At 43.4% G+C, this 72,089-nt stretch overlaps 1 long non-coding RNA gene across 1 annotated transcript; it reads right to left on the bottom strand.

Annotated features, from left to right (window-relative positions):
• Positions 1–18,628: 18,628 nt before the first annotated feature.
• On the bottom strand, positions 18,629–59,679 carry LOC137561270 (uncharacterized). Its single transcript, XR_011029959.1, has 3 exons — positions 59,613–59,679; positions 54,559–54,859; positions 18,629–18,714 (listed from the first exon to the last, which is right to left on the bottom strand). It is a non-coding gene; the product is annotated as an uncharacterized lncRNA (long non-coding RNA).
• Between the last annotated feature and the right edge of the window lie 12,410 nt (positions 59,680–72,089).

Below are 72,089 nucleotides of genomic sequence, written 5' to 3'. Positions count from 1 at the left end.
ATGACGCGATCGCCGCCGGCAATAGGCTCCGCCCACCCTACTCGGAAACCCGCCGGCCAATCAGCAGCGCCGGCGGGTTTCAAACTTGCGCGATCTGGCCAATCAGAGTGTATAATACACTTTGTTATTGTAACAAAGTGTATTATACTGGCTGCCTCCTCCGCTGATGGTCACTCGTCGTGCGACCATCAGAGAGGACAGGCAGCCAATAGATAAGTGCAGCAAAACACTCTTTGCCCCACACAGACCCCCCGATCGCCCATGCCAGCCCTCAGAACCCCCCCTGACCACCCCAGCACACCACTGCTAGCACCCCACCACCCACCTAAAAACCCATCAATCACTCCCTGTCACTATCTAGGGACGCTATCCCCTAGGGTAGGTCCCTAACTGCCCCCTAGGGTACCCTGATCACCCTCCCTACCCTCAGATCCCCCCCAGACCACCCCCCAGACCACCCCCCTGTATACTGTATACGTTTGTATACAGCTGCCTTACCCACTGATCACCTGTCTATCACCTGCTTATCACCTGCCTATCACCCCTTGTCACCACCACCCATCAGAGCAGACCCTAAACTGTCCCTTGGGGGCACCTGATCACCCACCCAGACCCTCAGATTGCCCTCAGCCCCCCCCCCCCTGCTGATAACCTCCCCAGTGCATTGTTTACATCTATTCTCCCCTGTAATCCCTCACTGATCTATCGTCACCCCCTGTGTCTGCCACCCACCAGATCAGGACCCAGTCTGCCCCGTGCGGACACCTAGTCAACCCCCCACACCCTCTGATCGCCCTCAGACCCCCCCTCCCCCCCCCCCCCAATCACCTTTCCAGTGCATTGTAATTAATTGTGCTGTAATTGCATTTGATTGTGCTGACATTCAATTTCATTGTGCTGACATTCAATTTCATTGTGCTGTAATTGTATTTGATTGTCCCGTGATTGTCCCGTGATTGGCTTTGATTGGCCTGTGATTGGCTTTGATTGGCCTGTGATTGGCTTTGATTGGCCTGTGATTGGCTTTGATTGTCCCGTGATTGACTTTGATTGTCCCGTGATCGGCTTTGTCCCGCGATTGGCTTTGATTGTGCCGTGATTGGTTTGATTGGCCTGTGATTGGCTTTGATTGTCCCGTGATTGGCTTTGATTGTCCCGTGAATTGAGTGCCCTGTGATTGGCCTACGATTGCCTTTGATTGTCCTGTGATTGTTTCTGATTGCCTCTGATTCCCCACTCACCACCACCCCCCTGTCACTATCCTAGTGATCTAAAAACAGTGATCAGTGAAAACTGTCACTTTTTTAGTATCACTAGTGTTAGCAGTTAGGCCAGTTAGCTAGGCCCCTTTGTAAGTGTCAGTTAGTGCTCAGCCCACTGCACCACAGTCACTAATTAGCGTCATCACTGTCGCTAATCAACATTGATACTATATAGTATCTGTAAGTGATCATTACTGATCGCAGTCAGATCTATTAGGGTCACTAGGATCCACAAAAAAAAACGCAGTGTTTGCCCGATCAGGCCTGATCGCTCGCCTGCACTTGCGTTCAGCCCGCCCCACCGCAGTGACAGAATTTTTTTTCTGATCACTGCAAAAAACACTGTACAATAGCTGTGGCACTGTAAACCTCAGTTTTGATTTATTTTTTTTATCAAAACTCAGTGACCACAGCTTTCTACCTCTCAAATACTCCCTAAATTTAGCAGCCCACCATGGCAAGAAAGGGGTATTCCGATGATGAGGTTCTCAGGTACATGGCCCAGTCGGATGAGGACGATTGGGACGCCTCATTCGACGAATCTTCTGGGTCAGAGTTTGAACCTGAATTGAGCAGTGGCTCACTGACCGATAGTGATGACGAGGTTGAGGTCCCGGCTAAAGCCAGGCGTACCACACCTCATGTTGTTGGACCGCAGGTGGCGCAGGATCAGCCTTAAGGGCAGCAGAGTGGTGTTCGTGCTGGTCTGAGATTTCATGGTGGGGCAGGCACCAGCAGCACAACATCTCCTGGACCTAGCACCAGTACTTCCATAAACCCTGGTGAAGTGGCGAGCACCAGCATGGAAGTTGAAACTGGTTCGGTGGCATGTGCAGTAAGATCCCAGTCGCAGCCACCAAGAAGACGGGCCCGTACTACCCCTAATTTACCAGAGGTGCTGGCAAACCCAAATTGGCAATCCCCTGATTCCGCCGCACCCGTACTTCCCCCTTTCACCGCCCAGTCTGGAGTCCAGGTGGAGACAGATAATCTAGGATCGGCCCTAGACTTTTTCTATCTGTTCTTCACCCTGGATCTCTTGGACTTAATTGTGGCAGAGACCAACCGTAAGGCCACACAATATATAACCGCCAATCCGGAAAAGTTCCTTGCCCAGCCTTTTCGGTGGAAACCAGTCCAAGTTTCCGAAATGAAAATTTTTTTGGGCCTTCTCCTTCACACGGGACTAGTAAAGCAGAATGTGTTGCGGTCTTATTGGTCTACGGACCCAGCACATCATGTTCCCCTGTACTCTGCTGCCATGTCCAGGACACGATTTGAGAACATCCTGCGCTTCCTGCACTTCAATGACAACGAAACCTGTCATCGAAGTGACCACCCTGCTTTTGACCGGCTCCACAAAATTCGACCCCTCATAGACCACCTGTCATCCAGATTTGCAGATGCTTATACCCCTGACCAGGACATCTGCGTAGACGAGTCCCTCATACGCTTTACCGGGCGCCTTCGCATCAAACAGTACATCCCAAACAAGCGCGCCCGGTATGGGGTGAAACTGTATAAGCTCTGTGAAAGGGCCACAGGCTATACATCTTATTTTAGGGTCTATGAGGGAAAAGACTCAAAATTGGAGCCGGTCGGATGCCCTGACTACCTGGGGAGCAGTGGAAAGGTTGTGTGGGACTTGGTGTCACCCTTGTTCCAGAAGGGGTACCATCTTTTTGTGGACAATTATTACACAAGTGTGGCCCTCTTTCAGCACTTAAAAATAGAAAAAATCCGATGCTGTGGCACCGTGCGGCCTAGTCGCCGGGGCTTCCCCCATCGGCTCATTACCACCAGACTTCAACGGGGGCAGAGGGCTGCCTTGTGTGCTGACGACCTGCTCGCGGTGAAATGGAAGGACAAGAGGGAGGTTTACTTCCTGTCCACCATTCACGCAGACACGACAGTTGAAATTCAACGGCGAACTGAGGTCATTGAAAAACCCCTTGTCGTCCACGAGTATAATACTAACATGGGAGGGGTGGACTTCAATGACCAGAGGTTAGCACCCTATTTAGTTGCCCGAAAAACAAGACGCTGGTATAAAAAAGTGTCTTTTTACCTCATTCAATTGGCAATTTACAACAGCTTTGTTCTCTACAGTAAGGCTGGGAGAACTGGCTCGTTTATTCAATTTAATAAACAGATCGTGATGGAACTCCTGTATCCAGGAGGTGCCGTGGCCCAACCCCAAGATGCAACTAGCCGGCTGCATGGAAGGCATTACGCCTATCCAATTCCGACTACCCCAGGTCAACGAATCCGAAGAAAACGCTGTCGTGTCTGCAGCAGGGCTGGAATAAAACACCACTGTTTATTGTCCCACCTGTCCTGACCAGCCTGGCCTATGCCTAGGGGAGTGTTTTGAGAGGTACCACGAGCAGGTACACTATTAGAGAGTAGGGAACTCCACACACAGCGGTAGGCACACAAGGGTCTCTCAGTGCTATTTCACACTGCTGCGATGCGTTAGGGCAAAATGCCTAGCAAAAGTCACACTTTGCGGTCCCCCCCCTATGCCGGAAGTGCTTGACTTAACGCTAGTGCATGCCTACGTTACTGCGTGGCTTCTGTGGCAATATCGATCGGCCCGGAAGTCATGTTAGTCTATGGTGACGCAGTTCATTACTAGGCCGAATGCTACTCTTGTGGTATTGCCTGAAGGTCTGTTTTGGACGATACGGTGCGGCGGGCTCGACCCACCGGATATGTCAATATGCAGTGTGAAACCAAACATCGGGTTTCCAGAGACCCTAATACACAGGGCTGCCAGAAACCTCTCCTTTCACTTGGGACAAATTGCGTAATGTATTTCGCCACAACTCTGTGCGATTTGCACTTCGCACATTGTTCTATGGGGGAGGAGAGGTTTGTCCTCGGGAGGTAAGTTAAAAAAAAACAAAAAACAGGTAAGCAAAGAAGTTAATGTTTGGTTTGCAATGTTAAGTTTTTTATTAAAAAAGTTCAAAGGTTATTAATGTTAATGAAGTAATTGCTTTGCTGCTTGCTTGTTTTTTGGGGTTTCTTTTCTCTTTTTCCATCCAATAACCTTCCAGGTGGACCGAGCGAACGACTAACCAGCTGCAGTACTGATGGTGCATCCTGACAGAACGTTGCGCGTCTGTCAGCTTACACACAAGTCGGTGCATGCAGCGCTGCAGGACGAGATTTCTCCTCCGCAGTCAAAAAGATACGTTTGCCGAGGCATATGGGCCGAGGAGTGGTGTTGGGGATTCATATGCTTTGGCAAACACTTTGTATCAAAAAAGAACTCTGGCAATGATTTGTTCATCCACATCGATCGGTGTGAATGGATAAATCAGGTTTGCCAGGGCATACGAGCTGGTGGGTTTGGATTTTTGGGGCGGCAGCTCCTATGTCCTGGCAGATGCCTTCCCCTCCTTTTTGTATTGTTTTGTCTTTTTTTCTTCTCTCTTTTTTTCTATCCAGACCGACCAATCAGCTGCAGCACTGATGGTGCATCCTGACAGAACATTGCGCGTCTGTCAGCTTACACACAAGTCGGTGCATGTAGCGCTGCAGGACGAGATTTCTCCTCCGCAGTCAAAAAGATATGTTTGCCGAGGCATATGGGCCAAGGAGTGGTGTTGGGGATTCATATGCTTTGGCAAACACTTTGTATCAAAAAAGAACTCTGGCAATGATTTGTTCATCCACATCGATCAGTGTGAATGGATAAATCAGGTTTGCCAGGGCATACGAGCTGGTGGGTTTGGATTTTTGGGGCGGCAGCTCCTATGTCCTGGCAGATGCCTTCCTCCTCTTTTTTTTTTTCAAAATTTTTTGGCAGATATTTTTTCATCCACATTGATTGATTGTTTGACGTTCATTTTTCCTTTCAGCCCACAGTGCATTACCCTTATGCCCAATATAAGGAGTATAGCAGAAACTCCTAATACTGGCCATACATGTAATGATTGCAGAGACCCTAAAATGCCAGGACAGACCCCACGAATGATGCCATTTTGGAAAGAGGACACCCCAAAGTATTCCGTGAGGTGCATGGTGAGTTCATAGAATGTTTTATTTTTTGTCACAAGTTAGCAGAAATTGTGGTTTTGTGTTTTTGTTTTTTTCACAAAATGTCATTTTCCGCTAACTTGTGACAAAAAATAAAATTTTCTATGAACTCACCATGGCCCTCATGGAATACCTTAGCGTGTATTCTTTCCAAAATGGGGTCATTTGTGGGGTTTGTTAACTGTCCTGGCAAGTGGGCGGGGTGCTAAATTTTGAGCACCCCTGTAAAGCCTAAAGGTACTCATTGGACTCTGGGCCCCTTAGCGCAATTAGGGTGCAAAAAAGTGCCACACATGTGGTATCGCCGTACTCGAGAGAAGTAGTATAATGTGTTTTGGGGTGTATTTTTACACACACCTATGCTGGGTGGGAGAAATACCTCTGTAAATGACAATCTTTTGATTTTTTTACACACAATTGTCCATTTACAGAGTTATTTCTCCCACCCAGCATGGGTATGTGTAAAAATACACCCCAAAACACATTGTACTACTTCTCCCGAGTACGGCGATACCACATGTGTGGCACTTTTTTGCACCCTAACTGCGCTAAAGGGCCCAAAGTCCAATGAGTACCTTTAGGATTTCACAGGTCATTTTGCGGAATTTGATTTCCAGACTACTCCTCACGGTTTAGGGCCCCTAAAATGCCAGGGCAGTATAGGAACCCCACAAATGACCCCATTTTAGAAAGAAGACACCCCAAGGTATTCAGTTAGGAGTATGGGGAGTTCATAGAAGATTTTATTTTTTTGTCACAAGTTAGCGGAAATTGATTTTAATTGTTTTTTCCCACAAAGTGTCATGTTCCGCTAACTTGTGACAAAAAATAAAATCTTCTATGAACTCACCATACTCCTAACGGAATACCGTGGGGTGTCTTCTTTCTAAAATGGGGTCATTTGTGGGGTTCCTATACTGCCCTGGCATTTTAGGGGCCCTAAACCGTGAGGAGTAGTCTGAAAATCAAATTCCGCAAAATGACCTGTGAAATCCTAAAGGTACTCATTGGACTTTGGGCCCTTTAGCGCAGTTAGGGTGCAAAAAAGTGCCACACATGTGGTATTGCCGTACTCGGGAGAAGTAGTATAATGTGTTTTGTGGTGTATTTTTACACATACCCATGCTGGGTGGGAGAAATACCTCTGTAAATGACAATCTTTTGATTTTTTTACACACGATTGTCCATTTACAGAGTTATTTCTCCCACCCAGCATGGGTATGTGTAAAAATACACCCCAAAACACATTATACTACTTCTCCCGAGTACGTCAATACCACATGTGTGGCACTTTTTTGCACCCTAACTGCGCTAAAGGGCCCAAAGTCCAATGAGTACCTTTAGGATTTCACAGGTCATTTTGCGGAATTTGATTTCCAGACTACTCCTCACGGTTTAGGGCCCCTAAAATGCCAGGGCAGTATAGGAACCCCACAAATGACCCCATTTTAGAAAGAAGACACCCCAAGGTATTCAGTTAGGAGTATGGGGAGTTCATAGAAGATTTTATTTTTTTGTCACAAGTTAGCGGAAATTGATTTTAATTGTTTTTTCCCACAAAGTGTCATGTTCCACTAACTTGTGACAAAAAATAAAATCTTCTATGAACTCACCATACTCCTAACGGAATACCTTGGGGTGTCTTCTTTCTAAAATGGGGTCATTTGTGGGGTTCCTATACTGCCCTGGCATTTTAGGGGCCCTAAACCGTGAGGAGTAGTCTTGAAACCAAATGTCGCAAAATGACCTGTGAAATCCTAAAGGTACTCATTGGACTTTGGGCCCTTTAGCGCAGTTAGGGTGCAAAAAAGTGCCACACATGTGGTATCACCGTACTTGGGAGAAGTAGTATAATGTGTTTTGTGGTGTATTTTTACACATACCCATGCTGGGTGGGAGAAATAACTCTGTAAATGGACAATTGTGTGTAAAAAAATGAAAAAATTGTCATTTACAGAGATATTTCTCCCACCCAGCATGGGTATGTGTAAAAATACACCCCAAAACACATTATACTACTTCTACTGAGTACGGCAATACCACATGTGTGGCACTTTTTTGCAGCCTAACTGCGCTAAGGGGTCCAAAGTCCAATGAGCACCTTTAGGCTTTACAGGGGTGCTTACAATTTAGCACCCCCAAAATGTCAGGACAGTAAACACACCCCACAAATGACCCCATTTTGAAAAGTAGACACTTCAAGGTATTCAGAGAGGGGCATGGTGAGTCCGTGGCAGATTTCATTTTTTTTTTGTCGCAAGTTAGAAGAAATGGAAACTTTTTTTTTTCTTTTTTTTGTCACAAAATGTCATTTTCCGCTTACTTGTGACAAAAAATAATATCTTCTATGAACTCACTATGCCTCTCAGTGAATACTTTGGGATGTCTTCTTTCCAAAATGGGGTCATTTGGGGGGTATTTATACTATCCTGGAATTCTAGCCCCTCATGAAACATGACAGGGGGTCAGAAAAGTCATAGATGCTTGAAAATGGGAAAATTCACTTTTTGCACCATAGTTTGTAAACGCTATAACTTTTACCCAAACCAATAAATATACACTGAATGGGAGTTTTTTTTATCCAAAACATGTTTGTCCACATTTTTCGCGCTGCATGTATACAGAAATTTTACTTTATTTGAAAAATGTCAGCACAGAAAGTTAAAAAAAATCATTTTTTTGCCAAAATTCATGTCTTTTTTGATGAATATAATAAAAAGTAAAAATCGCAGGAGCAATCAAATAGCACCAAAAGAAAGCTGCATTAGTGACAAGAAAAGGAGGTAAAATTCATTTAGGTGGTAGGTTGTATGACCGAGCAATAAACCGTGAAAGCTGCAGTGGTCTGAATGGAGAAAAAGGCTCTGGTCCTTAAGGGGCGAAAAGACTGTGGTCCTCAAGTGGTTAAAATAACTGTTCAGCAGTCTGCAATTGAAAAAGTATCAAAAAGAAGGTAAAAAAAAAGTCCTGCCAAAATTATTAAAGTAGTTTTGCTTGCTGGTTGCTTAAAAGGCATTGCATTTATAAGGTGTGAAAATGTAACCTAGGAGAAAACTTAGGAGAAAGAGTGCATTAAATACAGACCTGTGCTCCATGTCCTCCAGCATTGGGGGAATGGTAGGGTGGGGTGGAGGAAACACCACCAGAGGCATTGTAAAACATGTTATGCATGGCAACAAAAAAGCACCTACTGTTTGTGGGCACTGAGCTCTCTAGCACATTGGCTGTCCTAATGAATGGTGTGATGGCATTTATCAAAACAAAATCAGAATTAAAGGACAACTGAAGTAAGAGGGATATGGCCATATGCCATATTTATTTAATTTTAAGAAATACCAGTTTCCTAGCTATCCCGCTGATCCTCTGCCTCTAATATGTTTAGCCATAGACCCTGAACAAGCATGCAGCAGATCAGGCGTTTCTGACATTTTTGTCAAATCTGAATGGATTAGCTGCATGCTTGTTTCTGGTGTGATTCAGACATCACTGCAGCCAAATAGATCAGCAGGGCTGCCAGGCAACTGGTATTGTTTAAAAGGAAATAAATATGGCAGCCTACATATATTCCAGGTTGCCTTTAAGTGTGCAAAGCAAATTTGGTAAAGATTTGTTGATACTTATCGTTGGAAAATACTGCTAGCTATGGGACTTTAGTAATAAGCAAGTTGATATATTACACAACATATTCTATATTGGTAACTGAGGTTGTATGTGAGTTCCCAATGTCTGAATATCATAGTCTATGATATAAAATAGCGGAGGGACACAGAGAGTCCAATATGGTGTAGTATGTATTGGTAGTAGAGGAAGAGATAGAGTAAATACAATATACTCAGTCAGGGTTACCTCACAGGCAACCACTGATAATGCAGGTTGGGAGATTAGACCTGACCCCACTCAGGATTAAGAAATTGCTCTCTGTAGATAGGAAAAATGAGGGGAAACACCCCTACACCCAGGTTGGACTTTACAATGTTATAGGAATACAAAGGTGCCAAAAGAACAAAAGTATCTAAAAAGTTTAAATATAGAGGAGGCAGTGGTGGACTTACCTCCTCCAAGCAGACACAAGATAATATTGATGTATAAAGTATGATCTTTAGAGTGTATAAAACTGTTTTATTGATATTACATTAATATTATCTTGTGTCTGCTTGAAGGAGGTAAGTCCACCACTGCCTCCTCTATTTTTAAATGTTTGAGATACCATTGCTCTTTAGGTGCCTCTGTATACCTACAACATATTCTATGATATACATTTCAGTGTACCAGTCTTTCCTTTATTTGACAAGAGAAACTGAATGAAAACAACATCCCTGTCACTTTGCTCACAGTAAGGTACAAAGTTTAATTATCGCACAGCTAATGCTTTAATTCCCACAGAGTCACATCTGATGCTAGACAAATACAGATTAATTATACCAAAGACCTTCAGGAGTTTTAAAAATGTTGCTGTGACATATAAGAATGGGATTATTATTTTTTTTAGTTTTATGTTGACAGCATATTGCACAGTACAACTTTACTATTTAATCAGGTTAGAAAGTGCTGAAATACATAGAAAGGACAAATCATTAAGACACAATGAATGGTCAGTATATAAAAGCATTATCTGCACTAATTTCTGCATTATCTCTGTTACTGCTGTTTACAAAACAGTGGCTACACAACTGCGGCAAACTTCCTTGTAGTGCCCCCCCCCCCCCTTTTGTTGTATTATCTTTCATTGTTAGATGCAGAAAAGATTTCCATGTTTGTAAAGCAGCAGTGATATTAAGGTATGTTATACAGTGCATAAGTATTGCCATCCTGAAAGTGGTGAAACCAATGCAAGTCAATGGGAACGTCACCCAATGCTTCTTCTTACTATGCGTTATTTTTGGGTTACCACCACCATATCGCTGCAAGATGCCAATAGAGTGAAATTGGTTATTCATCCTGCAAGGGTAGAGTCTGGTTGGAGTCGTTTACATTTGAATCATCACAGAGAAGCATCATCAAAGTGCATTTGCAGTTCATCAAGATCAAATGGGATGAGTCTGCAGTAACAGAGCTGGAGCAAGCCATTAATGGACAACTCTAACAGCATGTGGCTGGACCCTGAACTGATGCAAAAGCTCATTAGCAATATGATGGCCTCATTGGCGCAGCATTAGGGTTGACTGAGTAGCATTTCAGTAAGCACTGCACATTCCTTAATGCAGCATAATACCTTATTGGATGCCTGACTTATTTTTGCAGCATGATATGAATCTCAATCTATATCAATATGAATGTAAGAAATCAGCACCACTCCTTATCTAATAGTGCTTTCTTATTCTCTGTGCACAGTTAGAATGTTAAAATGAAACAAATAGAATTGAAGTAGAAAAAAATGTACACCCTTCCCCCGTCTTAATTACTCTTTTTTATCTGTTATATATGTTGACTTTAACCTTCAAGAGTGGGGCTTTTCCCTTTGACCAATCCCAACCCATATCACTCCAACATTAGTGTGGGATACCCTGTCCCTTTGCGATTCATTCTCAACTCAATGTTTAGTGAAATGGACTCTATTTCACATCTTCTGTGCCCAAGAAAAGGTCATGATAATACAATAAGGGGGCTTGTGTGCTATTGATTAATAAGGAGGTGACCAAATAGCCTCTCTTATTCAGGTACATACAAAAAAGGTGTCTCACAGCAGACTCCTTACATATTTATCATAAAGGGTTAAATTAAAATCAATAAACCATGCAGGAGTTTTTAATTTCTTATCATCCACCTAAGTGTCTGAGGTTCTTTTTTAGGACATTTGTCTTGATTCTCTTCCTTTTCCTTGTTGATAGAATGCATATCATCCAGTTGTGTCATGTATTAAGATGCACCTGTGTACGAGCCTTTAAGGAAACACTATCCTCAGTGGTTTCTTTCTCAGGCTCCTGAGCTTAGGATATGATTTACTGCAATCCCCACCTATATTTTTAGACTTGGAAATTCAAAGAATCCCTGGCCTTGGTTTTTCTTTCAGAAGTTACCAAATGCAAAGGTATTAACATCCCTCAAGTTCCAGCTGTCTGAAAAGTAAAGTAAAAAAGAAAGGCTGTTTTCTCATGCCCATAGACTTCGATGCTCTTGGTAAAAATAAGTTATCATGTATGGAAATGTGTATTATTATTTTATATATTATGTACCAACATCTTCTGAAGCACTGTACAGAGTGCAGAAAAGACATCAGTGGGGAGCATAGATACATGAGTAGTTGCATTACAATCAGGACTTCCATCCACACAAGTACAAATCCATACGTACATAGGTGATTTGTGGTTTGAGATATTATCACTACTGGTACGTATCCATTTGATAAAGTAAAACAGAAACAGGAAACACTAGGGGTCAGACCCTGCCTTTCAGATTTTACATTCTAGAGGGTACTGGGGTGGAAACACCAGTGGAAAAGACAAAGGGGTTAGCAAATGAGACAGTGATCCTCAAAATCTAGTATGGGCTGTCCTGTATGGCAAGATCAATGGGGAACTCCAGTGTCTGGAAGGAAAAAAGACAAAGAAAAACCAGGAGAGCCAATAGAGTGTAATATTTTCGATTAAGAGGAGATCGATCCAACAAGAAAGATTACTTACAAACATGGCTTGCTTTTTGGCAACCACTGTTTTGAGGATGTGGTTGCCAAAACTAGGATAGAAAGTCCTCTTCTGGACTTGGGTCACAATCCAGGATGAAACTAGGAACTAGAATAGAAAGGGTCCACTGTAACCACTTGGTATTGGCTGCAGAGGAATTAAACTATGTAGGGTGGGAGGAGGCACCCCTCAAAATTTGGCCCTGTTAAATTATAAGCTTGTCTGAAGACATTCAGTTTAATTATACATTTAAAGGTTGTCAGGCTCGGAGCATCGCAGACAGCCTGTGGGAGAAAGTCCCAATCAGCAAGAGGTATAAATATTGTCCAAAATATTATATAGGCAAATTCTTTAAAGCAGGTTACTATTTAAGTACCTTTCAGTGTTGTATTTTATTTTGTAAGCATTAAGACACATACACACTTTAATGATCTGTCATTTGTTAGAGATAATTTCTGAATGAGAATTGTAGAGACATGCTTTATGGCTCCTGGCTGGACAGCGGGTTCTACTCTTTGGAGAGGAAAGGGGAAGATGCACACAGCAGGAACTCCCATTGAATTCCCTCCTGGGCACAGCACAATAGGCTTTTAAAGGATTTACGAGCCCAAATAGGTAAAAAAAGAGAAGTACCTTAATCACTTTTAAATGCATGGAGGACGCCATTCGCGCCCTCCGTGCAGTTCCGCCGGGTCCCACAGTGAGATAGCCCCCCATGCCGCTCCCAACCCCCCGGACGGGGTCGGGCTCCCCTTCCTCTCCTAAGATGTCCGCCGGAGCTGGCTGCGGCTGCGCAGTCCGCATACACGTTAGTGCGGCTGCGCAGCTCTAGGGCCCCCCCCCGATCCACGCACAGTAGCGGGGTAAAAAAGGAGGGGGAAAAAATTGCCTACAAAATCGAAAATAGCTGCCGTCAGCAATTTCGATTTTAGATGTGAACAAAGCCTGAATGGATATTTTAGGTGGCCTCTCATATTACATTGAAGTGTAAGATTGTACAGTCAAAATTGTATCATAAGTGGGCATATTACGGCAGTGTAAGGTAATTATTTCTCATGACTGGTTTAGTACTTTCAGAACTAAGATCATCAATAGTCTGTCAGAGTGACCAATAGCAATTTTGATTCCCATATAAGCAGAAGCAGCGATAGTTTTGTTTTAATAGAAAAAAAAGCGAGGCAGACAGGAAAACAGGTCTGAGTTACAGTTTTGTTGCACTTTGATATTGTGTGTTTGCATCTTTTACATCTCACTTATTTGAAGTCAGTTTCTTTTAGTTTCTTATATCTGTGGCTCATTTTGTTGTTGTTTTTTTTGTCTTTGAGGAAATGTTTTGATTGCTATGATGTTGGTGTTGCTTCTTTGTTCTTTTCTGATTTTACTTGATCCTTATTTTCATAATTGCGTTTACAGTAACTCTTTAAATTGTCTTTCTTCTATGCCTTTATTTTTTAATGTTTTTTATGTTTACACTAAGCATCCACAAAATTAAATAAATTGCACAGGGTTACTCCACTAACACCCCCACCACCACCACCACCACCCCATTCTCCTGTGATGTGCTCGAGTGCCTTTTTGGATCAAGAATAGGTCCAGCACAGTTGGATAGAAATTCCTCAGTTTCCCCTTCTAATAACACTTAAAATAATATGAATTTTGCAAATTGACAGTGAAACTGTCAATAGTGATCATCATAACTAGTGCTCACATACACCGTGTTGTCTAGGCTGCCAGGAACGGGATGCTGTATTATAATCATTATGGAAAGCAACAGAAGTAGTGATAAAAAAGTAAAGCATAACTTACAAATATAATAAACATTAACCACTTCAGGACCACAGTGCTAAACCCCCCTAAAGACCAGGCTATTTTTAGTTAAATTGGCCACTGCAGCTTTAAGGCCAAGCTGCAGGGCCGCACAACATAGTACACTAGTGATTCCCCCCCCCCTTTTCTCCCCACCAAAAGAGCTATCTGTTGGTGGGATCTGATCGCCCCCCCCCCCCCCCTCCCATGTTTTTTTTATCAACATTTATACAACTTGTTTTTTAATAAAAATGCCTATTTTTTATATCCTCTTCCCTGCTCTCTCCCTCCTTCCCCCCGCCAGCCAATCAGCGTGATCAGCTGTCATAGGCTTCAGCCTATGACAGCCGATCACTCATCAGCCTCAGGAGGGGACAGCCATGTCACACGGCTGTCCCCAGTAAACCGCTGCTGCTGATCGCAGCTCTGTACATGTTAATTAGACAGCGGTTTCACCCGTCTAACTGTCTCCTGACCGGCGATTGCCGCTCGGTGACTGAAGGCAGGGTGGAGCTCTGCCCCCTGAGCAGGAGATGCGCGCACAGCCTGCACGCAATTTTCTGCAAACTGCAGCCCCAGGACTTGATGCCAATTGGCATTAGGCAGTCCACGGTCTGCCACCGCAGCCACTCCAATCGACGTGAGGCGGTCCTGGGGGGGGGGGGGGGTTAAATACATTTTTATGTCCATTGTAGATCAGAAACAAAGATCTGTACATTGATACTAAACATTTCTTGGAGATGAACTAAGAATGTTTAATGCTCACATTATAATTAGTAAGTGTAGTAAAATCAGAACATTAAAAAAAAAAAAATTGCTGGTAGTAAACTGAGATGGCATGATAGGATAGGAGAGAGTGAATTTTATTTATTCCAAGTAATTGAATTTAAGCATTAAATGTGACTAACAAGGTAAGCCTCTGTTAAAGAAAAAATCACACACGATCTTGGTGAATGTTACAGGTTTTATTATATGGAGATTAAATGCTATATGAATTATGTTGGTTAAGGTTGGTCCACTATGATCTCTGCTTGATGGAATCTCTAATCACCAGTAGAAGTGGGAGACATCATTTCATCTGTATTCATCTTTTTTTTATGGTAAACAACACAGACAGCACGCAGTTAGCAAGGGACAATAACATTTAACCACTTGAGGACCCACCCTTTACCCCCCCTTAAGGACCAGCGCTGGTTTGAGTGATCTGTGCTGGGTGGGCTCTGCAGCCCCCAGCACAGATCAGGGTGCAGGCAGGGAGATCAGATTGCCCCCCTTTTTTCCCCCCTATGGGGATGATGTGCTGGGGGGGTCTGATCTCTCCTGCCTGCTGTGGGTGGCGGGGGGGGCACCTCAAAGCCCCCCTCCGCGGCGAAATCCTCCCCCTCCCTCTCCTACCTGGCCCCCTCCTGGAGATCCTGCTGCACAGGACGCTATCCGTCCTGTGCAGCCACTGACAGGCTGTCTCCTGTCACATGGCGGCGATCCCCGGCCGCTGATTGGCCGGGGATCGCCGATCTGCCTTACGGCGCTGCTGCGCAGCAGCGCCGTACAAATGTAAACAAAGCGGATTATTTCCGCTTGTGTTTACATCTAGCCTGCGAGCCGCCATCGGCGGCCCGCAGGCTATTCACGGAGCCCCCCGCCGTGATTTGACAGGAAGCAGCCGCTCGTACGAGCGGCTGCTTCCTGATTAATTAGGCTGCAGCTGGCGACGCAGTACTGCGTCGCTGGTCCTGCAGCTGCCACTTTGCCGACGCACGTTATGAGTGTGCGGTCGGCAAGTGGTTAATTTTATGCATTTATTATCCAGGATTTCTAGGCAGATTATGAGAAAGAAGAAAAAATGTCACACCGGCTACTGGGCTGCTAGCGAATACATATAATTATGATCTTAAAGTACGGTAAACCAGAGCTGAACAAAATTGATAAAAATTGATACTCACCCGCAGCGTCCTCCGGCAGCATAAGCCAGTCTGTGTCCCATGTCGTCCTCCCGCGGTGTCCTGTTCAACCACGATTAGACCCGGTAATAGGCTCAGTCGCATCAGTCTGGGTCTACTGCGCATGCGTGGAATTTCTGCGCATGTGCAGTAGACACAGACTGGATGCAACTGAGTCTATTACTAGGGCTGATCGTGGCTGAACAGGAGACTGCGGGAGGACGGCATGGGACTCAGATGGCTTATGCTGCTGAAGGAAGCTGCGGGTAAGTATATATTATAGTGTAAATCTGTATTGGGGCCCCAGGCTGGCTCATGCACCATTGTTTTTAATTTTATTGTAGTATCCCATGCAGTTTAGTTAGGAGGGGGGCAGATGAGAGGGAATATCCTGCACGCTGGTGCCCCCTGCTGGTCATATAGCCATTGTCTATATGCAACTGAAGCCCTCTCCAACTGACTGGCTGACTTGCTCAGCTTCTGCTTGATTAATCACTGCAAGCTAGGTGTATTATATGTGTGCATTTCTCAATGGCTTATAAGCAGCCTGCAGGCTTTATAAAGCAGCAGAGAACTGTTTGGGAGTGAGTTTCTCCAATTGTGTGTTTGGTAAATCTGTATTGATGCCTGCGATAGAGGTTGCAAAAGAGGAATGCGTCTCAGGAAACCTGAGGCTCTTTCCTCTTCTGCCACCTCTATCACAGGCATTCACAATTTACTGACAGGAAAAAAATGTCATCTGTTCTTGAAAATAACGACATTTCAGTAAGTGATATTCATTAAAATTCACTCTTTCATTAAAATCACTTCAAGGAAGTCTACAGTGGTCTTTAAGACTTCTGTGAAGATCTACAAGTTAACCCATAACTAATCCCAAAGCCTCCTGAAAAACTTCCTGCTGTGGAATATGGATGGCTGCCATATGTATTTATTTTGTAACACCGCAGCCACTCCAATCGACGTGAGGCGGTCCTGGGGGGGGGGGGGGGGTTAAATACATTTTTTTGTCCATTGTAGATCAGAAACAAAGATCTGTACATTGATACTAAACATTTCTTGGAGATGAACCAAGAATGTTTAATGCTCACATTATAATTAGTAAGTGTAGTAAAATCAGAACATTAAAAAAAAAAAAAATTGCTGGTAGTAAACTGAGATGGCATGATAGGATAGGAGAGAGTGAATTTTATTTATTCCAAGTAATTGAATTTAAGCATTAAATGTGACTAACAAGGTAAGCCTCTGTTAAAGAAAAAATCACACACGATCTTGGTGAATGTTACAGGTTTTATTATATGGAGATTAAATGCTATATGAATTATGTTGGTTAAGGTTGGTCCACTATGATCTCCGCTTGATGGAATCTCTAATCACCAGTAGAAGTGGGAGACATCATTTCATCTGTATTCATCTTTTTTTTATGGTAAACAACACAGACAGCACGCAGTTAGCAAGGGACAATAACATTTAATTTTATGCATTTATTATCCAGGATTTCTAGGCAGATTATGAGAAAGAAGAAAAAATGTCACACCGGCTACTGGGCTGCTAGCGAATACATATAATTATGATCTTAAAGTACGGTAAACCAGAGCTGAACAAAATTGATAAAAATTGATACTCACCCGCAGCGTCCTCCGGCAGCATAAGCCAGTCTGTGTCCCATGTCGTCCTCCCGCGGTGTCCTGTTCAACCACGATTAGACCCGGTAATAGGCTCAGTCGCATCAGTCTGGGTCTACTGCGCATGGGTGGAATTTCTGCGCATGTGCAGTAGACACAGACTGGATGCAACTGAGTCTATTACTAGGGCTGATCGTGGCTGAACAGGAGACTGCGGGAGGACGGCATGGGACTCAGATGGCTTATGCTGCTGAAGGAAGCTGCGGGTAAGTATATATTATAGTGTAAATCTGTATTGGGGCCCCAGGCTGGCTCATGCACCATTGTTTTTAATTTTATTGTAGTATCCCATGCAGTTTAGTTAGGAGGGGGGCAGATGAGAGGGAATATCCTGCACGCTGGTGCCCCCTGCTGGTCATATAGCCATTGTCTATATGCAACTGAAGCCCTCTCCAACTGACTGGCTGACTTGCTCAGCTTCTGCTTGATTAATCACTGCAAGCTAGGTGTATTATATGTGTGCATTTCTCAATGGCTTATAAGCAGCCTGCAGGCTTTATAAAGCAGCAGAGAACTGTTTGGGAGTGAGTTTCTCCAATTGTGTGTTTGGTAAATCTGTATTGATGCCTGCGATAGAGGTTGCAAAAGAGGAATGCGTCTCAGGAAACCTGAGGCTCTTTCCTCTTCTGCCACCTCTATCACAGGCATTCACAATTTACTGACAGGAAAAAAATGTCATCTGTTCTTGAAAATAACGACATTTCAGTAAGTGATATTCATTAAAATTCACTCTTTCATTAAAATCACTTCAAGGAAGTCTACAGTGGTCTTTAAGACTTCTGTGAAGATCTACAAGTTAACCCATAACTAATCCCAAAGCCTCCTGAAAAACTTCCTGCTGTGGAATATGGATGGCTGCCATATGTATTTATTTTGTAACACCGCAGCCACTCCAATCGACGTGAGGCGGTCCTGGGGGGGGGGGGGGGGGGGGGGTTAAATACATTTTTATGTCCATTGTAGATCAGAAACAAAGATCTGTACATTGATACTAAACATTTCTTGGAGATGAACCAAGAATGTTTAATGCTCACATTATAATTAGTAAGTGTAGTAAAATCAGAACATTAAAAAAAAAAAAAATTGCTGGTAGTAAACTGAGATGGCATGATAGGATAGGAGAGAGTGAATTTTATTTATTCCAAGTAATTGAATTTAAGCATTAAATGTGACTAACAAGGTAAGCCTCTGTTAAAGAAAAAATCACACACGATCTTGGTGAATGTTACAGGTTTTATTATATGGAGATTAAATGCTATATGAATTATGTTGGTTAAGGTTGGTCCACTATGATCTCTGCTTGATGGAATCTCTAATCACCAGTAGAAGTGGGAGACATCATTTCATCTGTATTCATCTTTTTTTTATGGTAAACAACACAGACAGCACGCAGTTAGCAAGGGACAATAACATTTAATTTTATGCATTTATTATCCAGGATTTCTAGGCAGATTATGAGAAAGAAGAAAAAATGTCACACTGGCTACTGGGCTGCTAGCGAATACATATAATTATGATCTTAAAGTACGGTAAACCAGAGCTGAACAAAATTGATAAAAATTGATACTCACCCGCAGCGTCCTCCGGCAGCATAAGCCAGTCTGTGTCCCATGTCGTCCTCCCGCGGTGTCCTGTTCAACCACGATTAGACCCGGTAATAGGCTCAGTCGCATCAGTCCGGGTCTACTGCGCATGCGTGGAATTTCTGCGCATGTGCAGTAGACACAGACTGGATGCAACTGAGTCTATTACTAGGGCTGATCGTGGCTGAACAGGAGACTGCGGGAGGACGGCATGGGACTCAGATGGCTTATGCTGCTGAAGGAAGCTGCGGGTAAGTATATATTATAGTGTAAATCTGTATTGGGGCCCCAGGCTGGCTCATGCACCATTGTTTTTAATTTTATTGTAGTATCCCATGCAGTTTAGTTAGGAGGGGGGCAGATGAGAGGGAATATCCTGCACGCTGGTGCCCCCTGCTGGTCATATAGCCATTGTCTATATGCAACTGAAGCCCTCTCCAACTGACTGGCTGACTTGCTCAGCTTCTGCTTGATTAATCACTGCAAGCTAGGTGTATTATATGTGTGCATTTCTCATTGGCTTATAAGCAGCCTGCAGGCTTTATAAAGCAGCAGAGAACTGTTTGGGAGTGAGTTTCTCCAATTGTGTGTTTGGTAAGTTTTAGAGCAGTAGGAGACAGGCCTTGGAGGTGGCAGCTCCAGGGGTTTGGCTGCGCTCACATATGGTGTTAGATGCTGGTTCTGGGGCCCCGGGCAGTGAGAGTTCAGGGGCCCCAGGCTGGCTCATGCACCATTGTTTTTAATTTTATTGTAGTATCCCATGCAGTTTAGTTAGGAGGGGGGCAGATGAGAGGGAATATCCTGCACGCTGGTGCCCCCTGCTGGTCATATAGCCATTGTCTATATGCAACTGAAGCCCTCTCCAACTGACTGGCTGACTTGCTCAGCTTCTGCTTGATTAATCACTGCAAGCTAGGTGTATTATATGTGTGCATTTCTCAATGGCTTATAAGCAGCCTGCAGGCTTTATAAAGCAGCAGAGAACTGTTTGGGAGTGAGTTTCTCCAATTGTGTGTTTGGTAAATCTGTATTGATGCCTGCGATAGAGGTTGCAAAAGAGGAATGCGTCTCAGGAAACCTGAGGCTCTTTCCTCTTCTGCCACCTCTATCACAGGCATTCACAATTTACTGACAGGAAAAAAATGTCATCTGTTCTTGAAAATAACGACATTTCAGTAAGTGATATTCATTAAAATTCACTCTTTCATTAAAATCACTTCAAGGAAGTCTACAGTGGTCTTTAAGACTTCTGTGAAGATCTACAAGTTAACCCATAACTAATCCCAAAGCCTCCTGAAAAACTTCCTGCTGTGGAATATGGATGGCTGCCATATGTATTTATTTTGTAACAATACCAGTTGCCTGGCAGTCCTCCTGATCATTCTAGCTTCCTTAAAGTCTGAATCACATACCTGAAACAAGCATGCAGATAATCCTCTCAGATTTTTGTCAGAAACATCTGATCTATATGTTTGTTCGGGTTCTATGGCTCAAGGTATTAGAAGCAGAGAATCAGCAGGACTGCCAGGCAACTGGTATTGTTTAAATTATATAAATATGTCATCCTCCATATCCCTTTCACTTCAGGTTCTCTTTAAAAACAAATTCACACTATGTAAGTGTAATATTAATGCAGTCATAGGACATATTACACAATGCAGCATTGCTCCACTTCCTCCAAGGTCACGGAACATCATGCAGGTCTATTATGAAGAAATGAACATATTCCACATAACGCAGCCTGGCTGAACTTCTTCTTAGGTCACTAAATCACTTGGCACCTGGTTCCCTCCAGTATTATTTGCAGCGGTGATATGGGTCACTCCGTTTTGATTGTCCTTAACCACTGGCTGGCACTTGATAATTTCTGACCACATGGTGTGAGCACACCCTCTTTGTTTGAAGGCTCTGCAGTGATCTGGTAACAGTTCCTTTAGAACTAGTATTTCCCAATAAAAGGCTAATGTAAATTAAAAAATTACTAATGTTAAAGGAAATTGCATGTTGTTACAAATGTGGGAAGAAAGGCTGTGTATGTTGTTGGCATCTATGTAATAATAGCGCCCATTCATTTCGGTGCCATTTTGTTATGTAGCTGAATAAAGTAAATTTTAGATCACATGATAATGACTGCTGTTTAGAATTCATCCGCACAAAAGCAGCCCTTAAACTAAAAATAAAGATATAGAACTCCATGAAAGTTGTATTTACCATTAGTACTGCACATGCAATTGTCTCTTTTTTCCAGTTCAGGTTTGATTAAATAAAAATAAAGTAAAAATATTAAATGATTAGTTGGTACCCACCCGCCTATCATTTTAAAATGTCCTGTTGGTCCCTCTTATTGGACCACAGGGCATTTTAAAACGTCATCTGTCGCCGCTACCATGAACGAGCAACCCCCCCAGCGCTGAGGGGTGAAAATTTGTCTGGTCTGGGGTGAAGTGGTTAACTTTTATACCACCAATCATTTTCTCCTCTTTGTCTTTTATATAATCTACCGGACAACATTACAAAGAGTACTTCTAAAACTGAGATCTTGGTTCTGAATAATGGGCTTAGAATATAACATAAAATTTATCACCACGTTATACTGATGTTTCTTGTCAACCAACCAAGGACAAATGTAAATGATGAGGCGCCTCTTGCCATTACTGATTAATAGATAGTTTTCCTAGGGTCATAGTACATTCAGAATGGTAAATAATGGAATTTATATAGCATTTCATTTTTATATATAAATGCTCAATACATTGCTAGGGCAAAGTTCTATTTTCTTTGTAACATAAAAAACCTGATAATGCATGCTGAGATCTTGCAACAACCTCTTTTGAATACATACTTAAAATTATAATCATGAACATGACATTTTGGCACTGCACATATGGCCTTTCGATTTAGACGATGTGCTTTTTGGTATGGCGCTAAATTCGGCGGTCTTTTGTCTGCCATATAAGTCTATGGATTCCACTGCAAACAGCCAGTTTGCAAACATTTGCATAAATTCATGTGCGTGAACCAAAAATTTGACGTTTGCTACATCACTACCAACCACCTCTCGGTGGGAGTCCCCTAAGGCACGGTCCTTGGCCCCCTACTGTTCTCCTTATACACATCCTCCATTGACAAGGTTATCTCCTCTGGGAGTTTTAACTATCATCTGTATGCAGATGACACCCAGATCTACCTCCACACCCCTGACATATCACCCACTACCATAAACAAGGTCTCCTACTGCCTATCAGCCATCTCCACCTGGATGTCCACAAGGTTCCTGAAACTAAACCTGGGCAAAATGGAATTTATTATTTTCCCGCTTGGCCATCGTTGACCCTCCCAGATGTGCATATCACTGTTAACCACACTACCATTCACCCTGCCTCTTAAGACCACTTTCTGGGTGTCACCCTGCACTCTGCACTCTCCTTCACCCCTCCATCCAAAACCACATGAAGTCCTGCAACCTCCTCCTCTGCAACATCTGCAAGATCCACCCTTTCCTGACCTCTGCCACCACCAAATTCCTCATTCATGCTCTCATAATTTCCCGCCTTGACTACTGCAATGCTCTTCTGTCTTGTCTCCCTATGACCCGAATTTGTCTGCTGCAGTCCGTCATGAATGCGGCAGCCATAATTATCCACTCCTCCCATTGCTACACCACAGTTGCCATTTGCACCCCTCTGTGAATCCTTTCACTGGCTTCCTATCCAGTCCAGAATCAGATTCAAGATACCGTGTCTGGCCTACAAATCTGTCCACAAAACCTGTCCAACCTACATTTCTAATCTTACTCAGAGGAACACACACCTAGCCATTCCTCCAAAGAACTACGCATGGCACCCCCCCCCCCCCCCACACACACACACACACACACACACACACACATATCAACCAGTCACATGTTTGCCTCCCAGACTTCCCAAGAGCTGCTTCAACACTGTGGAACTCCCTACCTCCCCCCATTAGGGTTGCACCATCCTTCAACATCTTTAAGAAGGCCCTCAAAATGCACCTTTAAACCCTGGCCTACCCCTACCCCCTACCCCCACTGGTGCTCTAAACCTGCAGCTGAATGCTGAATTCTGGTCCACTACCCTTCGTGTCCCTACTGCTTCCTCCAGATTGTAAGCCTTCATGCAGGGTCTTTCTCCTTGTGTCTCCTACTTTTTTTTTTCATTTATTTTTGTTCCCCCCCCCCCCCCCCCTTCCTCCATCCCAGAGTCAGTATATCACAGCGGTCGGCTGTGATAGGCTTCTTTCTAAAGAAAATAAGTTTCCTGTCCTCCTTTCTCTTCCTGTAAGCGAGAGAGCTCGCTTAAAGGACTGAAAAAAAAATGGACTGTGGCCATCTTGTGGCCAAATAGTACATTTTTTAAAAATAAATTCAATTTATTACTGTAACGATTGGTGTCAGCAAAACAGATTTTCTGATTATTGGTGATCTGCAGTATCACCAATAATACAGATGCTATACCTGATTATGTGGTGATCTGCAGAATCACCAATAATGCTAGTATAGCCAGACACAGGACAACCAATGTGGAATAGTGTTTGGTGCAACAGTAATGAGTAATAGGAGATCTCCAGAGGAGTGGGTGATTCAGACAGTACTGCAGTCAATGATCACCTGAGGAGTAGGTGATTCAGACTGTACTGCAGCTAACTCTTGAGCCGAGGGGAGTCCTTTCAGAGGGACGAAATGAGCCATCTTACTGAACCTATCAACTACCACCCAAATGACTGTCTTGCCTTCAGACCTGGGGAGTTCTCCTACAAAGTCCATAGACAAATGAGTCCAGGGTTCATTTGGCACTGGTAAGGGTTGTAATGTACCCACTGGTGCCTGATGAGAGGGCTTACGCCTAGCGCAAACTGAGCACTCTCTCACAAATGCTTTACAATCAAGTGCCAGCGAAGGTCACCAAACACATCTGGTCAATAGATCCTGAGTTCGGGCAGCCCCAGGATGACCCGCATTCTTATGGGAATGGAACAATTGTAAGAGTTGTAGGCGAAAAGGAAGTGGTACAAACATAACCCCCTCAGGCTTTCCTTCTGGAATGTCCTGTTGGTAAGGCCCCAGAGTAGCCGTCCAGTCCTCCCAGGTTTCAGTAGCTGCCAGCACCACTTTCTGAGGTAGGATTGTCTCAGGGGTTGAAGGCAGAACTGTCTCCGGCTCGAAACACCTAGATAGAGCGTCTGCTTTGACGTTCTTACTTCCTGGTGTATACGTTATGATGAATCTGAACCTTGAAAAGAATAGGGACCGGCGGGCCTGTCGGGGACTTAGTCTTTTGGCCCCTTCTATGTACTCCAAGTTTTTGTGATCTGTATAAACTGTGATGGTATGTTCTGCCCCTTCCAGCCAATGGCGCCATTCTTCAAAGGTTAACTTAATGGCCAAAAGCTCTTGATTGCCAATATCATAGTTCCTCTCGGCAAGAGAGAACCTGCGAGAAAAGAAGGCACATGGGTGTAGTTTGCCTTGCAGGCTGGAACGCTGAGACAGTACAGCCCCAACCCCAATTTCTGATGCATCGACCTCAACAATGAAGGGGAAGGTGACATCCACATGTCTCAGAAACAAGCATGCAGCTAATCCAGTCTGACTTCAGTCAGAGCACCTGATCTGCATGCTTATTCAGGGGCTGTGGCTAAAAGTAATAGAGACACAGGATCAGCAGGATAGTCAGGCAACTGGTATTATTTTAAAAGGAAAAATCCATATCCTTCTCAGTTTAGGTTCCCTTTAAAGAAGATTGATTTATGAATACTATCTGTTAACATTGTTATTCATTCTGGTTTATCTTAAAAGGACTGTTTATTTAAAGAGTATTTTTGAATCGACCTAATATGCAAACTCATTACATTCATTATTTTAATAGAGGTCACTGGAACAATATTAGTGTAAGGACTGCACAGCATACATTACAGCCAGTCCAGTGCAGAGCAACTACTTAATAACGTTTCATTATACTTTTGATTTAACCAAGAGCTCTTGCAAGCCATTTGGAATAAATAACTCATGTTAATGGCATAACATATCAGGTTTAATCTTTCCTGCGCCACAAACGCTTAGAATCTGTATGTCATGGTTATTAATCTTTTATTTAACGGACCTTACTCTGTTAATTAATTAAAAAGAATATCACAGTTATAAAGAAAATGTGTCTCTGGTTACAAGTGTAGTGATCATTCTAAAATTTGAATTCTGGGGGACAGAAGCAGGTCAGCGTAACATTTTATGTGCAGCAAAAATAGATCTATTGTACTAAAATGTAAACTTTTTTGTTGCCATGGAAACATACTGAAAAATAATGCGACTAAAATGTAATGCGAAGTGAAAACATTTTTTTTATAGACCAGCAGTTCACAATTGAATGATATACAAATATAATATTGGCTTAAAAAAGTATGATGTTTAAAATTCCAGCTCCAGAAAAATGTATTGTAGATACAGATGGAGTATAAAGAGGCTTGAAGTTGTCTTTAGCCCTGTTGAGGAGATTTTTCCCCACTTTCTGTCCCTATGAACCTTATGGATCCTGGTTTACAATACTTTTCTCGATCCTTTCCCCTCCTCTGGAACACCCTCCTTTAACATATCTGCTACTCACCCACACTTACCCTTTGTATGCGCAACCTAAACACCCACCTCTTATGACAAGCATACTCTCTCACTTAGGACACCTTGGCCACTGATAGAGATGGCTCCAACCTCTGATTTTCGGTTCGCGAATCGCAAACGCGAACTTCTGCAAAAGTTCAGTTTGCGCAAAGTTTCGCGAACCGCAATAGACTTCACAAAAGTGATGGAAAAGATGTTTCAAGGGGTCTGAGTTTTTGCATGGATGAGTGGGATAGATGCCAAAAGTCCCGGGGAAAAATCTGGATTTGACGCAAAGCAGCATTTTAAAGGTAAAAATCACATTTTATTGCTAAATTGGAGATCTAAAGTGCTTTAAAACATCTTGCATGTGTATACATCAATCAGGGAGTGTAATTAGAGTACTGCTTCACACTGACAGACCAAACTCACTGTGTAACGCACTGCAAACAGCTGTTTGTGTTGTGACAGCTGTGCTGGACTGGTGCGCACCATGGCCAGAGTGCAGGCGATGGCTGTTTTCAAGCCCATATGGTCGGGCTGAGGTAGATGAATGACAGAACAACAGTAACTGAGTTTCCAGCTGATCGAATTTGGTCTGTCCACAATGAAGCAACGACCTTATTATCTTGGCTGTGCCCCCCCCCCCCCCGAGACACTCCTATTGCCAGTGGTCATTGCTTCATTGTGATATGCAAGCCCCTTCACCGCAGAAAGGTAACGATCACGTAGGGGAATTGACACATGTACATGCCTTTTGTGTTGTTGTTGCAGCTGCAGTGCAGCCAGAAAAATTAGGCAGGAATGTACACGCACCAGAAAAATTATTATAGCGGCCACAAAATTCAGGAATTTGCCTGGAGTCCTGGACCCTGTTGGTGGTGGTGGAGAAGGCAGTCAAGTGGCCTGCAGGCAGAGATGCTGTGTGGGGAGCGACTTAGTCATGGGGCAGGCAGTCACACGGCATGCAGGCAGAGATGCTGTGTGTGGGGACTGACTTGGGCATTAGCCCTCCGGGATCCATGCCTCATTCATTTTGATAAAGGTGAGGTACTGAACACTTTAGTGACTTAGGCGACTTCTCTTCTCAGTGACAATGCCTCCAGCTGCACTGAAGGTCCTTTCTGACAGGACGCTTGAGGCAGGGCAAGACAGAAGTTGGATGGCAAATTGGGACAGCTCTGGCCAGAGGTCAAGCCTGTGCACCCAGTAGTCCACGAGTTCATCGCTGCTCACAGTGTCTACATCCACACTTAAGGCCAGGAAGTCGGCTACCTGCCGGTCCAGGCATTGGTGGAGGGTGGATCCGGAAGGGCTAAGGTGAGGCTTTGGACTAAAGAATGTCCGCATGTCCAACATCACCATGAGATCGCTGGAGCGTCCTGTCCTTGCCTGCGTGGACATGGGAGGAGGAGTATTACTGGCAGTGGTACATTTATTCCGTTGTGCTGTGACATCACCCTTAAATGCACTGTAAAGCATAGTTGCCAGCTTGTTCTGCATGTGCTGCATCCTTTCTGCCTTCAGGTGAGTTGGTAACATCTCTGTCACTTTGTGCCTATACCGAGGGTCTAGTAGCGTGGCCACCCAGTACAGCTCATTCCCCTTGAGTTTTTTTTATACCGGGGTCCCTCAACAGGCTGGACAGCATGAAAAACGCCATCTGCACAAATTTGGATCCAGACGTACTATCCATCTCCTCTTGCTCTTCCTCAGTGGCGTCAGGTAAGTTCTCCTCCTCCCCTCCCAGCCATGAACAATACTACGGGAACGTTGAGCAGCACAAGCCCCCTGCGACGCCTGCTGCAGTTGTTCTTCTGCTGCCTCCTCCAAAAAAAAAAAAAAAAACGTCTTCCTCATCATCTGAGTCTGACTCCTCTTACCCACACTACTCTTCCTTCTCCCCCCTCTGTGCTGCCGCAGGTGTTGAGGAAACATCTGGTTCTGATGAGAATTGATCCCACAACTCTTCCTCCTGTTCCTCTTCACGTTCCTCCACAGCTTGATCCACCACTCTACGCACGGCACGCTCCAGGAAAAAAGCATAGGGGATCAAGTCGCCGATGGCACCTTCACTGCGACTCCCCATGTTAGTCACCTCCTCAAATGGCTGCATGAGCCTGCAGGCATTTCGCATGAGAGTCCAGTTCTTGGGCCAGAACATCCCCATCTCCCCAGATTGTGTCCTTCTACTGTAGTTGTAGAGACACTGTTTGATGGCTTTCTACTGTTGTAGCAGGCGGTCAAACATGACCAGGGTCAAATTCCAGTTAGTCGTGCTATCACAAATCAAGTGTCTGACTGGCAAGTTATTTCTCCGCTGAATGTCCGCAAAGCATGCTATGGCCATGTAAGACCGCCTGAAATGCCCACACAACTTCCTGGCCTGTTTCAGGACATCCTGTAAGCCTGGGTACTTAGACACAAATCTCTGAATGATGAGATTCAGCACATGTGCCGTGCAGTGAACATGTGTCAGCTTTCCTAAATTCAAAGCTGAAATTAGATTGCTGCTGTTGTCACACACCACGTTGCCGATGTCCAGTTGGTGCAGGATGAGCCACTGATCCACCTGTTTGTTAAGAGCAGCCAGGAGAGCTGCTCCAATGTGACTCTCCGCTTTGAGGCAAGACATGTCTAATATGGCGTGACACTGTCGTGCCTGGCATGCAGTATAGGCCCTGGGGAGCTGGGGCTGTGTAGCTGGAGAGGAGATTGCACCACCAGTAGAGTTGAATTGCCACTCAGCCAAGGAGGAGGAAGAGGACAACAGCGAAGAGGATGTAGCAGGAGGAGAGGAGGTGGCAGCAGGCCTGCCTGCAAGCCGTGGAGCTGTCACAAGTTCCGCTGCACAGCCACGTACTCCCTGCTTGCCAGCGGTCACCAGGTTGACCCAATGGGCTGTGTAAGTAATATACCTGCCCTGACCGTGCTTGGCAGACCAGGCATCCATGGTCAGATGGACCCTTGACCCAACGCTGTGTGCCAGAGATGACACCACTTGCCTCTCAACTTCATGGTGCAGTTTGGGTATTGCCTTTTTTGAGAAATAATTGCGGCCTGGTATCTTCCACTGCACTGTCCCAATGGCCACAAATTTTCGGAAGGCCTCAGAGTCCACCAGCTGGTATGGTAACAGCTAGCGAGCTAACAGTTCCGCCAAGCCAGCTGTCAAACGCCGGGGAGGTGGTGACTGGCAGACATTGGCTTCTTCCGCTCAAAGATTTCTCTCATGGACACCTGGCTGCTGCTGTGGGCAGAGGAGCAGGAACCGCTCAAGGTGAAAGGCGGAGTGGAGGAGGGTGGCTGTGATTGTGAAGGTGCAAGGGAGAAAGGGGCTGAAGATGATGCACCTAAAGGAGGAAGAGGAGAAGGAGTGTGGCTTTTCTTTTGTGGGCTGCTTTTCCTCAGATGGTCTTCCCATTGCAGTTTGTTTCTTTTCAGCATGTGCCCTCATAAGGCACTTGTCCCTACATGGGTGTTGGCCTTTCCACAGCTCAATTTTTGGAGGCAGAGAGAACCGATGGCATTGCTCTGATCTACAGTGGACACACTAAAAATTTTCCAAACCGCTAAGCCCCCCTGGGGTGTGGGCACTATGGTGGCCTTAGCAGCTGACGTTGAAGGGCATATTGGCTGGCTGTCCATAGGTGGCAATACATGGCGCCGGAAACTGCCACCAGCTGTTTCTGTCTTTCTGACGACGAGCTCCCCCTGCTTCTTTCAGCAACTCATCTCCTCTTACTCCTCTCTGACTCCCCCTCTGAACTGTCCCCCTGTTCATCTCCTCTATTGGGAACCCACGTGGCATCCATATCATCATAATCATCCTCCCCAGCTTTGCTTGCCTCAGACACCTCATAAACTGCACCAACAGCAGGTACTTCATCATCCTCCTCCTCACACGTTACGTCCATAGTGTCGCCTAACTCAGACATATGAGGTGGTGTAACTTGCTTAGCGCCTTCATCTTGTTGTAACAAGAATGGCTGTGCATCAGGGATTTCCCCACCAAATAACTCCTGCGAAGTGTCAAATGCAGCGGATGTGGTGCTAGTAGTAGCGCTGGAGGCTGCAGAAGATGAGGTGTTCTGTGTTAAATAGTCAACCACGTCCTGACAATCTTGGGAGTTGATGGGACGTGCCTTCTTCTGAGCACTGTACTTTGGGCCAGGGCCACATGAAATCACGTCAGCACGCCCTAGAACAGACCTGCCAGGTGGCCTGCCTCTGGGTCTGCCCCTACCTCTACCTCTACCTGTTTTGTTCATATCGGGGGGGGGGGGGGATGAAGTGAAAGGTATGCACCGACTTGACTACTACAATGTGCAGTTACACAGGTGCAGTAAAAGGTATACAATGACTAGTATTGCAATACAATGTGCAGCTGTCACACAGGTGCAGTTAACAGGTATGCTCGGAGTGGTATATTACACAGCGTGCGGTCACACAGGTACTGTGAACAATTATGCAATGACTGGTATTACAAATGTGCACCTGTCACACACACAGGTACCGGACAGGCACAGTGACACTGCGAGCGCTCACGTAGGTAGGTGGGTGCACTGCACAACAGGTAGGTATATGCAGTGATGGGTATTACAATGTGCACCTGTCACACACAGACAGGTACTGGACAGGCACAGTGACACTGCATGCACTCACGTAGGTAGGTGGGTGCACTGAAATGAACAACAGGTAGGTATATGCAGTGATGGGTATTACAATGTGCACCTGTCACACACAGACAGGTACCAGACAGGCACAATGACACTGCGTGCGCTCACGTAGGTAGGTAGGTGCACTGATGGGTGATGGGTATTACAATGTGCACCTGTCACACAAAAACAGGTACCGGACAGGCACAGTGACACTGCGTGCGCTCACGTAGGTAGGTGGGTGCACTGAAGGGAGCAACAGGTAGGTATATGCAGTGATGGGTATTACAATGTGCACCTGTCACACACAGACAGGTATCGGACAGGCACGGTGACACTGCGTGCACTCACGTAGGTAGGTGGGTGCACTGAAGGGAACAACAGGTAGGTATATGCAGTGATGGGTATTACAAATCTGCATAATAAAGTTTTTTTGCACAAATGTGGCCATAGACACCTAATACCTCTCAGTTGGAAAGTGATTCTTTATTAAACATACAAAGCCGCTGATAGACACCTTCCACGACCATAAACACAGACAGAGATAAAACCTATTTCTGCGCAGAAATAACACATAAAACCAAGGAGCCAACCCACACTTCCCCTAGTACCATACTCTAGGCTTCTGTGCATGGAGTCCGTCATAAACTCTCTGCTCCATGCACACAAGCCCAGCCCACCCACAACTCTCACTCCACCTAGCACCAAGCATACAGCAGCTGCCTCCCCCTAATGGGGATAAGTCCTTAGATGTTACTGCCTAACATCTAAGGACTTATCCCCATTAGGGGGAGGCAGCTGCTGTATGCTTGGTGCTAGGTGGAGTGAGAGTTGTGGGTGGGCTGGGCTTGTGTGCATGGAGCAGAGAGTTTATGACGGACTCCATACACAGAAGCCTAGAGTATGGTACTAGGGGAAGTGTGGGTTGGCTCCTTGGTTTTATGTGTTAGATCTGCGCAGAAATAGGTTTTATCTCTGTCTGTGTTTTTGGTCGTGGAAGGTGTCTATCAGCGGCTTTGTATGTTCAATAAAGAATCACTTTCCAACTGAGAGGTATTAGGTGTCTATGGCCACATTTGTGCAAAAAAACGTTATTATGTAATCATACTGGCTACACAAAATCACCAGTTGGGTTCATAACAATTATACTGAGTTTTCTGAGCATATGTGTTGCAGCCACATGGCAAAATTTTCTACCTCTTATTACAAATCTGCACCTGGCACAGTAGTAATTACCACCAAGGTGCCAAAGGCCAGCTGCGACTGACTAACAGGGCTGTATATAATGCAGGTGGGTCACACAAAAAAAAAAATAGATCACAAGAACAAAATTAGCTCTCAAAAGAGCTGTTGAGGGGTGCTTTTTTAGCAATACGAATCAGCAAGGAGCAAACTAACAAGCCAACAAGAGCCTAACTAAGCTTTCCCTATATCTTTCTCTGCAGCAGCTCTCCCTTCTCTAATTACTGCAGGCTAGAGATGTAGCGAACGGTTCGCCGGCGAACGGTTCCAGGCGAACTTAGGGGGTTCGCGTTCGCCTGCGCCAGGCGAACTTTTGCGGAAGTTCGATTCGCCCCATAATGCACTATGAGGGTCAACTTTGACCCTCTGCATCACAGTCAGCAGACACATTGTAGCCATTCAGGCTACACTAAGCCCTGGAGCCCCACCCCCCCTTATATAAGGCAGGGTCCGGCGGCCATTAGCCTCACTCGTGTGCCTGCTAGAGAGAGGAAAGGGACAGATGCTGCAGACTTTTTCTCCTAGGGACAGATTAGTTAGGTTCTAGGCTGCTTTGCTTGCTCCTGACTGATTATTATTGCTTTTAAAGCACCCAGCAACAGCTCTTTTCAGAGCTCAATCTGTACATTTTTTTTCTGTGTGTCAAACTGACACTTTTGTTGCATGCACAGCCTTGCTTATTGATATTGTGTGTGCCACTGCCAGCAGCCCAGCACATTCAGTGACTACCTGTGTGTGTGACAGGGAGCTGCACATTGTACTACCCAGTACTGCATATACCCCAGTACCTGTTGTTGTGTTTACTTAACCCACCTCATCACTGCATATACCTAGCGTTGTGTTGAGTGAACCCAGCTCACTGCATCTAATTACCTGTTGTGTTGAGTGAGAACCCACCTCACTGCATCTTAAGTACCTTTACTGTTCAGTGAACCCAGCTCACTGCATCTAACTACCCAGTACCTGTTGTGTTGACTTAACCCACCTCATCACTGCATATACCTAGCTTTGTGTTGAGTGAACCCAGCTCACTGCATCTAACTACCCAGTACCTGTTGTGTTTACTTAACCCACCTCATCACTGCATATACCTAGCGTTGTGTTGAGTGAACCCAGCTCACTGCATCTAACTACCTGTTGTGTTGAGTGAGAACTCACCTCACTGCATCTTAAGTACCTTTACTGTTCAGTGAACCCAGCTCACTGCATCTAACTACCCAGTACCTGTTGTGTTGACTTAACCCACCTCATCACTGCATATACCTAGCGTTGTGTTGAGTGAACCCAGCTCACTGCATCTAACTACCTGTTGTGTTGAGTGAGAACCCACCTGGCCACCTCACTGCATCTAACTACCTGTTGTGTTGAGTGAGAACCCACCTCACTGCATCTTAAGTACCTTTACTGTTCAGTGAACCCAGCTCACTGCATCTAACTACCCAGTACCTGTTGTGTTTACTTAACCCACCTCATCACTGCATATACCTAGCGTTGTGTTGAGTGAACCCAGCTCACTGCATCTAACTACCTGTTGTGTTGAGTGTGAACCCACCTGGCTACCTCACTGCATCTAACTACCTGTTGTGTCAGTGAGAACCCACCTCACTGCATCTTAAGTACCTTTACTGTTCAGTGAACCCAGCTCACTGCATCTAACTACCTGTTGTGTTGAGTGAGAACCCACCTCACTGCATATAGCTAGCGTACCCCCGAGATGGACAAAATGGACAAACCAGGTAGAGGAAGAGGTAGAGGCAGACCCAGAGGAAGGCCACCAGGCACCGGCAGGTCTGTGGCTGTGCGAGGTGGTGTTGCTGTGATTTTGTGCGGACCTGCCCCAAAATACAGTGCTCAGAAGAAGGCACGTGCCATCACTTCCCAAAATCGTGAGGAGGTGATTGAGTATTTAACACAGAACACCTCATCTCCCGCAGCCACCAGCGCTACAACAAGCACCACATCCGCTGCATTTGACACTTCGCAGGAGTTATTTGGTGGTGGTGTTGAAATCACTGATTCCCAGCCACTACTGCAACAACAACAAGAAGGCGTAGGTACACCACCTCATACGTCTGAGTTAGGTGGCGATAGTATGGACGTAACGTGTGTGGATGGGGATGATGGTGGACCACCTGAAGTTGGTGCACTTGAGGAGGTGTCTGAGGAAAGCGCAGCTGGCCAGGAGGATTATGATGATGATTATACGGATACCACATATGTTCCCGGTAGAGGAGATGACCAGGGGGATAGTTCAGAGGAGGAGTCAGAGAGGAGTAGGAGGAGACGACTCCATGATAGAAGCAGAGGGAGCTCGTCCTCAGAAACAGCTGGGGGCAGTGTCCGGCGCCATGTATCACCAGCTATGGCCAGCCAGCCAACATGCCCTTCAACGTCAGCTGCTGATGCCACCCTAGCGCCATCACCCCAGGGGGGTTCAGCGGTTTGGAAATGTTTTCACGTGTGTGTCTCAGATCGGAGCAAAGCCATCTGTTGTCTCTGCCAGCAAAAATTGAGCCGTGGAAAGGCCAACTCTCACGTAGGGACAAGTGCCTTACGAAGGCACCTGGAGAGAAGGCACAAACAGCTATGGCAAGAACACCAGAGGAAAAGCAGCACCCCTCAAAAGACAAGCCGCGGAGAACAACCGCGGCAGCCGTCACAGGGGGCTTCTGCTGCTCCACGTTCCCATGGTATTGTTCGTGGCTGGGGGGAGGAAGAATGGATACACTTTTAAACAATTTAAAAATACAACCATCTAAACTTTCAAACAATTTAAAAATACAACCATCTAAACTTTCAAACAATTTAAAAATACAAACATCTATCATTTTCAAAAAATTTAAAAAAAAAGGGCAAAAAAACTTGCCCTCCGTACAACATTCTTGGCAAATGCTTTCGACTTGGTATGTCTTCCGCTGGCTCAAGGGTCCATCTGACCACTGATGCCTGGTCTGCAAAGCACGGTCAGGGCAGCTACAGCATGGGTCTCAGCAGGCTCCCACTTCGGGCCGGAATCCAACCTTCATTACCCGCGGTGACAATGGCAGACTTGCCCTCCATAACAGATTCCCGTTAAAGGATTTAAAGTTAATTCATTTCAAATACACAGCAGGGCCTCGAAAGTCCGCCTCCTGTATTGTTATTTTTGGTCACTACCTCGGGGCGGGCGTGCATGCCTGCCTGCTGCCCTCCTTGGATGTGTAGTGGTAGCCGTTTCTCAGGCTCCACACCGGATTCCATCCCTCATTCCCCGGCCATTACCCGGGGTCACAAATGGCAGACTTGCCCGCCTCCATATGATTCTCGTGAAAGGAATGTGGTGTCATCTTTGCCCGCCATAACTGGTTCTCGTTAAAGGATTTAAAGTACATTCATTTCAAATACACAGCAGGGCCTCGAAAGTCCTCCTCCTGTATTGTTATTTTTGGTCACTACCTCGGGGCGGGCGGGCTTGCATGCCTGCCCGCTGTTCTCCTTGGATGTGTAGTGGTAGTCGTTGCTCAAGCTCCACACCGGATTCAAACCCCTCATTCCCCGGCCATTACCCGGGGTCACAATGGCAGACTTGCCCGCCTCCACAGGATTCTCATTGTAGCGGTACTGAACAAGTACACAGCAAGTAGAAAATATAATTTAAAAACAAAATGTAAGCTTTTTAACAATGCCATGGAAAGTTGAGAAGGAAGTCACACATTACCTGACATCACTGAGTGAGGAAGAGCAATCTCGCCATGTTGCGCAGTAGTCCAGCATGGCCGTCACTACACAAACAGCTGTTTGCGGTGCGTTACACAGTGAGTTTGGTGTGTCACTGTGAAGCAGTACTCTAATTACACTCCCTAATTGATGTATACACATGCAAGATGTTTGAAAGCACGTTAGGCCAGCAATTTAGCATTCAATGTGATTTCTGCCCTTAAAACGCTGCTTTGCGTCACATCCAGATTTTTCCCCGGGACTTTTGGCATGTATCCCACTCCGCCATGCCCCCCTCCAGGTGTTAGACCCTTTGAAACATCTTTTCCATCACTTTTGTGGCCAGCATAATTTTTTTCTATTTTTCAAAGTTCGCCTCCCCATTGAAGTCTATTGCGGTTCGCGAACTTTTCCGCGAACCGAACCTTCCGCGGAAGTTCGCGAACCCAATTCACGAACCAAAAATCGGAGGTTTGCGACATCTCTACTGCAGGCACACGAGTGAGTGAAAAGCCTGACGCTGCCTGCCTTTTATAAGGGGGTTGGGGCTCCATGAGGGAGTGTAGCCTGATTGGCTACAATGTGCCTGCTGGTTGTGATGTAGAGGGTCAAAGTTGACCCTCATGATGCACTATAGGGGCGAACCGAACTTCCGGTAAAGTTTGTGGTTCTCCGCGATTGCGAACCCCGGAAGTTATCGGTTACCATTCGCCGGTGAACTGTTCAGGCTATCTCTAGCCACTAACCACCATTTTACCATCTCATACAAAGCTACCCTTCACCTATTGTCCTATACCTAAATCCTTTAGACTGTGAGGCTGATTGGCTAGTTCTCTTTTTCCTTTTTGTCTCCTAATACTGTATAATATGCAAACATATCTTTCACCCCAATGTAAAGATCTGTAGTTGATTTGTTCACTGCAACATCTGTAATCCACTATTTTATTGTTAACTGCTGCATTGTTTACACTGTATTGTTATAATAAAATAATAATAATAATAATTACTAAAATAGGAACATGTATGGTCCTCCTGGGAACATGAAATTAAGGACAGCAGCAAACCTTTGCTGGAGATTTTAATTGAACCACCAAATTCATTAAAAAGTTTCATAAACGTATCAATATTTTACACAGCTTCCTATGTTAGTCATGACAGATCTTCCGACATCAAACCAACAAATGTTGATTCAGGTGACAACTATAATGGCTAATTGCACCTATATTTCTTGCAAACTTTCAAACCCCTAAGCTTCTTCTGCCTTCATACAGAACTGTATGAGAGCTGTTCCAGCTCTGTGTCATGCCTGAAGAAGAAACTTACATCTTGTGCAGAAAACTATGAGCAGTTAGAAAATATATAATATATATTTAGTGTCAGTACTGAGATATGGAGACCAACTGAAGGAAGTCTAGGCTGCTTGTTAGCCTTGAATTAATATACAATGAGACTCTTAAATTAAATGCCCTGCAAAATACTGCACAGAAGTGATAGAGGTGTAGCCTGTGGTGAAGGGCGTAGTTTAGGACACCAGAACTCCTAGGCCTACAGGCTCCTGCTTTGTAAATCCGGCCCTGATTATAGGTATGACTTTCATCAACATCTGTTGGTTTGATGTCAGCAAGCATGTCTTTTTGTAATTCAAAGTTGATTAAAACTTCTTTTCCATTCTAATGTGCAACACCTGCTTTTTTAGGATAGACAGTTTGGGCCTGATGCTATTCAAAGTGTTAAGTAGTTTGCAGATGCGAGCTACTTATCACCTTGCCATCGCACGAGGATTACTGGCCAATCCTATTGCCAGTTTCACTCGTGCGATGGCCAATCGTTAGGGAGCATTACTCAGGCGAAATCCTGAGCAATGCTCCCATGTTACGGGAGATGGGGAGCAAGGTTTTGCCCAGTGGTGCTGTCCATAAGCAGCACAGCCTCGCACCCCACACATGCGCACACCCGCCGAACATCCGCTGCATCTGGGGGTCTCCTTTAAAAAGGAGACCCCCAGAGCTCCCCTCTTTGTGTGTGTGTATATACGAGTGCGTGTGCGTTTTAAGCAGATCTGAAGATTTAAATAGGCAGTCTTCATTAGCTTGATATTGAGACCAAACAAGCCCAACTGGTGTGGAAATCGGGAGAATGGTGCTGAATGCTCACAAAATATCCTCAAATTCCAAAAATGTACAGGCTGGTAAATAGCATGAAGGAAATGGCAGCGCTTCCAAACAGACGCTGCACCTGAATTGACTACCTGCACAAGGATGCAGAGCTGGAATAACGGGCAGATTACACACCTTGCATTCAAAACAGGTACAGTAAAGTAGGGCGTTAGCTTCAGCATAAGTTGCGCACAACTTATCCCTACTAGACTCTCCCACGGCGGTGACGGGCCCCCACGGGAGAGAACCTAACCACTAGTCTAACAGTGAAGCATATCAAATAGTAAAGCATGTTCAAACAGTGAAAATTATCCAATCAAAGGGTTAAAACCTCAAAATAGTGTAACAGTGAAGCATATTCAACAGTGAAGCATATCTAACAGTGAACCCTAGCTAGTCTAAAATTAAAAACGTATTCCTTACTTGGTGCAGCTAGCCATAAATGGTATACACATTTGTTCAAAAGACAGCAAGCAATGGGCAGCGCTCACATGCTGCAAGTGAAGTGAAAGCTACAGAGATATAGCTCTGCCCCTTGAGGCTAAATACACACCTTGAATACAAATCAAATGCAAATTATGTGCTAACACTAATCTAAATTCTAAAATTTGAATGCAAGCTGACACCCATGGAGGCAGCTAGCCTGAAGTATACTTAAGTTTTGTACAGCAGAAGGAAATGGCAGCGCTTCCAAACAGACGCTGCACCTGAATTGACTACCTGCACAAGTATGCAGAGCTGGAATAAAGGGCAGATTACACACCTTGCATTCAAAACAGGTACAGTAAAGGAGGGCGTTCGCTTCAGCATAAGTTGTGCACAAATTATCCCTACTAGACTCTCCCACGGCGGTGACGGGCCCCCACGGGAGAGAACCTAACCACTAGTCTAACAGTGAAGCATATCAAATAGTGAAGCATGTTCAAACAGTGAAAGTTATCCAATCAAAGGGTTAAAACCTCAAAATAGTGTAACAGTGAAGCATATTCAACAGTGAAGCATATCCAACAGTGAACCCTAGCTAGTCTAAAATTAAAAACATAATCCTTACCTGGTGCAGCTAGCCATAAATGGTATACACATTTGTTCAAAAGACAGCAAGCAATGGGCAGCGCTCACAGGCTGCAAGTGAAGTGAAAGCTACAGAGATATAGCTCTGCCCCTTGAGGCTAAATACACACCTTGAATACAAATCAAATGCAAATTATGTGCAAACACTAATCTAAATCCTAAAATTTGAATGCGAGCTGACACCCATGGTGGCAGCTAGCCTGAAGTATACTTAAGTTTTGTACAGCAGAAGGAAATGGCAGCGCTTCCAAACAGACGCTGCACCTGAATTGACTACCTGCACAAGTATGCAGAGCTGGAATAACCCGCAGATTACACACCTTGCATTCACAACAGGTACAGTAAAGGAGGGTGTTAGCTTCAGCATAGGTTGTGCACAAATTATGCCTACTAGACTCTCCCACGGCGGTGATGGGCCCCCACGGGAGAGAACCTAACCACTAGTCTAACAGTGAAGCATATCAAATAGTGAAGCATGTTCAAACAGTGAAAGTTATCCAATCAAAAGGTTAAAACCTCAAAATAGTGTAACAGTGAAGCATATTCAACAATGAAGCATATTCAACAGTGAACCCTAGTTAGTCTAAAATTAAAAACATAATCCATACCTGGTGCAGCTAGCCATAAATGGTATACACATTTGTTCAAAAGACAGCAAGCAATGGGCAGTGCTCACAGGCTGCAAGTGAAGTGAAAGCTCCAGAGATATGCCCAGCTTCTTGAGGCTAAATACACACCTTGAATACAAATCAAATGCAAATTATGTGCTAACACTAATCTAAATCCTAAAATTTGAATGCAAGCTGACACCCATGGAGGCAGCTAGCCTGAAGTATACTTAAGTTTTGTACAGCAGAAGGAAATGGCAGCGCTTCCAAACAGATGCTGCACCTGAATTGACTACCTGCACAAGTATGCAGAGCTGGAATAACGGGCAGATTGCACACCTTGCATTCAAAACAGGTACAGTAAAGGAGGGCGTTAGCTTCAGCTTAAGTTGTGCACAAATTATCCCTACTAGACTCTCCCACGGCGGTGACGGGCTCCCACGGGAGAGAACTATCAAATAGTGAAGCATGTTCAAGCAGTGAAAATTATCCAATCAAAGGGTTAAAACCTCAACCTAATGTAACAGTGAAGCATATTCAGACTAGCTAGGGTTCACTGTTGGATATGCTTCACTGTTGAACATGCTTCACTGTTACAATAGTTTGAGGTTTTAACCCTTTGATTGGATAATTTTCACTCTTTGAACATACTTCACTATTTGATATGCTTCACTGTTAGACTAGTGGTTAGGTTCTCTCCCGTGGGGGCCCGTCACTGCCATGGGAGGGTCTAGTAGGGATAAGTTGTGCACAACTTATGCTGAAGCTAACGCCCTCCTTTACTGTACCTGTGTTGAATGCAAGGTGTGTAATCTGCCCGTTATTCCAGCTCTGCATACTTGTGCAGGTAGTCAATTCAGGTGCAGCGTCTGTTTGGAAGCGCTGCCATTTCCTTCTGCTGTACAAAACTTAAGTATACTTCAGGCTAGCTGCCTCCATGGGTGTCAGCTTGCATTCAAATTTTAGAATTTAGATTAGTGTTAGCACATAATTTGCATTTGATTTGTATTCAAGGTGTGTATTTAGCCTCAAGGGGCTGGGCATATCTCTGTAGCTTTAACTTCACTTGCAGCCTGTGAGCGCTGCCCATTGCTTGCTGTCTGGTAAATAGCATGGTTCAGATTAAATTCATATGAGAGTGAAATGCACTCATGCAAGTTCTAGTTTGATCTGATAGGCAGCAAAGGAAACAGCTAGGAATATTTCTGTCAAAAATGAATCAAATTCCTGTTTACAAGCTCTTGCAGACGGTTCAAAGGCTTCTACAAAGCACATTGGTGAACAAAATCTTAAACAAAGTCTGTTTTGGCAAAGATAAACAAAAAACTTAGGAATCTGTTCTGTTCCTCCCTCAAGCCAAGAGATTTCAGTTACCCATTTTTTTTCATGAAACAGGTCAGACATACAGTATAATTCAGTCTCCCAAAAGATACAGAATCACATAAAGATAAATGTAATATCAAACACCTGCAACAGTCTAGAATTATTGTTTCATAATTTATATAATATTATATCACTTTCACACGTAGTTCTTGATGCAAATCAACTTTTAATTACATGCAGCAGGTTACTTTGCTAGTATTTTGAGCGCATGATTTATCATTATGAACTTATGGGATATATACATACATATTACAAAAGACATTGGACTTTATCACAGAATTGAATTACACCAGATGCCGCCAAGAAGAAACCAGCCAAACTTTAAATCTGCATAGCTATTTCATTTTACAGTTGAACTATGACCTAAGTGTCAGGTTTGTACATATAGATTGCTTTCCTTTCATAACATTTAGTAAAAAAAAGTCATTTTCCAGCATAAAAAAAAAGATTTCACTATATTTATCTGCATACTTTTTTATTGTTTTTTTTTTATAGAGACTATCCATGTTTTGAAAATCAGTAGAGGAACAGAAAGAAGATTCATATATTTTTATGTATAGTAGTTAGGATAATTATCTTCCTGACTCGGGAATAAAGATGTATAGCTTTGGGGCATACACCAGACCATGCATGTTGAGAGGGAGCCATTGCTACATAATTTTATATAGGAGATTCTGTAGGGGATTTACTTTTATGTAATATATTCTGCAAGGGATTTAGTGGCTGCAAGTGTGATTTCGGTCATGGGTGCTTAGTTTGGGCACTGTTCTACACTTAGTTTGAGCACTGAACACACTGTGTGTTCCTTATGCTTGGATTCAGTGTCCGAGCCAAAGATAAAGGAAAATGAGTATCAGTTAGGTTTACTGGTTAAGCGTATTTGCCATTTAGGGTTAGCACTGGAGAATAGGGCAAGTCAATGGTTACATGGTTAAAACTTCCCCCTAACAATTATCAATATCCACAATTTTTCAAGAAAAATGTCTGTATAGTTTGTATGTTTGTCAGATCACATACCAAGTACGTGCCTTTTTTATCCCTAATAGTGTACTCCTACTTCTATTTACCTGATGAAGCGGGCATAGATCCGCGAAACGCGTTGTATAATACTTTGGAGTGTACCAATAAATCCAATTTTTTTGTCGAAATACACAGTGACTTGTGTCTGCTTGAAGGAGGTAAGTCCACCACTGCCTCCTAAGCAATTTTTAAACATTTTAATTACTGTTTTTAACCTGTTGGCGCCTCTGTACAGTCTGATACGATATCACATATCCACCCTTGGTGGAGGGGGATACCCCTTTCTTTCTTCACGTCTACAGAGAGCGACTTCTTAATCCTGAGTGGGGACAGGTCAATCTCCTCACCTGCTTATTCAGTGGTTACCTGGAGGTAACCCTGGTTTGTGAGTATAAAATTTTTACTCCTTACATATACCATTTACCTTGACTTACTACACCATATTGGGCTCTCGGTTCTCCCTTCTTATATAGGGCAAGTCAATGGTTACATGGTTAAAACTTTCAAGGTTTCAGGAAAGGTTTAATGTTAGGTTAACTTGAGGTATCTGGAAGGGTTTAACATGGGAGTAGATTTGGGATAGATATCAGGAAGGAGTGGACCTTGCAGGGTAGTTAAGCATGGACAAGAGTAGTGTCAGAGAAGAGATTAAAGTTAATTGTCAGGACAAGGTTAACATTATGGAAAAGCTTAGATTTAGGTTAAAAAAATGGCATGTTCACCAATGTTACTTATTCATTTCACTCAGACAATAGATGGGACAGATATAAGATTTATATCACCAAAAATTGCAGCGCATACCTGAACTAAAGTATCATCAATCACCAGCTGTGCCAAATCCATGCATACCCATGTATGGTGACACCATCTCTTTTAGATTCATAAGCATTCATGGGCAGTTTAGTGTTTTCTGTTTCAATAGTTTTTATTGAGAAATTTTAAGAACATTAACAACAATAACAATGCGTTGGTTACAGTAACGTGAATTGAAATACAGTAATGATAATACAATGGTGTAGTAGCTGTAATTTTAAACAGAACTGGTGAGTAAGACAAAATTGGGTCGTCGCGGAGTGACCCGTTTAACCTGCCTATTCGTTACAAAATTCTATAACATATTAACATATTAACATTGGACAGCGTATGGTCTTTATGGGATAGTGAACCTGTGTTTGAGAGGGGAATTATTAGTCTGCAGTCATATCTCTGTGCAGACGATGATGCCCCAAGGAGGGTATAACCCATCAAGCAGAGGGGAAGATAGGTTGGAAGGGGGGGGGGAATTAGCTAGTTTGTAGCTTGTGGATTGAGGCGATCTTGAATTTGTGGTTTATCTAACGTTGAGGGACCTTGGGTTAGGGCTATCGAGGGAGTTGGGGTAGGATGGTTTGCCAATTTATGTCGAGAATGGGCTCAGGTGATGTTTTGGGGTTTGACTTCCTTAATAGTTTTTCCATTTGTAGGTTAAAGTTTATGGAGTGAGATAATTGTGAAAGGAATGGGGTGTCTGTTTGCTTCCAATGTGTGAGAATCAAATTTCTTGCTGCACATATTATGTGGGTGATTATTAGTCTGTATTGTGTGGGAGTTTTGCCCAGGTCTATTAGCCATAAAGCTTGTTGGGGAGAGATGGGATTGGTGTCTTGGGTGATGATATTAATGATATTTTGAGTTAGGTTCCAGAAAGGTTGTATTAGGGGACATTCCCATAGGATGTGGAGGAGTGTGCCATACTGATTGCAGTTTCTCCAGCAAAGGGGGCTGTAGCTGTTGGAGATGCTTGAGAGTACTGGGTGTAATGTACCATTTACATAGGATCTTTTGGGATGTTTCCAAATGGTTCATACATTTGGAGTTTTTAGCAAGGTTTTGGGAAGCTTTTTTGAAGGATTGTAAAGTTAGGGGGAATTGTAGGTCTGCTGCCCATATTTTGATATATTTTTCCAGGGGTGATGGGGAGGAGAGATTAAGTTGTTCATACCATAATGAGATACCTCCTTTGATCATAATGGGAGCGTTAAAGTAATTCCAGAATGTTTGGGATATCTTTTGAGGTATGAGTGGTGTTTGTGTGTGAAGGTGGGCAATACGTAGATAGGTGAATAGAGAGTTGTCTTTTAGGTTAAATAGCTTCTGTAGGTTTGTAAATGAGAGAAGTTTATTTTCTTTAAATAGGTCATCAGTGAAGATGATCCCTTGGGCAATCCAGGGCTTTAGGTCTATGTGCGGGATGATCGATGAGATTATTGTAATAGGAATTTTTGGTTGGATGCTATCTGGAGCTGGAGAGTTAAGATTAGTGAATGTCTTCCAAGCTGTAACGGTAGCTGAAATCGTTGGGTGAGGGATTGGTGGAGTTTGGTGTTTTAGTAGGGTAAGACTGATAAGGTGTTTGAGGGGTATTGGAGATGTATGAGTTTCCAAGTCCACCCAGATGTGATTGGAGGATTTGGACCACCAGTGTTTGGACATATCTAGAATGGCGGCTAGATAGTAGTAGTAGGGGTTTGGAAGCCCAAATCCTCCTTCTTTCCTTGTAGTGGAGAGGGTAGCAAAGGAGATCCTTCTCTTTCTTTGTTTCCAAATGTATTGGAGTATCATAGCTCTAAGGTCTTTGAAAAATTTTGTTGGGAGAGGGATTTGTAGAGTTCTAAAATAGTAAAGTATTTTAGGGAAGGTGGCCATTTTGAAGGCTGCAATTTTGCCCGAGATGGAGAATTCAAATTGGGCTAGATGTGTGAGTTCAGAGTTAATTGTTTTTAGTAGTGGGGGGTAATTAGTTGCGTATAGATTTTTTGTGTTTGGGGTGATTCTGATTCCAAGGTATGTCACGTATGAAGTGGTCCATGGAAATGGGACTCTGGCTGAGATTTGGTGTTTTAATTCTTCCGGGATATGAATGCCTAGAAGCATGGATTTGAGTTCGTTAACTTTGTATAATGACACTTGTGAGAATTTTTGGAGGATTTCCCAGGTGTGTTTAAGTGAAAGGGCTAGCTCAGTTAGAGTTAGAAGTACATCATCAGCGAATAAGCTGATTTTTTGTGATGAGCTATTAGGGTTGGAGCCTTTTATGTTAGTGTCTATTCTAATGGATTCAGCCAGAGTTTCCATCACCATGATGAATATTAATGGGGAGAGGGGGCACCCCTGGCGGGTGCCATTGGTTAGGGTGAATTGTTTTGAAAGGAAGCCTGATACGTTCACGGAGGCGGAAGGGGAATGGTATAGTGACATTATTGCTTTAAGTATGTTGCCTTGTAGTCCAAATTTGATTAGAACCTGATACAGGAAACCCCAGTGGACCCTGTCGAAGGCCTTCTCCGCGTCCAAAGAGAGGAGCACCGAAGGCCTTCGACAGGTGTCCAGGTGGTGAACTGTATTTATAATTCTTCTGGTGCCATCTGAGGCTTGGCGGCCTTTAATGAACCCGACCTGATCGTAGGCAATAAGCGTTGGTAGAATATTATACATCCTATTGGCCAAAATGTTGGCGAACATTTTTAGATCTCCATTCAGCAGTGAGATTGGACGGAAGTTGGAGGGTATGGAGTGGTCTTTGCCCGGTTTTGGTATGACTGTTATTGTGGCTCTTGAAAAGTCTGGGGGGATTTTCCCTGTTGTGATAAAATGATTAAATAGGTTGGTTAATCTCGGGGTTAGAAGATTGGAAAATGCTTTATAATATTCATTTGTGTATCCATCGGGGCCGGGGGCTTTGTTGGGTTTTAAATTGGAGATAACTTTGAACACTTCTTGGGGTGAGATTGGAGCATTGAGGGTGGAGAGTTGGGTGTCAGAGACTGTGGGTAGTTTAATTTTGTCTAGAAATTCGGTTATTAGGCTTAGCAAAGGTTGGTTTGTATTTGGGTCTGATTTGAGGTTATATAGGGCGTTATAGTAGTCGCTAAACGCATCAGCAATTTCTTGTGGGTTATAAATGCTGCGTTTTGAGAAGGGGTGTATCAGCTTCAAAATTTTAGCTTTGACTTGTCTTTGTTTGATGCGTTTAGCTAAGAGGGGACTCGCTTTGTTATTTTGATGATAATGGGTGAATTTTAGTTTGGTTAGGTGGAATTCACAGTCTTCTGATAAGGCTAGCCTGAGGTTTTGTCTTAGATCAAAAAGTTTATTTTTGGTTTGGTGGGTGGGGTTGAGTATATTTAGGGTTTCCCAAGTTTTTATCTCTGATAGTAATTTGTCTATGCGGGCCTAGTTTGATAAATATGCCTCTCATGAAGGCTTTGTGGGCTTGCCATACACTTTCCACTCCAACTTCCTCCGTCTCATTCTGTTCAAAGTATGACATCAGGTTATTTGAGAGTTCATCTAAGTTTTTTTGTTATCGTAGTAGGGAATTATTCAATCTCCAAATAAAAGGCTTGAAAGGGGCTTGTGAGTGTTTCAGAGTTAATGTGATTGTGGCATGGTCTGACCACGATATGGGGTATATGCTGGAGTCCATTATATTCTGCAGGGTAAAGCGATCTGTGAAGAACATATCAATCCTGGAGTAGGTGGAGTGCACTGCGGAAAAATAGGTGTAGTCTCGTTCTTCTCCGTGGAGGGATCTCCAGGTATCATATAAATATTCTTGTGTTAGTGAAGGGGCTAGGGCTTGGTCAGGTCTTTTGGAGCTATTGGTTGTGTCTAGTTTGGGGTTAATGATCGAGTTGAAGTCTCCACCGACTATGAGGGCACCTTGTTTTAAGGAGTTGACTTTGCGGAGGATTTTTTTAAGAAAGCGTTTTTAGCCTGTATTGGGAGCATAAACATTCACTAGTGTGAATAGTTGGTCATTGATTTTGCAGATTAAGATGATGTATCTACTGCTTTTATCTATCTCGGAAGAGAGGATTTCTGTTTTTAAGTCTGTATGGAGGGCTATGAGGACTCCCCTTTTCTTCTTGTTAAAGGTGGAATGGAAGATTTGGGGGAAGGAGGGGTGTTTGTGGTGTGGAGTTTTGTCTTCTTGGAAATGAGTCTCTTGGGCAAAGATGATGTCCGCCTTTAGTCGTAGAGCTTCGTTCCATAATGAATGGCGTTTAACTGGTGAGTTGAGTCCCTTGACGTTCAGGGATAGGAATTTAACCGACATCGGGAGGGAGGTAGTATGCTTTCCATAGTAGGTTGGGTGGCCGATGATTGTGAGCCTCTGCAAGGAGTACATTGGGATTATGGGAAGGGGGAGGGAAGGGATGGGTTATGGGGTTAGCTGGTTGGGTTGGCCAGGTATTGAAGAGACCTTGGCTGTAACATCTTGGAGGAGCCGTAGGTAGAGCCATGACTGTAATTTTGGCTCCAACTGGAGGGCAAAGCCTGAAGTCAGATTATGGTGGATCAGCTTGACTTACAGGAGTGAGTTTGAAGTGTGGGTAATTCTGTTACCGATCTGGACAGTTCATGATACTTGTTGCCAGGTTGGGTTGATTCTGGATAGCTGAGTAGCTGGGGTTTGATTTTTTTAGCTGTTATGGAGGTTTAAGCCCCATAGGCTTAGCACTTTCGTCGCTGACGTTTGGTCTGAGATGGTGTGCGTCTTTCCTTCTTTAAGGATTAGGATTTTGGTTGGGAATCCCCATCTGTAGCGAATGTTGTTGTCGCGGAGAAGCGAAGTAATAGGAGAAAGTAATTTGCGTTTTGCCAACGTTGCTTGAGATAGGTCCGCATAGAGGCGGATGTACGCGTAAGGGTCTGGTAAGGATCCATTTTTTCTGACTGCTTGCAGGAGGTTTTCTTTGGTGTGGAAAAACTGGAAGTTTGCTATCACATCTCGAGGTGTGGAGTCGGGCAGGTGGCCTGGCTTGGGAAGCCTGTATGCCCTTTCAATTGAGAGTTCTATCTCAGATAGGTGAGGTATAGCGGCTTTAGTCAGGTTTCTAAGGTATTCATTTAGCTGTGCTTGTGGTATTTTTTCAGCGATACCCCTGAACTTGAGGTTGTTGCGCCGATTTTGATCCTCAAGATCGGTCGACTTTGACTTCAGCCATTGTATGTCGTTTTGTTGGTCATCTACCATCTCTACCACTTTATTGTGCTCAGTTATAAGCTTTGCTACACTATCCTCAGTATATGAGATCCTGTCTCCCATAGTGCTAAGGGATTGCTGTAGATGATTAGTAATTGTGAGGATTTGTGTGTCTAGTGATGACTTGAATGACAGGAGAATCTCCTTCATGTACGCTTGTGTGGTGGCCTGTTCTGAGGCTGGGAATTGCTCTATGACAGGGAGGTTCACTGGGAGTGCAGGCTGTGTGGGTGCGGCTAGGCCTACCTGATCCGTGGAGTCTGAGAGCCGGGGTCTGGATTTGACCGGGCTCCTTGATGTTGGTGAGGTGGATTCCGGCGATGAGTCGCCCTGCAGAGAGGGAGTGGGCTGCTGCGATGCCTGTTGCGCCGGTAGGTTCGGGCTTCCTTCTGCGTTGTGAAGCTGGGTTGTAGGGGAGGGAGCCGCGGCGCCATCTTTCCTGTGCGGCTGAGATTTAGCCTGCATGTTAGCGAACATTTCTGGCAGCTTTTGTGGCTTGGGAGTGTTCTTTTTTCTTTTAAGGTTGGCGTCAGTGTCCATCATGTGTAAGTCCATCTCTGTGGGTGGTTTTTAGAGCGTCTGGCAAGGATTTATGTAGCTTTGTGGCTGTCCAGATACGGAGCTCAGGAATTATGCGACCGACATAGAATGCTGCCGGACACGCCCCCCCCCCAGTTTAGTGTTTTCATTGAGGTGCTTATCAGCCCTACACAGATAACAATTTCCAGACTGTCAAAAACACAGCTTTCGAACAAAACTGGCAATATATTTTGCACTCCATTTTACAGAATGATTGATGATTTCTTAATACCAATGACATCGACATTTAAAATGTAAAACAATTACCGTATTTGCTTATTGTTCATCTTGAACCGCTGATTGGTATGTATCTTGTTTGTTGAAATGTTTTTACTTTTTGCATTTCTCTTGAATGCTTTTACCAGTCTTCTTTTCTTTTATGTACATTTCCTGACCTCTAAGCAAACTATTTCTACAGAATTTTACATTGAGAGCTTGCCCCAATAGTCACTTCTTTTTGCTGCTATATACTACTCTTGGGTACTTTTATTTTATTTTACCTACATAAGCATAGGCAACTGGGGCATTTCACAGCACCTCACCGCACTCCGGCTTGAGTTACAAAATAAATAAAAGTACAGAGATGCCCTTTGCCAAAAAGAAATTAAACAGCTATACATATGGCTTGTAGCTTATCGTTTATAAAATACTATTCCCACTCCTGCTAGTATGACAATAAAAACAGTACACATCTGTGCAGGTGATTTGAGCCTTATGGGCATTTTCCTTTTAATTAATCATCATTGCCTAGTAAGCATAGATCTAAATACAACATGTAATAACTTAATATCCTAGTTAGCTGTTGTAACATTGTCATTTAAACTAGGCTTCTGCAACTAAAAATATTTTTTTTTAAATGCAGGCTAAAAGCATTAACAGCCTGTATAAACAAGGCTACTGTTGATTGGCTCTGAATCATTATGATGTTTAAACTACAAGGAGGTGAGGTAAAAACTGAATTGATGTTGTAGGGCTACTGAGAAAAAAACGTGTAGCATAGGTGATACTTACCTTTTCAGAAAGACTACCTTGTGTCCATGGTTCTCTACTTCCTTCAAAGAATAACTTGTTGGTTATACCGATTCTAGAGTTCCATCATCTAAGATAAGCACCAGTCCCATCTCTTCTAATACTCAGTGATAAGGTATGGAGGAAAGCTTTGACAGAAAATACTACTACCCACTTAAAATGGCAGACGTCGCTAGATAGAAAAACTTGCAAGACTTTGCCAATGGACTGGGGGACAATGGATCCGAAACTATGAAAAGGAGCAGTGTCATATATAGCAGCAACTGCTACATTTGACTGGTCCATTTCTAAGCTGTGAAATTTTTCCTAAAATTAGCATAACATTTGCATGATTTCAAAATTATTAGCATATTGTTGTCCACTTCTACTTACAAGTATTGGAGATAAGGAGGGGGAATACCGAGAGCCCAATATAGTGTAGTATGCACTGTAACTTATGGGTATAGAAGGAGAAGTATAATGTTATACTCACAAATCTGGGTTACCGTACCAGGCAACCACTTTAAAGGCAGGTGGGGAGTATTAGACCTGTCCCCACTCAGGATTAAGAAGTCGCTCTCTGTAGATCAGAAAAAAGTCCCCTCCACCGGGGGTGGACACACTTATTGTACAGTTGTACAGAGGCGCCAAAAGTATAAAAGTAGGATAACAGTTTTTAAAGGATAACAATATGTTTGCTTTATTATTATTAATTTTATTATTGTGGTCTTAATGCATATGATCTCTGGTAAATTTATACTGTCTCATGATCTCTGGTAAATATATACTGGCTACATTCGCTGCATATGTGACCTATGCAGAACATGTTACACAATGTATATGAAGCATGCAACCCTATTCAGAACACATATGCCTGCATTTTTTTTCTACACTATCACTGCCATACCACCTAAATATAAAGACCCTTGTGCTCCACCACCCATGTCTCATAATCATGTCCTGACACTTTATTAAGGAGACTTATCCTCAATACTAGTCAACTAACCACCAAGCAAAAAAAGTTGTTTTATCACCATTGTTTTTAATGCTATGTACCGATATTCAGTCAAACTTATGTTTGTCTCTGTCTACAGTCGATTGTACTCCAATTTTATTGCCTGATGAAGTGGGATGTGCCCACGAAACGCGTTGCATCTATCCGGAGCATGTAAATAAATCGCTTTTGTTGTATTAAGCAACATTTTTCTGTGTCTATTTTAGGGAGGTAAGTCCACCACTAAACCCCCATTGTTCTCTTTTAAAACATTTTATCCTACTTTTATACGTTTGGCGCCTCTGTACAACTGTACTACAAGTATTGGAGGTTTAAATTAACGCTCAGCAAGTAGCCAGAACATTTCGAAAAGGGGTCATCATGTTTTGGAGCTAGTTTACTGTCTGGCATTGAGTACCATCTATTATTGTACTTACTGTCATTAAACATTTATATAGCACTGACATGTTCTGCCCATACTTCATAGCGTATATAGCCATCTCACTCACAGGTGCTCACCATATAATCCCTGTAAAAGTTTTAGGCCAATGTTGGGAAAACCAATTAACTTGCCAGAATATTTCTGTGATCTGCAAAGAAAAGGGAGTGTCCGTAGGAAACTCAGTCAAACATAGGGACAAAAAGAAAACCTCCCTGCAGAAAATGTCTTGCTCAAGTTTGAACTTGGGATGTTAGTGGGGCAATCCAATATGCCACCAGAACACAGAAACAAGAAGAGGAAAGAGAAGTAGAAAGAAATTTGTCCCACCAATTATATGTCAATCCTGTCCATTACATGGATAGCCACCGTGCTATTACTATAGATCACATGCTTTCATGCCTTCATTACATCCCCACTGGACTATTGTAATGCTCTCTACACTGGCCTTCCAAACAAGGACTTGCACCTCCTACAGCTGATACAGAATACTGCTCCCAGACTGTTAACTAACCAACCTTGTCAATGCCACATAAAACCGGTTCTGTACTCTCTTCACTGGCTACCTAGAAAATGGAGGCTCCTATTCAAGATCAGCCTACTGACATTTAAATCACTACATAATGTGAGCCCTGGATACATGAAAAAAATGTTGCAGCTACGTAGCAATCCCTGCAATCTCAGATAATAATCCAGTCATACCCAGAGTCCACCTGAAAACTTTTGGTCCCAGAGCCTTCTGTCATGCCACTCCTACATTATGGAACTCTTTAGCTCAGCAGATCAGGATAGTTCCATATCTGGACATGTTTAAATGCAGACTGAAAACCCACTTGTTCAGTTTGGCATTTTCAGAAATATAATTTCATTGTGTTAATAGTTCTTCATCCTACTACCAATTACTGAATCTGAGAGAGCCTAAGTGCTTTGAGTCCTATGGGAGAGAAGTGCTATAGAAATGTTATTCTTACTTAGACCTAATTACACTTACACTTTAAGGTAATTGAAAGTTCCTGCAAGACCAAACATACCTTTTGTCTAGCTAATATGTAAAGCGGGCTTTTAAGAGACTTTTTTTGTTACATTAGGGCACTGGACAAGCCCTTTTGTAGAGTTATTTCTGTAAAATATTATCCTTCCATATAGATTACAAGGTTCAGCCAAGGCTACACTTGTTAATTTTTGATTAAAGTTTAGAAAGAAAGATATTCTGTTCTAATTATTTCCAGTGTCAGGTCATGTCATGGCACGGCATTTGTTGTGCAATATCAATATTACTCTGTTATGCATTTAAATATATAACGTCCAATTAAATTGCTAGCAATTACTACTATTCCTGGAATTGAAATGGACTATTCCATTAAGTGTAATTGTCTAATCACAGCAGTCAGCAGTCTCAGTATCTCAGTGTCAAAATCGAATGTTACGTAGAGTTCACAGCTGACATAAAGGTTCTGCTTCTGTTCTGTAATGCATTATCTAAGTCAAGTGTGGAGCAATATCTGTTAGCCTGACTTTGTATGTATAGCAGAAGAACTGAATCTACAATTCTAGATGCTTGTGCAATACAAAAGAATGTGACAGCAGCAAAAAAAATAAATGTATGTTTCTTAATGGCCTGAATCTAAGCCATGCACAAACCAGTATTTCAGTGCTGCCAATGTCATTATTACACAATGGAACCTCTGTTTCGCATTAAAACAAACCTGTATCATAATTAGTAATGACTAATGACTGCTTTGTATACAGCCATTCCTGCCCTCCTAGTTCACTTATTTTGCAAAAACAACAAGACTAGAGTTCTGTTTTAGCACTGCATATTGTTTTTCTAAATGTTCTGATACAGGAGTGTAGCCATACCCCACCCACCCAGCTGACCATACAGCAGCCCTACATTGCAACACTAGCTGGCTTATAATCATGTGAATGGAAAGTGGAGCATTGTTGCACCCCATGAAGGCCTGCCCCCACCTGTCTACCAGACAGGAAATCAGCCTCTTATAGTTGGGTTGGTGGATGGGTGGAGCTAGGTATGAAGGGGTCTGCACAGGAAGTAGCCATTTCCCATTTCCCTAAAGCAGACCTACTGTATGGTTGGGGAGAATATTGGAGGAATTGATATAATTGCTCCTGGAGTTGAGCTGCTGTACCAAGATGTGTTTGAGAGCAAAGTGACCTGCCACAGTTCCCTACTGACTCATTTTACTTAATGGGCATCACAAGATCACAAAAATAATAGGAAAGCTTATATACATTATTTTTCGCCATTGGTGCTGGCTAGTTTTTTTTTCAGATACACCCACACCCAAAATTCCAGCTGCACCCAGTGTTTCAATAGGTGTCTATGGCACAAATAATAATTGACAAATATTCTTAGCATTCAAGGACTGATTTATTTTTTACCTACAGAAACTCATTAATATCTAGGCTAAATACAGTTTCCCAACTTCTTTGGGTAATAAAAGAGACGTGTACGCTGTAGCATTGCAACATTTGATTTCTGGATTATGCAGCCCTTTGATAATGAAATAACTGTTACCAAATGAGTTTGTGATCCTCTGAGATTTTTCTTCTTTTTTTTCCTGTTGAAAAATATCATACAATACTTTTCTACTGCTCAGAAAGTTAGAAAAACAGCTCAACACAAAGTGCAACTCGGAAACCTTACAAAAGCTCTGGCAAAATTCCACTTAGTTAATATTTAGGATATTGAGGGTAAACACATTGCAGTCTGCAAAACAAAGATAAGCGTATAAATAATTGTTATAAAGTTAACAAGTTTCCTGCTCCACTCTGAAGTTTCTGCAGCTTAGCCTCACAGCACCGCAGAAAGTTTAGCACCTTATCATTAAAATATATGCTGTCGACAAAGTGGAAATAACTCACATATGTCAAAACATAAGCACTATGGGAAATCACTGAACAGGAGGCTGAATGATTTGTCTAACTCCTCTGTGGATTTCAGTCACCTTTGTGGAAACTCGCAGTCACAATTGCCATACTCCCCTATGGCCTGAATCATCTTTACCAGAAAAGACATTGACATATAGATTCAGAAGTGAACGTACAATGTCCTTGTATAGAGTAAATTAGTTTCTACACTCTTTTTTTGATTACACTGGAAATGAAAACGACTTGAAAAATGGACAGAGTGAGTTAAAGAGGATCATGATTCACTATAATGGGAAGGAGAAAAGGCAGAGTCTCGTGACCAGGATCCCTGATATTCCATTGTTACAATATGGCATGTTATATTTGCTATGTATTAAGCACACACCAAAAATTCTTCTTATAGATTTATCTATGTAACTGGTGATTAAATGGTATTTTTTGTTAAAGCATGAATTAAGGCACAGTTTGTATCTGCATTTTGTTACATTACGTTAAACCAATTATTATTGTTACAAAAATTGTTTTCCTTTTCTTTCTTTTTTTTTTTCTTTGCAAATGAAATAATTATGAGAAACCTCCAGCTATCTTCTCACTCCCTCTCCCAGTAAGGCTAAACCCATGCCCTTCTTACAGTCAGCAGGAAGGCAAGACTTCAGATGACAGAGAAATCACTCCCCTCCCCTCAAGCCCATGTGACTTAAAGGCTGTATGGTTAAAGTTGTAAATACCCATGAAGCTGCATAATCCTTCTAGGATGCGGTTGGTGTCCTTTTTCCCCAGATTGTATCCAAATGCTTTGCAAAGAGCCTATAGTGGGCCCCAGACCTCCCCATGGGTCGGCATCCTTAGCACGTAAATTTTCTAATTTTCTAATGCTGAGTCTGCTGACACTGGGAAAGTTACAGTAAAAGTTGGTATTCTGAATAATTTACTGCATTCTAATATATTTCATTACAGTGCCTCGATAAATTAGGGGTTATCATCAATGTGCAATGTTCAGTGTCCCCCACAATCCACCTCTCCAGAGATTCCATAGCCACTATCACTGTGTCCGATAATATATTGCTATAATATTACATTTCAATTACTTTGTGGGTAAGCAGAAAATATTTTTGGTAAGAATATATATCCTGCTGTTCAAGAAGTATAATTAACATCTTCTCTATAGAAGTAATCCAAAAGTTGACTTAATTAACAGCTCTGTCATTATGACTTTAATAAGAAAAGAATTTACCCTTCTGGGTCCTGTAGAGTTTCTTTCTTTATCTTTGCTTACTTCTTTTTGGAATAATATTTGACGAAAACATATTTCAAAGTACAGTCTGCATGAAATGACATTTACATGAGGCAAAGCACAGAAGGGATTGAAGCCGCAGCCGTTTACATGTTGCTCATGCCTGCATGCTGTTCTTTTCTTTGGAGACCACTGTCCCCACTGTGTGTTATAGAGCTTTCCATGGTCAGCCTGTAATCTGTCACTGAATAAGATGACAAACCTGATATTTGCAAGAACAATTTGATGCATTGGATGTGCTCTGTAAGCAGAAAGAAACCAGTCAGTCATCACAGTGTATAAACGACATTATTATCAATCAGGATTTCACACAAGATGTTGTTCAGCTGATAGCTAAGACTCATATGCGTCTCAACAACTACTGGACATTATAAAATGCCTCTAGGATCATGGCTTAGTTAGCAATTTGCTTTAATTTTAATAATCAGCAGATACAAAATCCATACATGTTCAAATTCAAATGGGATAAAACTCTGACATGACATTCAATAAAAATGTGTTTTATCTACTTTTACAAATACAGCTATCATATTTGCTGTTATGCACAAGTACTATTCTCTGTCTACAAATTACAAATTCTTAAGTACAGTTTATTTGCTCTGAAAGCTGCCATTGCATGTTATTGCATAGCTTCTGTATTTATATATTAAAATCTATCTACTGATCACTTATCATCTCTTTCTGCTTCTCAGCTCAGTACAGCTCAGTTCCGTCAGTTTGCTAATGTTTATTTAATGTATCTGACAAAGGAATATAAACAAAAGATAATGTTATTATTTCTTCGGATGCAGCCAGAAGCTGCCCACTGAAGCAAGGAGCTTGCCAGTGAAAAACTGAGTGCTGTGTTTAACTGTTTGAATGCTGTTCTGCTACATTTTTTTGTGGTAGTAGATGTTCTGCTGTAAAAAAAATCTTTTAGAGCAAAGAGGTAATGCAGAGTTTCATACCACACTAATTAGCTGCAAATGTAGGTAATAAGCATGAGAAAAATAATAATTTGTCAGCCCCTGTCAAAATGATATCGGCACAGTAAAATCATGAAAACTCTTGAAATTCCTTTCCTAAAAATGTTAACACTAAACTAAAGGGAAATAATTAACACTATAATTTGTGCCTGAACTTTTCATCTGCCAATCTTTACTAAACGTGTTCAGCTATTTTTGTGATTCATCTACCCCTATTGCACTGCATGTTCGGAAGATTCATTTTTTTTCTTTTACATTCAAGCAATCGTTTTGGATTTTTCTATTGATGGAATATCAATGAATAGTTTTTAGAGCTTTTTGTCCATCATCAAGCCATAAATGTGCCTGATGATGAACGTATAACCAGAATCAGCTCTTGGCCTGTGTCTGTTGCTGATGTTTAAGACATATGAGTGCAAAATGTATGGTAACTAAACATCTGGGGCCATATGCAATTCACTTTTTCTCCTGACTTATCTCCTAGGAGATAATTTTTCATCTTCAATTTAAATTTACTTTTTAGCACTTTGCAATGGAAAAAGTACCAAAAAGTAGGTGAAAACGTACTGTCAAAATTATGAGTATTTGTTTGCTTGCTGGTGGTGTAAAAGGCAAGTTGTGAAAATATAACCTAGGAGAAAATTCAGGTGAAAAAGTGAATTGCATATGGCCCCTGGACTCATTGTTGACTTGTTATAGCCTTGTTGACTTGTTATAGCCATTAGTAGTGGAATTTGTCAGCTTGAGAGAACTTCTAGCTATTACTTTGGTGGTAACTATCTATTTGCTGGTATTTTTCCATGGATTGTCACTATATATTTATATATTTTGCATGAAAAAAATGAGCATATTAAAAGGGATAAGCATGTTCCTCGTTGCCCTAAAATACAGTGTGCTGTATAGTACAGTTGGAGAAAATGGGCCAGTATGAGCCCAGCAATTGGTTGAGCAGGATGTTGGAAAAGGTAAGAGTTAAGTTGCTGCAAAATAAGGCAGGGTTTAGGTAGTGATGCCTCTTGCTATGAATTTTTGCTGCTGTGGCAGCTTTATTGGGAGTGATATGTATTTTTATACTGTACTCTTTGTTGGATAACAATGTTGTGTACTGTTTTTTCACTATGATGTTATTTGGTACTGGAGCATTGATTATCTGTTAATATATTTATTTAATAATTATTATTATGAATTATAATTGTACTTGATATTACATGTGAATTACTGTTAATTCTTACTATTATTATTATAATTATTATGAAAGATTGTGCCTAATACTAATTTTTAATTACTGTGATATTAATTATTCATCAAAGCTGTCATGTGATATTAATTGTGTTTGTTTTGCTGTGTTGTGATTTAGTAATGCTATGCCGTTTCTGGGGCATTGCTGTGAACTTTTTTGTGCTCTGGCATGTTCTTGCATATGAGTGGTGCTGAGTAGTGTGTATCATGCCGGTTTGTAAATTATTCGTGCAGTGTGGTGTTTAGTACTATGCTGTGTTCTATTTACTTTTTAATGAATACTGCTGCTGTTTAGTGTTCTTTGCTTTGTTACATGCTCTGTACATGGCTGCGCCTATTTTTATTCTGCATTCTGGGCACAAAAACTAAAATAGGACAGTAAGGCTTCATTAAGTAGAGTTTTTACGTCATATTTAGAGGTTGTCCAGTGCTCCCCTGTAACAATGAGCTGCATTTAACCCATTAGCAGCTCCAAAGTAAATATCCAGCTTGAGATAACACAAGTGAACTGCTTTTGACCTCAGCCAGCAGAACTTGTTGTGCTGTACATTCCTGGAATGCTTTGATGTCTCTCTGCTAGCAGAGGATATGAAAAATGAAAGCTGTTATTGTCTCACACTGCCCTCTAGTGGCAAGTAGCCATAAATACACATTACAACAGTACTAATTAGTAGCAAGGAAATGTAACAAATAAGAAATAAAAAAAGTGCTAAAATAAATTGGCCTGGAGCACTTGCAAGCCTCTAAATAATTTGGCTGCTAAAGGGTTAATAATGGAGTTTAGGATATCTATAAAACAAACAGCAGTTAAGTGCATACTTTTTAATAGTTTTTAATTGTCTCTAACCACTTTCCCTCGAAAAGAGGTTAGGGTAATGTAAAAAGTGCTGAATACTCAAATGCAACTGACATTGAAGGAGTTCCTGGCTCTAGATGTAGTACTTTTACTGGAAAAAAAAGTCTGTGATATGCAATGGTTTCATAACCTGCTCGATTATTAGTGTCTAGTAATTATAAAAAAATAAAAATAAACAATAATAATGACATAATGGGAGCAAGCAGGATAATTTAATCATAAGCAATTACTACGCGAGTCATTAATGTGATGATTTTATCTTTCAAGCAGATTATTGTTCAATATATAACGTTAACATGTGCATATGGTTTTTGCTATATGTTTTAAGATTCAACAAATTTGGTATTTGTCAACATTTCACATGGAAAATATGAAAACTTGATCAAATGTTTAAAGGGACTCCGAGCACCTCTCGTTGGCATGCCTTTAAGCCAGCCGACTTCCAACAAAGTCGTGCTATGACCCCTCTGGAGATGCCTCTTGCAATGGCCATGCCTGTCACTTCTTCTTACTGAGTCACCCTGAGCTGCTTGGTTACTCTGTTGTACTGGTCCAAGCCCTATTTCATACAGCCTTATCAATCCCTCCCATGTACTGATGAGGACCAAAAGTCCGAAACAGGCTGTCTGCATGTGGGTTTGATATGGCTGTGTAAAACTTAAAGCTATAGGCTTGCTATACACCAGCGGTTCTGGATGCTTGCTTGGCTTAACAAGGGAAAAAAGGGATAATTTGCATATTTAGTAGTAGTGCATTGTGAGTAACCACAAATGTTCACTTATAACTGAATTATTGCAAATTTCCTTCTGTTTTAAGAAGGCAATTACACCAAGCTTTGCTTTTTTATTAGGAGGGCTTTTTGGTACCTTTTATCCCCCTATACATTCCTAGTAGTTTGGGTCACCCTGAGCTGCTTGGTTACTCTGTTCTTCTTACTGCTTCATTCAGTGATGCACTTCTCTAACAAAGAAGACAGGGGTGACCCGGAAGTTATAACATAGCCAAGATGGCAGCCACGATTTTTAAATTGAAATCAAGCGAAAACTATTAGGTGTAGAATGGCAATTCAGGCATCAAATGAAAAAGGAGAGTACAAGCTACAGAAAGGTATGCATCTTTAAGTACTTTGCGGTAGTGGTTGTAGTCTCTTTAAAGGCATACCCATGAGAGGTGCTTGGAGTTCCTTTAATAATTTCTATGAAAACTGTTACCCATTACAAGTTTTGCTAACTATGACTTCTCAATCAAGTTGTCTGACAACTGTAAATCCATAAATGGATTAGATTTAGCTTCATATGGGACATACTTGTGCACATAGAGTTCTAAACGTAAAACAAAACAACATATTACTAAAAAGGAGGCAACCTTCTGTTGAGTTTGAAAATACTAATACAATATTTTTACTCACAGAACAACATGTTTTGGCAGTACAGTAACAGCTGCAGGAATCATGGGTAGCCTTTTTATGAAGCAGGTGAGCGCACCTCTAGTGGAGATACAGGGGAGAATAGGGACCACTTTGAGTGCAGAGTACAAATGAGGAGTAAACAGAGCTTGTTTTGATAAAATGGGGCTCTGGGCAAATCATTAGTTTTGGGCCCTATTTAATATATATATATATAATTATGTGGCAAGTACCCCAAATAAAAAAAATGAAGCCAGGTATGTCTTCCAAATTAGAAATTGGGTAGGCATAGGCAATAAGCATGCCCCCAAATAACATAAGTATATATGTATGAACTCCAAATTGCAATCAGAAAGTATGACCCCACAAATGGCATAATTAAGCCTAGTGGACATAAGGTGATTCATGGCAATCTTTAAGGGAAATTGATGATTCTTATTAGTTTTTTCATTGTCATAATTAATTAATGTGCTCAAAATAACATACGTAGGGAGCATAAGCTTATCCCTATCATTGATAGCACTCTCACCTTGAAGCACTAGTTCCAAAGTTTGAATCCCAGCAAGGGGCCGATCTGCATGGACTTTGTTCTCCTTGTGTCTGCGTGTGTTTCCTCTGAACACTCTGATTTCCTCCAAAATACCAAGAATATACAAACATATAAATATAAGATAATTGGCTTCCCGACAAAATTGGCCTCAGACTATTACGGACATATGACTATGCTATGGTAGGTATTAGATTGTGAGCACCTCTGAGAGACAGTCATTGCCAAAAATCAAGTATTTCTCAAAGAAAAGTATTGCAGTAATACATGTTTTGCTATGCATAGGTTTATTCCCGTTCTGTTTATTGGAACAAAACAAAAAAGAGAGGAAAAAAGCAAATTGGACATAATGTCACATAAAATTTCAAAAATGCGCTGAACAAAATTATTGGCACCCTTAACTTAATATTTGGTTGCACACCCTTTGGAAAAACTAACTGAAATCAGTCGCTTCCTAGAACTATCAATAAGCTTCTTACACCTCTCATCTGGAATTTTGTACCACTCTTCCTTTGCAAACTGCTCCAGGTCTCTCCTATTGGAAGGACACCTTTTCCCAACAGCAATTTTAAGATCTCTCCACAGGTGTTCAATGGGATTTAGATCTTAATCCTCAGATTTCATGATGCCTTGCACACATTTAAGTGCCAGAGCCAGCAAAACAACCCCAAAACATGATTGAACCTCCACCATATTTCGCTGTAGGTACTGCGTTCTTTTCTTTGTAGGCCTCATTACATTTTCGGTAAACAGCAGAATGATGTGCTTTACCAAAAAGCTCTATCTTGGTCTCATCCGTCCACAAGATGTTTTCCCAGAAGGATTTTGGCTTACACAAGTACATTTTAGCACACTGTAGTCTTGCTTTTTTATGTTGCTGTGTCAGCAGTGAGGTCCTCTTGAGTCTCCTGCCATAGCCTTTAATTACATTTAAATGTTGATGTATAGTTTGCTTGGACAATAATGCTCCCTGAGTCTGCAGGACAGCTTGAATGTCTTTGGAACTTTTCTGGGGCTGCTTATTCACCATCTGGACTATCCAACATTGCAACCTTTCCTCATTTATGCACCTGCCTAATTTTACATAGTTACATAGTTACATAGTTATTTTGGTTGAAAAAAGACATACGTCCATCGAGTTCAACCAGTATAATTTTGTTTACCGTATATACTCGGATACAAGTCGACCCCGTGTATAAGTCGACCCCCAAATTTGATCCCCAAAAGCTGGTATTTCTCAAAGTCTCAAGTATAAGTCGACCTAGGAAAGTTGATGGCTGCAGGTGGGGACTAGGAGGGGTTACTGGCTCTGCACTTGGGGTCCAGAAGTAATGCCTGCACTTGGGGAACAGGAGAAGTTAATGGTTGTAGTGCATAAAACTCTGCAGCCATTAACTCCTCCTGGTCCCCAGGTGCTGCTTCAGCTTTTCACTGTTCAACTCATTTTGTTCTGCATTCTGTATGCAGAGCGGATATCCTGAGTACTATGGCCAGTTTTCCCTATAAACTCCCCCTCCAGCCGCTATTGTGCCTGCCATTCTCTCTCTCCCCGGGTGGCCCCTCTCTCCCCCGTGTTTAGTGAATGCCCCTCTCTAGCTCTCCCTCCCGCCTCCTCCTAATTATAATTGTGGCCAGTTTTCCCTATAAACTCCCCCTCCCCTTCCAGCCGCTATAGTGCCTGCGGTTCTCTCTCCCCGGGTGGCCCCTCTCCCCTGTGTTCAGTGAATGAATGCAGTGTAGAAAGCTGACATACGTTACCTAATCCACCGCTGCGCGCTGTGTCCTTTGATCTCCTCTTCGCTCATGCCGGCGAGCATATTATAGCGTCTCTCCTGCTTCCAGTACCATGTGACATCGGGAGTCACATGGTACTGAAGCAGGAGAGACGCTATAGTATGCTCGCCGGCATGAGCGAAGAGGAGATCAAAGGACACAGCGCGCAGCGGTGGATTAGGTAACGTATGTCAGCTTTCTACACTGCATTCATTTACTGAACACGGGGGAGAGAGGGGCCACCCGGGGAGAGAGAACGGCAGGCACCATAGTGGCTGGAAGGGGAGGGGGAGTTTATAGGGAAAACTGGCCACAATTATGATTAGGAGGAGGCAGGAAGGAGGGAGAGCTAGAGAGGGGCAGTGCAGTGTAGAGTAGTGAGGAGAAAGGGGCACCCCGACCTCGGCTACAAGTTTGGAAATTTAGGGCTGACGCGACTATAAGTCGACCCCCCCACTTTTAAATTGTGAGTCAGTCCTAAATTTCTCGACTTGTAGCCGAGTATATACGGTAAGCAATTATTGCGCATTTTCTGTAAATCCAATGAACTTAATTTAATTTCTCAAATATCACTGACATTGTATTGATATATTTAACTGACATTTTTTTATCGTAACAACCAACGATTTATACAGGAAAATCATGACGATTAAAGAGGAACGTCAGCATAAACAAACATACTGTCATTACATTACCTTAGTTATGTTAATTAAAATAGATAGGTAATATAATCTCTTACCCAACTTGTTTTAAAAGAACAGGCAAATGTTTGATTTCATGAGGGCAGCCATCTTTTTGGTTGAAAGGAGGAGACAGGGAGCATGAGACACAGTTCCAAGTGTCCTGTGTGCTGATCACCCCTCCCAGGTGCTAGGCAACGTGAATAACAACATAGAAAATCCCATCATGCTTTGCACAGCATCAGGGAAAAAAAGCCCAGGCAGTTCTCTTTGATGGGGTGGAGCTTAGCTTTTGTACAGCTAAAAATAAGGCTTATGTAAGAAAAACAAAGTTCTGATGCTGTGAAACTTTTAAAGAAACACCAAGCCTTGTCAGTGCTGCTTAGTATCTTTTTAGTCTGGAGGTTCACTTTAACAAGGTTGCCCAAACTTTTGCATCCCTATATATATATATATATATATATATATATATATATATATATATATATATATATATATATATATATATATATATATATATATTAGTACTAAGACCATTCTCCTACTGAAGAGCTCCCTTCCACAGAAAATTCCCTAATCCACCAAGATTAAAGGTTCATGACAATAGGCTATACGTTTTTTTTTCTGTTTCAAAACTGAGGTTACAACCAGGGCCGAGCCTGGGCGGGTGCTGCGGGTGCAAGGCACCCAGGCGCCTGCCTCTGAGAGGCGCCGCCCGGCCGCCGCTCTCCCCGTGGCCGAAGCTTGCTCGCTCCCTCTAGCCGCCGGCGCCGCCGCGTCAGACCTCGATCAGGCGGGCGGGCGATAGGACCTAGCACGCCGCACTGATATGCGGAAGTGACATCACTTCCGCATATAGAGCGGGTGCGTCCAGCGCCCTCTCACTGGTCGGGTCGCCCGCTGATTGAGGTCTGAAGCTGCGGAAAGGTGAGGGGAGAGCGGCGGCGGCGGCTAGAGGGGAGGGGAGCGGAGCGCAGCGCAGTGCTCCTGTCACTAACTACCTAAACGGGGACCCTATACCCCCCTGGCTACCTAGACTGGGCACATATACCCCCCTGGCTACCTAGACTGGGCACATATACCCCCCTGGCTACCTAGACTGGGCACATATACCCCCCTGGCTACCTAGACTGGGCACATGGCTACCTAGACTGGGCACATATACCCCCCTGGCTACCTAGACTGGGCACATATACCCCCCTGGCTACCTAGACTGGGCACATATACCCCCCTGGCTACCTAGACTGGGCACATATACCCCCCTGGCTACCTAGACTGGGCACATGGCTACCTAGACTGGGCACATATACCCCCCTGGGTACCTAGACTGGGCACATATACCCCCCTGGCTACCTAGACTGGGCACATATACCCCCCTGGCTACCTAGACTGGGCACATATACCCCCCTGGCTACCTAGACTGGGCACATATACCCCCCTGGCTACCTAGACTGTCCACATATACCCCCTGGCTACCTAAACTGGGCACATATACCCCCCTGGCTACCTAGACTGGGCACATATACCCCCTGGCTACCTAGACTGGGCACATATACCCCCTGGCTACCTAAACTGGGCACATATACCCCCTGGCTACCTAGACTGGGCACATATACCCCCTGGCTACCTAGACTGGGCACATATACCCCCTGGCTACCTAGACTGGGCACATATACCCCCTGGCTACCTAGACTGGGCACATATACCCCCTGGCTACCTAGACTGGGCACATATACCCCCTGGCTACCTAGACTGGGCACATATACCCCCTGGCTACCTAGACTGGGCACATATACCCTCTGGCTACCTAGACTGGGCACATATACCCCCTGGCTACCTAGACTGGGCACATGGCTACCTAGACTGGGCACATATACCCCCCTGGCTACCTAGACTGGGCACATGGCTACCTAGACTGGGCACATATACCCCCCTGGGTACCTAGACTGGGCACATATACCCCCCTGGCTACCTAGACTGGGCACATATACCCCCTGGCTACCTAAACTGGGCACATATACCCCCTGGCTACCTAGACTGGGCACATATACCCCCTGGCTACCTAGACTGGGCACATATACCCTCTGGCTACCTAGACTGGGCACATATACCCCCCTGGCTACCTAGACTGGGCACATGGCTACCTAGACTGGGCACATATACCCCCCTGGCTACCTAGACTGGGCACATGGCTACCTAGACTGGGCACATATACCCCCCTGGGTACCTAGACTGGGCACATATACCCCCCTGGCTACCTAGACTGGGCACATATACCCCCCTGGCTACCTAGACTGGGCACATATACCCCCCTGGCTACCTAGACTGGGCACATATACCCCCTGGCTACCTAGACTGGGCACATATACCCCCCTGGCTACCTAGACTGTCCACATATACCCCCTGGCTACGTAAACTGGGCACATATACCCCCTGGCTACCTAGACTGGGCACATATACCCCCCTGGCTACCTAGACTGGGCACATATACCCCCCTGGCTACCTAGACTGGGCACATATACCCCCTGGCTACCTAAACTGGGCACATATACCCCCTGGCTACCTAGACTGGGCACATATACCCCCTGGCTACCTAGACTGGGCACATATACCCTCTGGCTACCTAGACTGGGCACATATACCCCCTGGCTACCTAGACTGGGCACATATACCCCCTGGCTACATATGCTGGGCACATATACCCCCTGGCTACATATGCTGGGCACATATACCCCCTGGCTACATATGCTGGGCACATATACCCCCTGGCTACCTATGCTGGGCACATATACCCCCTGGCTACCTATGCTGGGCACATATACCCCCTGGCTACCTATGCTGAGCACATATACCCCCTGGCTACCTATGCTGGGCACATATACCCCCTGGCTACCTATGCTGGGCACATATACACCCTGGCTACCTATGCTGGGCACATATACCCCCTGGTTACCTATGCTGGGCACATATACCCCCTGGCTACCTATGCTGGGCACATATACCCCCTGGCTACCTATGCTGGGCACATATACCCCCTGGCTACCTATGCTGGGCACATATACCCCCTGGCTACCTATGCTGGGCACATATACCCCCTGGCTACCTATGCTGGGCACATATACCCCCTGGCTACCTATGCTGGGCACATATACCCCCTGGCTACCTATGCTGGGCACATATACCCCCTGGCTACATATGCTGGGCACATATACCCCCTGGCTACATATGCTGGGCACATATACCCCTGCCTTCATATACTGGGGACATATACCCCTGCCTACATATACTGGGCACATATACCCCTGCCTACATATACTGGGGACATATATCCCTGGCTATATATTCTGGGGACACTGGCTGTTTGTCATTATGTGCATTTACTGGTTAAAATCTGTCTCTTATTATGTGCATTTGCTGGTGAAAAGCTGTGTCTTCTGTGCATTTGCTGGTGAAAAGCTGTCTCTTCTGTGCATTTGCTGGTGAAAAGCTGTCTCTTCTGTGCATTTGCTGGTGAAAAGCGGTCTCTTGTTATGTGCACTTACTGGTGAAAAGCGGTCTCTTGTTATGTGCATTTACATGGGGAAAAGCGGTCTCTTGTTATGTGCATTTACATGGGGAAAAGCGGTCTCTTGTTATGTGCATTTACATGGGGAAAAGCGGTCTCTTGTTATGTGCATTTACATGGGGAAAAGCGGTCTCTTGTTATGTGCATTTACATGGGGAAAAGCGGTCTCTTGTTATGTGCATTTACATAGTTACATAGTTACTTTGGTTGAAAAAAGACATACGTCCATCGAGTTCAACCAGTACAAAGTACAACTCCACCCTGCTCCCTCACATATCCCTGTTGATCCAGAGGAAGGCGAAAAAACCCTGAGCTCTGATTATATTATATTGCTGTTGTTTGTAAAGTGTGTGTGTTGCTGCTTTGATATCTGGGGCTTGTGCATAGCGATTCATCAGATATCTAACAGCAAGTGCTTGTTTTAAAAGTACAATTTTTTTTTTCTCTGTTTGCAGCAGGCTGTCAATCAGCTAGGGGGAGGGATTAGCTGTAACACGAGGTATTTGGACAGCTTCAGGTCTCAGTACTGAGCTTGCTCAGTCTGTGGCTTGCTCACTAAGTGGCTTCGACACAAGTGGCATAGGCGTTAAAAAACAGGCGTTAGAACACAGGCACAAAGAGAGAAGGGAGAGGAAACAGGTAAGGACTAAAAAAAAAAAAAAAAAAAAACCTTCAACCAATATTGCGGTTTTTTTGCATTGGTTAGGATGTGCTAACACGTTGTGGTGTAGTCTTTAAGTTTTGAGGACTCCACCCCAGCTTCACTCACTCCCCCTCCCCTCCTCCCCCCCACCCCAACTTTACTCACTCCCCCTCCTCCACCCCAACTTACTCACTCCCCCTCCTCCACCCCTCCCCCTCTTCCACCCCAGCTACACTTACTCCCGAACGTCACTCACTCTCCCGTTTCATCTTTTACCACCATAGTTTACTTTAAATAAATTTTCCCCACACAATAGTCATCATGTTGGACAATGCAGTACAGTGTACATCCTGCAGCATGTATGCATGCCTTGATCAGCGGATTGAGGGTGTTTACTGTTGCCCTGGATGTGTGCGTGTTGCTCGGTTAGAGGCGGAAGTCGCAGAGCTAAATAAGCATCTCGCAACACTGAGACGCATACACAACATGGAGATGAGCTTGGATCTCACGATCCAGACACTTGATGGAACCCTTGAAGATGAGGTGGGTGGAGTAAAGCCGGAGCAAGAAGCAGAGGTAGCCGCTAGTTGGGTCACAGTTAGAAGGGGTAGGGGAAAAAGTGGCAGGGAGGCTAGTCCCGAGTTGTCCCTCACTAATAAGTATGCTTGTTTGCGTAATATTGGTGAGGACGACTCTGGAGTAGCAATGCTGCAGCAGGATGTGCTCCTTAGCAACCAAGGGGCAGACTGCTGTAACGAGAAAGGGAATAGGAGTGCAGCTAAGGCTAGACAGGTACTGGTGGTAGGGGATTCAATTATTAGGCGCACAGACAGGGTAATCTGTCGAAGAAACCGTGAATGCCGTACAGTCTGTTGCCTCCCGGGTGCTCGGGTTCGGCATATAGCGGAAAGAATTGACAGATTATTGGGTGGGGCTGGGGAAGACCCGGCTGTCATGGTACACATTGGCACCAATGACAAAGTTAGTGGGAGATGGAAGGTCCTCAAAAATGATTTTCAGGTACTTGGAGATAAACTTAAAGCAAGGACCTCCAAGGTGGTGTTCTCTGAAATACTGCCAGTGCCACGTGCTACATCTGAGAGACAGAGGGAGCTTAGGGAGTTAAATAAGTGGCTGAGAAATTGGTGTAGGAAGGAAGGGTTTGGGTTCCTGGAGAACTGGGCAGACTTTGCAGTCGGCTACAGGTTCTACAGCAGGGACGGGCTGCACCTTAATGGGGAGGGTGCAGCTGCATTGGGGGAGAAGATGGCTAAACGGTTGGAGGAGATTTTAAACTAGGATCTGGGGGGAGGCGGGAGGATAAAGTCTCAACATATAGACAAGATAAGGTAAAAAGACAGTGGGAGCCTAACATTATGGGGGGTGGAGAGGGGGGTGGGGACAGTGTAAAGATTAAGGAGGTTGGTAAAACTTCAAGTAGCCCATTTCAGGTAAACAAAATTGGTAAATGTGGTGGTAAAAATATAAAGTGCATGATAACCAATGCTCGGAGCCTTGCAAATAAAATAGATGAACTAGAGTTCATTCTGAATGACAAAGGCTATGACATTGTGGGAATAACCGAGACATGGATGGATGAAAGTCATGACTGGATAGCCAATTTAAAAGGATACAATGTGTTCAGGAGGGATAGAACAGGGAAAAAAGGTGGAGGGGTTTGTCTCTTTGTTAAGAATTCTTTTACAGCTGTCCTCAACGATGAGATGGAGGAAGATTGCGAAGATGTGGAGTCCGTTTGGGTAAATATTCATGGTGGAAATAAAAGTTGCCAATTGCTTATTGGGGTATGCTACAGACCACCCCATATTAATGAAGCTGCAGAACTGCAATTACTACAGCAAATTGAAAAAGCGGCAAGTAAAAATGAGGTCATAGTTATGGGCGACTTCAACTTTCCAGACATTGACTGGGGTATTGAGGCTACCCATTCTGGTAAAAGCAGCAGATTTCTGGCAGCACTACAGGACAATTACTTGACTCAAATGGTAACGGAACCAACTAGGGGGAATGCGTTACTGGATCTGATCATTTCGAATAGACCAGATAATGTATCAAATGTGCAGGTTCAAGAACATTTGGGAAATAGTGATCACAACATGATAACGTTTGATCTGGTGACTGATAGGCCACGGGGCAGCGGGACCACTAAAACTATGAATTTTAGAAAAGCAAAGTTCAATCAAATTAGGCAGGCACTAAGTTTGGTGAACTGGGATAATGTACTACAAGGGGAGGACACTGAAGGGAAATGGCAAGCTTTTAAACGTATTCTCAATCAATATTGTAGTATGTATATCCCATATGGAAACAAAATGTCTAGGAATAAAAAAAGGCCTCTATGGATGAATAGAAAGGTTATAGATAAAATGAAGAGGAAAAAGAATGCCTATAAGGTCCTAAAACAGGAGGGGTCCGAGGCTGCACTCAGCAATTACAAGGAGTGCAATAAAAATTGTAAAAAAGAAATTAGGCTAGCAAAGATCGAAGCTGAAAATCAAATCGCTAGGGATATCAAATCTAACCCAAAAAAGTTTTACAAGTACATCAACTCTAAAAAAAGAAAGGTTGACTGTATAGGACTCCTAAAGGATGAAGGTGGAAACTTAATGGTGGATGACCAAGGTAAGGCAGAGTTATTAAATGCTTTCTTTGCTTCTGTCTTTACAAAGGAAACAGCACTGTTGCAAATTACAGAGGCGGATGAGTCTCAATCTTCTAACTGTAATATTAAATACTTAACGCAGGAAGAAGTAAAGGCAAGACTAAATAAATTAAAAATAGACAAGGCACCTGGCCCGGATGGCATGCATCCTCGGGTCCTAAGGGAATTAAGTTCAGTTATAGATAAACCCCTTTATCTTATCTTTTGTGACTCTCTTGCAACTGGCAGAGTCCCAGTGGATTGGCGTACAGCCCACGTTTTCCCATTATTTAAGAAGGGCAAAAAATCAGATCCAGGAAATTATAGACCTGTAAGCTTAACATCAGTTGTATGCAAACTATTTGAGGGGTTACTAAGAGATACTATACATGACTTCATAGTAGAAAATAATCTTATTTCTCAGCATCAACATGGGTTTACTAAAGACAGGTCCTGTTTGACTAACATGCTCAGCTTTTATGAGGTAGTGAATGCTAATATGGATATTGGGAATGCTGTAGATGTGATATACTTAGACTTTGCTAAGGCATTCGACACTGTTCCCCACAAAAGTCTGGTGCAAAAGATGAGGATGCAAGGACTGGGGAAGAGTCTGTGTGCTTGGATAGGGAACTGGCTAATGGACAGAAAACAAAGAGTTGTGGTCAATGGATCATACTCAAAATGGGAGACTGTTAGCAGTGGGGTCCCACAGGGGTCTGTACTGGGTCCAGTGCTCTTCAATTTATTTATTAATGACCTAGTGGATACAGTAGTGAGCAATGTTGCTATTTTTGCAGATGATACAAAATTGTGCAGAATCATCAACTCTAAGGAAGATAGTGTTATATTGCAACAGGATCTGGATAGGATGGCTATATGGGCACATACATGGCAGATGAAATTCAATGTTGACAAATGTAAAGTCATGCATTTTGGTCGTACCAATGGTCTAACACCATACAAAATAAATGGGATACAGTTGGGGACATCAAACTTGGAGAAGGACTTAGGAGTACTCATCGACAACAAGTTAAATAATCGTACTCAATGCCAAGCCGCTGCAGCTAAAGCTAACAAAATTTTGGGATGCATTAAAAGGGAAATAAAAACTCGAGATGCTAGCATAATATTGCCCCTGTTTAACTCTCTAGTAAGGCCACATCTGGAATATGGAATTCAGTTCTGGGCACCACATTACAAAAAAGATATTGCAGTTTTAGAGCAGGTGCAGAGACGAGCAACAAAATTGATACGTGGGATGGAAGGTCTCACTTACCAAGAAAGGTTAGATAAACTGGGTTTATTTAGTCTAGAGAAAAGACGCCTTAGAGGAGATCTAATTAACATGTATAAATACATCAGAGGGCAATATAATAGCTTGGCGGATGAGCTTTTTGTCCCTAGGCCTTCTCAAAGGACTAGAGGACATGATCTGCGCATGGAGGAAAAACGTTTTAGCCATTTATTTAGGAAAGGGTTCTTTACAGTAAGAGTGATTAAGATGTGGAATGCATTGCCACAGGAAGTCGTTATGGCAAACTCTATACCTGCATTTAAAGGGGGCTTAGATGCTTTCCTTGCGTTGAATGACATCCATGGCTACAATTACTAGGTAATGCCAATGATGTTGATCCAGGGATTTTATCTGATTGCCATCTGGAGTCGGGAAGGAATTTTTACCTTGTAAGGGTTTTTTCGCCTTCCTCTGGATCAACAGGGATATGTGAGGGAGCAGGGTGGAGTTGTACTTTGTACTGGTTGAACTCGATGGACGTATGTCTTTTTTCAACCAAAGTAACTATGTAACTATGTAACTATGGGGAAAAGCTGTCTCTTATGTGCATTTAGTGGGGGAATTTTGTCAGTAAAAATAATCTTTTGTCAGTAAATTTTTAGGTATTTGTCAGTAAAAATAACGTGAAAGGGTGGCAACCCTGGCAGGCTGCGTGGCACAACGGGAAAGATACAGGCAGCCCACCTTGGGCTTGGCAGGGGGGAGGAGCCGACGTCAGCGAGCGAGAGTAGGGTGGCCGCAGGCAGCCATAAATACGCAGTGTGTGACTGCGGCGCACTCGCAGAGCCTCTCAGCCTGAGTCAGTTCAGAGACTAGCAGACTCGCAGGAAGCCAAAGCCAGCCAGGAGCAAGCCCATGGAAGAGGGGTAGGAATGGGGTATCACATGCATGCGTAAAGAGGTGGAAGGTGTGGGTGTGATTAGGCAGGACATGGGTGTGGTTATGTAGTTGGGCGCGGTTAATTTAACCACTCCCATAGGCGCCAGAGGAAATCTTGCACCCAGGTGCCAGGCACCCCAGGCTCACCCCTGGTTACAACCTATACATATAACAGTTCTTGATAATAGTATTAGTCTGACAAATCTTCAAAAGCATATCAGAAATGCTAAGAAATATCTATTATCTATTATTTATTTGTAACTAAGCAATGTCTCATGAGTAAGCTAAATAGACCTTATCTGCAAAGCCAGGTATATAAGGGTTCACTTGGTGTTTGATGCACACACCCTTTTTGCAAAATGAAATTAATTGTAATTAATCCAGGATGCAATTGACAGGTGAGTGGTTAGCGAGGGGACCGTGTGGGAGATGTGCCTACACGGGGCGTCCCTGTGAACGATGCAATTCATGATTGCGTCCAACCGAAGCCTCCCACCTGAATGCTAATTTATGTAATTCCTGCTAGATTTGGTACAGCAGGCAAGGGGTGTATGACAGAACACCTGATTGGCTGACTTGCGTCTGCTGGCCAGATAGAGGCAGGACATTGCTCTAGGTGGAAGTTAGCAATTGTGTTTGTTGCAGTTGGCATTCAGTTTAGAGGTGGTGGGGTGAGTTCCCTGGAGGTGAGAGGTCCAGGGCTTGCCCACACTTCCCTCTAGGTATCGCATGGTGGTTTGGGGGCCCCAGCTAGTGAGAGATACCTGGGGCCCCGGCCATCATGCCGACCAGTGTTTGTGATTGTAATTAATCCACCTCAACTGTATTTTACAATCTTTGGTTTTGTTATATTTTTATAATGTAATTGTCCTAGTTTTGTGGTAACAAACTTATATGGCTCTTCTAAAATGTTTTAATGCATGTTCATAACGATCTGTTACCAACTGTTTTTTATATGCT

The sequence above is a fragment of the Hyperolius riggenbachi genome, chromosome 3 (genome assembly GCF_040937935.1).
Source record: "Hyperolius riggenbachi isolate aHypRig1 chromosome 3, aHypRig1.pri, whole genome shotgun sequence".
Classification (NCBI taxonomy): Eukaryota; Metazoa; Chordata; class Amphibia; order Anura; family Hyperoliidae; genus Hyperolius; species Hyperolius riggenbachi.
Note: the sequence above shows the minus strand (reverse complement) of the source record. Positions and strands in the feature narration are given on the sequence as shown.